This window comes from Muscardinus avellanarius (genome assembly GCF_963383645.1).
Source record: "Muscardinus avellanarius genome assembly, chromosome: 11".
Lineage (NCBI taxonomy): Eukaryota > Metazoa > Chordata > Mammalia > Rodentia > Gliridae > Muscardinus > Muscardinus avellanarius.
Window position 1 is genome coordinate 112403130 of NC_137797.1, and position 72089 is coordinate 112475218.

The 72089-nt window shown below is 46.4% G+C and overlaps 1 protein-coding gene across 9 annotated transcripts; it reads right to left on the reverse strand.

Moving 5' to 3' along the window:
• Window positions 1-15570: 15570 nt before the first annotated feature.
• BCAT1 (branched chain amino acid transaminase 1) lies at window positions 15571-54038 on the reverse strand (the record flags this gene model as incomplete). Of its 9 annotated transcripts, XM_080706499.1 has the most annotated exons (11): window positions 54021-54038; window positions 53598-53669; window positions 48203-48403; window positions 44130-44240; window positions 41941-42060; window positions 34611-34774; window positions 29703-29845; window positions 26018-26103; window positions 23045-23185; window positions 21382-21456; window positions 15571-15612 (listed from the first exon to the last, which is right to left on the reverse strand). In XM_080706499.1, the coding sequence occupies exons 3-11, from the start codon at window positions 48311-48313 to the stop codon at window positions 15571-15573; spliced, it is 993 nt and encodes a 330-aa protein (XP_080562625.1). In that variant the 5' UTR covers window positions 48314-48403; window positions 53598-53669; window positions 54021-54038. The 9 variants fall into 9 exon arrangements, with proteins under 9 accessions (XP_080562625.1, XP_080562627.1, XP_080562626.1 ...); XM_080706501.1 differs by lacking the exon at window positions 54021-54038 and having other exon boundaries at window positions 48203-48364; window positions 53598-53663; XM_080706500.1 differs by lacking the exon at window positions 54021-54038 and having other exon boundaries at window positions 26018-26100; window positions 53598-53663.
• Between the last annotated feature and the right edge of the window lie 18051 nt (window positions 54039-72089).

Below are 72089 nucleotides of genomic sequence, written 5' to 3' on the forward strand. Positions count from 1 at the left end.
CACATGAAATTACCCACCTCAGTGGCGTTCGTGTGGAACAGAGACCTCGTAATGGTACTGTAATCATCCCCCTGTATCTCCCACCAATTTAGGATGCGTCCACCATCTAAGGCCTGTTGGCAGCTCTTAACCATTCTCTTCATAACACTTGCTTATTAAGAAAGGCGATTTGCAGCCGAGCGTGGTGGTGCACGCTTGTAATCCCAGCATTTGGGATGCTGAGACAGGAGGATTGCAGTTTGCAGGCAGCCTCAGCTACTTAGTGAGGCCCTTTGCAAATCAGTGAGACCTTGTTTCAAAATAAAGAATAAAATATAGAGCTGGGGTTTAGCTCGGATCTAGAATGCTCCTGGGTTCCATCCCTAGCACTGGGGGGGGAAAAAAATTGCCAGGCCATGCCAGCATGGCTCAGCACCTCTGTTTATCACAAACAGGTCTCTAATGAGAACTGTTTACTAAATTATGAAACTCTCAAACAAATGCAATTTGGCCTGCTCTTCTCAAGCAGCACAACTTGGGAACAACCCGTTGCATGTGGAGAGAGAGCCTCACAGACCATTCACCTCTAAATGTCCCCTGCATTTTTCAGAGCCCCTGTTGACTGAACAGCACACCTTTAGAGGAAGAGAATGACTGTGGGTTCCGGTCAACACAGTCCCTGTGGCACTGACAGCCAGATAGCCAGAGCCATGGCCACTCCACAACAGGGGGAATGCAAATCTGCAACTCACCCCACTACCAATTAAGTCAGGATACAGTGGCACACTTCACTTAAAATGAGTTACCATGGCTAAGGCACAGAACACATGTCATGAATGTGGAATCCTGTCCTGGGGATGGAACCCAGAAGCCTTCTACCTCTGAACTACACCCCCATCCCTATTTTTTATTTTGAAACAGGGTCTCACTGAGTAAAGGGCCTCACTAAGTAGTAGCTGAGTCTGTGGACCCGGATCCTCCTGTTTCAGCCTCCCAAATGCTGGGATTACAAGCGTGCGCCATCATGCCTGGCTTTTTTTAATTTTTATTTTAAAATACAATCTCACTACATTGCTGAGCCTAGTCTTGCTTGAGCCTACAGTCCTCCTGTCCCAGCCTTCCAAGCACTAGGATTACAGGAGTGCACCATAATGCCCAGCTAACATCACATTCTTCATTTGAAAATATACTTAAGATCATATTGAATCAGGTTAACAGAAAAAGTGTTGGGAATCTTTTGTTTGTTTGTTTGTTTCATATCAAATTCATGTAGAAGAGACACATTCTCGCCTGAAGGAGACTGCTGTCTTGTCTGATAAATCAGATAAACTTTAGGAAATTTCCATCACCTCCCTCAGGCGCTCCAGGTCTGTCTGTCTGTCTGTCGAGCCGAGCATGGGCACTGCTGGAGGGCTGGACTAACAGCCTTAGCCTGGACCTTCCAACTCTGCGGGAAACTCCTCCAGAGAGACCGTAATAAAGGACAGAATCATCCCAGGTCAACAGTGTCGGGAGGAGAGGGCGACCGAGCACCGGATACTCTAAGTCCAGTTTATAGGAACTTTCCTAGAAAGTTTACAGGGAAGTCCTTGGAACTTCCAGTTTGGCGCCATCTGCAATCCTTTGGAGTCATTAGCCAAGAGCATATATATTCTCTCAAAGACGGGTGCTTTTCAGGACAGCTTATACAAAGCCTGGCTTGTTCTCTGTGTTTTGACTAACTGATAAAGCTTCTCTAATTCTAAAGCTAGTTAGCTACGTATTGGTGTGTGGCTTCCATCAGCAAGGGACATCTGTCGTGACGGTTAGTGGGAGGGAATCTATCACCATCAATCTGTACACCCAGAAGACAAAGCTGAATTTTACTAAAAACAAGGCTGGGTGTGGTGGCACGGGCTTGTAATTCCGGCACTTGGAAGGCTGAGACAGGAGGACTGTAGGTTCAAGGCCGGCTTCAGCAATTTGGCAGGACCCTCAGCAACTTAGCAAAACCCCATTTAAAATAAAAGAAAAGAGGACTAGGGTGCAGCTTGGGGATAGAATGTCCCTGGGCTCAATTCCCAGTACTGAAAATAGCTGAGCATGGTGGCACATGCTTGTAATCCCAGCATTTGGGAGGCTGAGACAGGAGGATCGTGGTTCGAGGACAGCCTCAGGTACTTAGTGAGGCCCTTTGAAACAAAGTGAGACCCTGTTTCAAAATAAAGAATAAAAAATAGGGCTGGGGGTATAGCTCAGAGGTAGAATGCCCCTGGGTTCCATCCCCAGTACCACACACACAAAAAAGAAATCATACTGGGGAAAAGGGTGAGTTTTAGATGCCCATTATATTTCTCACCCAATGTCTGAAGAAGAGGCATATTTCTACTTTACCCTTTTACGGTGTCAGGTCTTTAGGCGTGCTCAGCACCTTCACAGAGCCCAGTGTCATTTGGGTTTATCAATGCACTACGTTCAGAACCCCCGCCCCAAACCTGCATACAGCTGGTAATAAGAACGATCATGCATGCACTCACACTGCCAGTCACAGGAGCACACAAACAGGGTTCCCGGAAGTTGTTTTATTAACGACAGAAGGGTGCCCAAGTACAGATCTGGCGAGGCACCACAAACAGCAGGAGCGTGTGTGCAGCCAACAAAATACACTTACTCCAGGTCCTCAAGACGTACAACTGCAGAGTTCACGCCAGACGGCCCTGTGCGGCACAGCCAAGCAAGACCGGGCAATTGTGCTTCTACAAAACCTTCAAAGAATGAGGTAGTTTCCTTCACCACCCTCTTCCCACCTCCCACTGCCACACTGTAGTCAGCCTAAACCTTCCACAAAACCTCTAGACAAGTTTTCACAGAAGCAAACGCTCATTTGTAAAACATTTCTTCCTAGCTACTTACTTGGGCAACTGTAGGAACCTACAGGATGAGAGGTTCTCGTGCCCGCTAGGGCTTAGAGCGCTAGGAACCGCAATCAGGCTCTCATTCTGGCAAGTTTCAAAAGTTTTGTGGTTACGTTGACACTCTGTCCGCATGGCTCAGCTCTGATTTAAAAACGGCCTCAAACTATTTACTTGCTCACGGCCACCCTAAAGAGTGGACGAAAGCCCTTTGAAAGCGTGGGTCAGGGTCCAGCGCCATGTGCTAGCTAGCTGGGGCTACTGTGGGACCACGCCTCCTTCCAAGCCACCAAAAAACACCTGCAGAATTTATAGATGTGGACAGGTTCGCTGCCTTCGTGTGAAGACCGGATTCCAGTCTACGTGCAGCCCCCTCAAGGAATCCTGCACTCTTTGAAAACTCCTCAGTGAACCAGAAACCAAGGCTGCGTTCTGCTCTCCTCACCCTGAGGACGGCTTCAATGCCCACGTGGAGCCGGCCTGAAGAAAGGGCAGCTTGACACCCATTTTAGTTAAACACCAAGCGAGATCCAATTAGCCTCCAAGTCAGCCTTCACGGAGGATGCGGGGATAGCGGTAAAGTATTTCTTCTAAGGGGTTTCGTGAGTCTTAAAATAAAATGGTTGAAGAAATGTCACGACAGATCTTACCGACTAAGCAATTATAAAGACTCATCCGATTGGCAGTTGTCTAAGGTGGTTTCTACATAACACAACTCTCAGATTAGAGGCTCAGGATGGTCTGGTTCTTAATTTGATGGACCGCGACTAGTGTTCCAAGGATGCCGTTTGTATTTGGCACCCACATCAACCAATACCTGGCAGAATAAGGAAAAAGTTCCTTCGGGCAACACTGGAGCAGGTTTGAGTCTACTTCTACTTCTTCTGATATCTTCTCTCATTAATTTCCCCGCAGTCCAATAATAGGCAACAAGAACCTGGCCATTTTAATTCTGGGGGTACAGAGAACTCAGTCAATGAAGCTGCATCTTAACTCATTCCTGTACCACAGCCTACAGTAATCCTTAACATTCCAATAGGAGATTATATAAGTTGATTGTGCAACTTGTGGTAGTTTAATTGGGTCTATTGCAGCATGAAAAATATACCGAGTTGGGCTCATTGGTGCAAACCTATAATCCTAACTGGGATAATGTGGGAGGCTGAGATGGGAGGAACAGAGGCTTGAGTCCAGCCTCGGCATTACTGAGACCCTGTTTCAAAATTAAAAAATAGGACTGGAGGAATAGCTTGGAGGTAGAATGCACCTGGGTTCAATCTCTAGTACCATACCACATACACACACACACACACACATTAAAAGAAAAATATATATATGCTTTCTAATAAATTACTCGAAACTTCAAAGCTTGCACCTAGCAGACTTTAAAGACCACTTCAGCTCTAAGATGGCATTTCATGTGTTTATCATTTACTAAAGAAATATGTTTACTTCTGACCCCAGGGAATTATTTACCCACAGACATTACCCTGATAGGTTTCATGATCAACCTTTATTATGGTATATTCTCTAAAGATGAAAAATAAATTAATTTCTTCTACGATGGCATTTTTAAAGGGACTTTTCAGCAGTGATGAAAATTAATCTCTTTGCGATTATTTTTTTTTTTTTTTTTTTTTTTTTTTTTTTTTTATTTTTTTTTATTTATTTATTTATTTATTTTTTTTAACAATTTTTTTTATTGAACATAAATAGTATACATTTACACTATATTTGGTGCCCTCTCCCCCCGCCCCCGTTTTCTCCCCCCCCCCCACCAATGGTTGGCCAGGTTAACCATGTCTTATTCATAATTTTACACATGTTCAGGTGAAGATGCTCCTTAATCAAGATCGGCCTTTCTCCTCTCCTATCTTTCCATTAAAACTTAGCTAGTATTTCCCCTCTAATATCTGGGGTCCTACTGGTATCCTTTGTGTTTTCTAGTTTGGGCATATTAGAGGAAACATGTGTATCTTCTCCTTCTGTGCTTGGCTGATCTCACTTAACATGATGCTTTCCAGGGCTTTCCATCTTCTTGCAAATGATAAAATTTTGTTCTTCTTTATGGCTGAATAGAATTCCATTGTGTGTATTTCCCACAGTTTTGCTATCCATTCATCTGTTGATGGTGATCTGGGTTGGATCCATATTTTGGCTATTACAAATTGTGCTGCTATGAACATAGGTATGCATATGTTGCTGTATTTCTCTGAATTCAACCCTTTTGGAAAGATACCCAGGAGTGGTATAGCTGGATCATATGGTGGATCTATTCCCACCTTTCTTAGGAATCTCCACACAGATCTCCATAGTGGCTGAACTAGTTTGCACTCCCACCAACAGTGTAAAAGAGTTCCTCTTTCCCCACATCCTCGCCAGCATTTGTTGTTGTTTGATTTCTTTATGCTTGCTACTCTCACTGGGGTTAGATGGAATCTCAGTGTAGTTTTGATTTGCATCTCCCTGATGGCCAGTGATGAAGAACATCTTTTCATGTATCTATTAGCCCTTTGTATCTCTTCTTTTGTGAAGTGTCTATTTAGTTCATTTGCCCATTTCTTGATTGGGTTGTTTGTTTTGTTGGTGTAGAGCCTTTTGAGCTCTTTGTATACTCTGGATATTAGCCCCCTATCAGAATGGTGGCTGGTAAAGATCCTTTCCCATTCTGTAGGCTTCCTCTTTAGGTTATTGATAGTTTCCTTTGATGAGAAGAAACTTTTTAGTTTAATGTTATCCCACTTGTTTATTCTTGCTTTAATTTCCTGAGCTTTGGAGGTTTTGTTGAGAAAGTTACTGCCTGTGCCAATATGTTGTAGTGTTGAACCTATGTTCTCCTCTACTAACTTCACCGTCTCAGGTCTAATTTCTAAGTCTTTGATCCATCTTGAGTTGATTCCTGTGTTAGGTGAGATATAGGGGTTTAGATTCATCTTTTTACAAATGGCTAGCCAGTTCTCCCAGCACCACTTGTTGAAAAGGCTGTCTTTTCTCCAGCGTATGTGTTTGGCCCCTTTGTCAAAGATTAATTGACTAAAGATGTGTGGGTTTGTTTCTGTATCTTCTATTCTAATCCACTGGTCAGTATATCTGTTTTTGTGCCAGTACCATGCTGTTTTTACTACTATTGCTCTATAGTATAGTTTGAAGTCTGGGATTGTAATGCCTCCTGCGTGTTTCTTGTTATTGAGAATTGCTTTGGCTATTCTAGGTCTTTTCTTTCTCCATATGAAGTTCATGATTGATTTTTCTAGGTCTCTGAAGAATGTCACTGGTATTTTAATGGGAATTGCATTGAACCTATAGATCAGTTTTGGCAGAATGGCCATTTTGATGATATTTATTCTGCCTATCCATGAGCACGGGAGATCTTTCCATCTTCCAAGGTCTTCTTCTATTTCTTTCTTTAATGTTTTATAGTTTTTGTTGTAGAGGTCTTTTACATCTTGGGTTAGGTTTATTCCTAGGTATTTTATTGGTTTTGAGGTTATAGTGAATGGAATTGTTGTTTTTGTTTCCTTCATTGTGGATTCGTTGTTGGCATAAAGAAAGGCCACTGATTTCTTTAGGTTGATTTTGTAACCTGCGACTTTGCCGAATTTGTCGATCAGCTCCAGAAGTCTTTTGGTTGAGTTCTTTGGGTCTTCCAGGTAAAGGATCATGTCATCTGCGAATAAGGATAATTTCACTTCCTCTCTTCCTATGTGGATTCCTTTGATTTCCTTCTCTTGTCTGATTGCTGCAGCAAGAGTCTCAAGGACTATATTGAAAAGGAGAGGTGAAAGTGGGCATCCTTGTCTTGTTCCTGACTGTAGCGGAAATTCTTGCAGTTTTTCCCCATTCAATATAATGTTGGCTTTGGGTTTGCAGTATATTGCCTTGATGATGTTGAAGTACTTTCCTTCTATCCCAATTTTTTGCAGTGTTTTTAACATAAATGGGTTTTGGATTTTGTCGAATGCTTTTTCAGCATCTATTGCTATGATGATGTGGTTTTTGTTCTTGGTTCTATTTATGTGGTGAATAACATGTATTGATTTGCGTATGTTGAACCAGCCTTGTTTTTCTGGGATGAAACCGACTTGGTCGTGATGAATTATTCTCTTGATATAGTTTTGAATGCGTATAGCTAGTATTTTGTTTAGAATTTTTGCATCTATGTTCATTAAGGATATTGGTCTGTAGTTTTCCTTTCTTGAGGTATCTTTATTTGGTTTGGGGATTAATGTGATACTGGCCTCATAGAAGGAATTTGGAAGAGTTCCATCTCTTTCAATTTCCCGGAACGTGTTATGAAGTATTGGTATTAGTTGTTCACTGAAGGTTTTGTAGAATTCAGCTGGGAACCCATCTGGGCCTGGGCTTTTCTTTGGTGGAAGAATTTTTATTGCCGTTTCTATTTCTTTGGTTGTTATTGGTTGGTTTAGGCTTGCTATGTCCTCTTGGTTGAGTGTAGGAAGGTTAACTGTGTTTAGAAATCTGTCAATTTCATCCAGGTTTTCAAATCTATTGGAGTATAAATTTTTAAAGTAGTTTCTGATAATGTTTTGAATTTCTTCACTATCAGTGGTGATATCTCCTTTTTCGTTTCTAATTTTGGTAATTTGAGTTGATTCTCTTTTTCTTTTGGTTAGGTTGGCCAGGGGTTTATCAATTCTATTAATCTTTTCAAAGAACCAACTTTTTGTTTTATTGATTCTTTGAATTGTTTTTTTGTTCTCTATTTCATTTATTTCTGCTCTAATTTTGATGATTTCTCGTCTTCTGCTGGCTTTGGGAATGGATTGTTGCAGAATTTCTAGATCCTTGAGTTGTTTCATTAGGTTCTTTACTTGGTGGTTCTCCATCCTTTTTATGTGGGCACTCAATGCGATAAACTTTCCTCTTAGTACTGCCTTCATGGTGTCCCATAGGTTTTGGTGGGTTGTGTCTCTGTTTTCGTTTGTTTCCATAAATTTCTTTATTTCTTCCCTAATTTCTGCTCTTACCCATTCGTCATTTAGTAGTGTATCATTCATTCTCCATGAATTTGAATACTTTCTTTCGAGTTTCCTGTTGTTGATTTCTACTTTTATTCCATTGTGGTCTGAAAAGATGCATGGGATTATATTACATTTTTTGAATTTGCTGGTATTTTCTTTGTGTCCCAGGATGTGATCTATTTTGGAGAAGGTTCCATGGGCTGCTGAGAAGAAAGTGTATTCTGTAGTTCCTGGTTGAAATACTCTGAAAACGTCTATTAGGTCCATTTGGTTTATGGTTTCCTTTAGTTCTAAAGCATCTTTACTCATCTTTTGCCTCGAAGATCGATCCAGTGGTGTGAGAGGCGTATTAAAGTCTCCCAGAATTATTGTATTTGGGTCTACTTGGGATCTTATGTCCAGAAGGGTTTGTTTTACGAATGTGGTTGCACCCACATTTGGGGCATAAATATTTACTATCATTATATCTTCTTGGTGTATTGTTCCTTTTAATAAAAGGAAGTGCCCTGATTTGTCTCTTTTGATGTGTTTTATTTTAAAGTCTGTTTTGTTGGATATCAGGGTTGCTACCCCTGCTCTTTTTCGGTCACTGGTGGCATGGTATATCTTTTTCCATCCTTTCACCTTCAACCTGTGAATGTCTTTGGCTGTGAGGTGAGTTTCTTGCAGACAGCATATGTTTGGATTATGTTTCCTAATCCACATTGCCAGTCTATGTCTTTTGATTGGTGAGTTAAGTCCTTTGACATTAAGTGATATTATTGAAATATGCTTTTTGTTTTCTGCCATTTTGTGTTCTGTCTACTCTTGGGTGTTGTGATCTTTCTTCTTTACTTAAATGGCCCACTTATTAACTTCCTCTCTTCTCTGATTCTGGAGTCTGCTTCTTTTTTCTTCCTTATGATTTATTTCTTTAAGAATTTTCTCTAGTGTTGGCTTTGAATTCATGAATTTTTTGAGATTCTGTTTATCCTGAAAGACTTTGACTTCCCCATTGATCTTGAATAGTAGTTTTGCTGGATAGATTAATTTGGGCTGGAAGTTATGTTCTTCCAGGGTCTGAATCACGTCGTACCAGTCTCTCCTAGCATTCCTGACCTGGGTTGTATAGTCTGGGGTGATTCTTATTGTTTTGCCTCTATATGTCACCTGTCCTTTTGTTCTCACTGCTTTTAAGATTCCTTCCTTGGCCTCTATGCTGGTCAATTTGGTTATTATGTGGCGTGGAGTGGTTTTTCTTTGGTCCTGTCTCAGTGGAGTTCTGTATGCCTCCTGTACTTGAAGATTCAAGTCTCTTTCCATATTTGGAAAATTCTCTGAGATTATTTCCTTGAAGATATTACATATGCCCTTGGTCTGTACCTCTATCCCTTCCTCAATGCCTATTATCCGTAAATTAGGGCGCTTCATATTATCCCATAATTGCTGGATGTTTAGGTTTTGTTGCTGTAAAGATTTCTGTATATCGCTGACTGTGTTTTCGGTTTGGGATGTACTGTCTTCTAATATTGATATTCTGTTTTCCATTTCATCTAATCTTCCAGAGTTTCTTTCTATTGCTGTCTTCATTTCACTTATTGCCTCTTTCATTTCATTCCAGACCTCTTTCTGATTCTTTTTTAGTGTTTCTATTTCATCTTTAACCTCCTCTATACTTGTTTTAAAACCTTTCATCATATTGAACAACAAGATTCTGAACTCCCCTTCTTGCATTTCTAGTAGGTCAGTATTCGTGATTTCTGCTGTCTCTTCATAACTCCTGGTTCTCATATTTATAGTGTTCTCTGTCCTGTTTTTCTGATTTCTACCCATCGTTCGTGAGTAATGTGTTTAGTCAAATCTTAATATTAGGAGTTTAGGAGTATCGGCCAGTCAGCTGAGCCTTTCCAGTGTTGAAAGTGGGTGATGTGGGAGGAGCTGGGGTGATGGGTAAAGGAGTCAGATTAGGTGGAGGATATGTTAGGTTGAGAAGGACTTTAAGTATGATAAAGTAATAACTTGCTATGAATGAGAGAGAGTTAACTACTAGGACTCTTGTTGTTAGTAGAGTATTTATGGATATAAAAAATACTTTGAGTTTTAAACCATGAGGTATATTATGGGGAAAAGTTTTGGGGGGGAAATGTATGTAGGTTAGTGTGGGAAGGTTTGTAAATAGGGATGCTGGTAGGAGCAGACAGACATAAAAAAAAAAAAAAAAAAAAAAAAAAAAAAGAATCCCCTCAAGATACCAAGACTATTATGTAATCCAAGAAAAAGGAAGGTAAACCAATCAAAGGAGGAGAATGAAAGAAAAGGAAGGAAAAGGGAAGAGAGAGGAAAAAGGAAGAGGAATAAAATAAAAGGAACTAGCAGCCGTGTGAAATAAAAAAATAAGGCAAACTATCCAATGTATATATATATAAAACAACAAGTTAAAGTAAGAGAAGTTTGGATTAAAAGAAGAAAAAAAAAAAAAAAGAAAAAAAAGAAATCAGCAATAACCATACTAAAACAAAAGCACTTTAAAAGCAAAAGAAAACATAACATCCACATTAAAAGTAAAACAAACAGTCCTCCTTATTTACGCATATGGGGTCAGGTCCATATAATATGTGCGTATCTGATTGCTTGGTAGCTTTCAGGATACCGTCCAATGTCTCTTAGTTTTCTTTGTACTCTATTTTTATCTTCTTAAGTCACTCTGGGTGTTTGGACACCTTTTTCTCCTTTAGCTGCTTTAGGTTTATGTGTCCGGGTGTCTGGTTTCACTGTTATTTGATTCTGTACAGTTCACAGATTCTGCGAAATTCTAACCTGTGGTCAGCACATCTGCACTCACCACCCTCGCCTCCAGCCTGTGCTTCCCTACAGCAGGGGTGGAGAGTGACTAAAGTGTAATTGGAACTTCCCCCTGAGGTCCTGAGCAGATTTTGTGGCCCGATGGATTTTCTTGTGTCTCTGGAAATTCCAGCTGGGCTAGCCGGTGTGGTCCCAAGATGTGCCCTGGGCAAATGAATGCTGGTTCCTGGGTGGCCACACTTACTGCCAGAGCTCTGCCTATTCCAAGAGTGCAGGCTGGATGCACTGTTAATACTGGACCCTAGTGAGAGTGGGTGCAGCTGTCTATTGCTGCTGGTATGTTCTTCCAAGGTGTATTGAGCTGTGTTCTCACTTATAACTAAGCATCTGGCTACCAGGAGGTTGGGAATACCCCGTGGTGGGCCAGGGGTGCAGGGTAGGTGCTCAAGGGTCCAGTGTGCGGTGTCCAGCAATGGTCTCTGCGTCCCGCGGGACGTAGAGGCTGGGGGTGCCCCAAGGAGATTTCCGGGTCTCCCAGTGCTTTTGCAGCCTGGAGGGTAGGCTCTGGCAAGGTGGCAGGGGTTAGCCACAGAAGCAGGCTCCAATTTAGGAGGGCAGTGTACAGGCACTGATTACTAGTAGGGGACAGGCAGGATGCGCGAGGAGAGTGCTCTGAGGCTTGAGCCCGTGGTGGGGGGTTGAGACTGCGACTGCGCACACGCTAGGACCCCAGTTACTAGGGCGCCCTCAGGTACCTGTCTTGGTGCAGGAATCCGTGTGAGTCTCTGTGCCGATGTGATCCGGTCGCTGGTGGGCAGACAGAGTTCTGGTGGGTGCTGCTCGCTGCTTAGGATGCGGTCCTAAGTCCGTTTTTATTCCCGGATTATCTTGCCGTGGAAATATCGGGCAGGCAGCTCCTTGGACAGCTGCCAAAGCAGCCCGCGGCTCAGCGTTCTGGTCCGCGGTCAGATTGTATCTGCAGCAGGTCCCGTGTCCGATCTTTGTTCTTCTTGTTCAAGTTCAGGCCACTTAAGCTAATTTAAAGAGAAAGGATGCCGGGCGTGGTGGCGCACGCTTGTAATCCCAGCATTCGGGAGGCTCAGACAGAGGGATCGCGTTCGCGGACAGCCTCAGTTACTTAGTATTTGCGATTATTTTTAAGTGGCCTTTCTTATTCCTAACCTACAGCTGTGTCAAGTCACAATTGTGAAAGTTATTTTCTGAGTAGCTGAATCCATCGCTTTTAAGCTAACAGTTTAAACTAATTGATTCATAATGGACATTTTCCAGAAAAACTCACTCTAGGATCATTCACTCTGGGTGGTAATTCACGGCATGTGCAGGGTAAAAACCACCCATACACTGACCTTACAAGGTGGTTCCGCACTAGAGCAGAGGAGTGCAAACAGGAATGGTCCTCTAAGAACCACGGAATGCTCTGTGATTTCCTGACAAGAGAGATGTGTTTGGCTTTCCTCTCTGTTATTTACTAAGTACTGCTGTTATATCTAAACTTAGTTCAAGTAATACTCTAAAACTCCATGAGGTCATCTTTATGTGCTATTTATTTTCTAAAACAAACCTCCCGCCAGGTGTAGGCACACACTTGTCATCCCAGCATTTGGGAGGCTGAGACAGGAGGATCGCGGTTCGCGGATAGCCTCAGCTGCTTAGTGAGGCCCTCTGCAACTCAGAGAGACCCCATTTCAAAAATAAAGAATAAAAAACAGGGCAGGGGGTGTAGCTCAGAGGTAGAATGTCCCTAGGTTCCATCCCCAGACCCACAAACAAACAAACAAACCCCCCCTTCCCACCTCTGGGTGTGTTACGTGCACACTTGCGGGCACTCAATCAACTTCTGATTTTGGAACCGATTCTCACTACGTTCCTGAGACTGACCTGAAACCACCCTTCTGTCTCTGCCTCAAAAGTACTGTGATTATGGGAGTAAAGCAGCACACCGGCATCGCGGTAATCTTGGTCAAGTAATACAGAATGCTTACTGAAAAGCTAGTGCCCTTTGCTTCTTTTGGGAAGGAAATCTCCAGAAAGTAGACAGTGGAAAAATTCTACTTCTGACAAAACAAAGTGACTAGCTATAAAAACCTACTAAAATGATTTGCTAGCATGGCATTACTATTTCTAAGTTGAGTTTCTGAATACCCAGGTAAGAAGAAATTCACATTAAAAGGGTTAGAAGGAGATGAAATCAAGGGGTGTGTGTGTGTGTGTGTGTGTGTGTGTGTGTGTGTGTGTGTGCTACTAGGGATTAAACCCAAAGGCACTCTACCCATAAGCTACACCCCCAGCCCAATTTTATTTCTTATTTGGAAACAGGGTCTTGCTAGGTTGCTGAGAGCCTCACCACATCACTGGGCCAGCTTCGAACCTGAGATCCTCCTGTCTCTGCCTCCCAAGTACTGGGATTACAAGCATGCATGCCACCACGCCAGGCTCGAAATCAAGGTTTTTTTTTTTTTTTTTTTTTAAGTCCTTTGCCTTGGTACCTGATATTGCTCTAAATAGCTCAGGAAATATCACTCAGAGAAGGTAACAAATATGTTCTGTTTCTGTCCATTCACATGTGAATTGCAGAATCTCACTTAATCATACCAATTAAACATTAAATACTTACAGCCAATTATGCGATTATCGGCCACAATATTAATTTGTTAATCTTTTTGAGGTTAGCTTTACATGTTCCTAATTCTAGACTATCTGGTGCCTTCAATAATCAACTAGTGTTACATTAACTTAGTCCCGAAGAATGGGTAATTCCCTAGTTATGACATGGCACTCTTGCTGTATTGACGTCACTGTAATTAAGTAGTGCGCAAGAAAAAAAGTGCAGCAGGACGCAGTGGCGCACGCTTGTCATCCCAGCACTCGGGAGGCTGAGACAGGAGTGCAGGTTCGCGACCAGCTTCAGCTACTTAGTGAGGTTCTCTACAGTTTAGTGAGAACTTGTTTCAGAATAAAGGAGAAAATATAAAGCTGGGGGTGTGGCTCAGAGGTAAAATGCCCCTAGGTTACATCCTCAGTACTGCCAAAAAAAAAAAAAAGTGTAGCTGTCCCTTTGAATCTGTTGAACAAGTCAAGGTCAATTTCCTGTCTTGTTACTTCAAGGAGAATGGCAGCTTGTGTGCCCTGGATTAACAGATCTCCAGTTTTTAAGAACATCTGTTCATGGTCTTCACTGAGCCTGGCAGGAAGGGCTTAACATGTTCTTAGGTTTTTATGAAAGAAGTCATAATGTTGCCTGACTTTCACAATAGGTACACTAAATTTAGAAACGCAAGCTATAAAATGTACCGGTGGCAAACCATTTCCCTTTCTCAGAGGAGCCGGCGTCCAGCTATTATGTGCGATTTGACAGCTGAAATTACCTGAAACTCTTTTCTGGGCAGCTAGATTAGAGAAAGGTCAAGGGACTTGGCAGAGGCAGGGTAAACCCTTAGAAGGCTGGCTGGCCGGCCCACGCGGGGAGAGTCGAGACTCCTCGGGCCCGAGAGAAGGCCCCGGCCCAGACTTCAGATCGCCAATTAAAAGCCCCCTAAAAGAGATTTTTACCATTCCTTTTCATCTTTGCCTTCTCTAATTTTCATTTTGCCATCCCTGTCTAAAAAAGACCCCCACGGCTAAAAGTTTTGGAAAAGAATCAAAGCCCATTTGTTATGTGCTGCTCGCTGCCTCCAGGACATTTTTTCCAATGCATCAAACTTTTAGAATGTTTTTCCCCTTGCTCTGAAAAGAGACTGAAATGTGATGAGCAAGATGAAAGCTAGCAGACTGAGGGAGACCTACGCTACGCGTCGTCTGAGGGCTTACCTTCCGAGGGCAGATGTTTTCTGTCAAGATCTGACTTTCCAGGAGATAAACCCGGCACAGATACAATTCCCAACCCACACACAGCTCTTAATCGGGGAAAACAGCACCTGGGATTGCTCTTTCCCTAGCATTACCTGTGTGGACTCCATCACCCTCCAACAGAAAAGAACAGCTGCACACACAGCGCAGCCCTCTCTGGTCCCTTCCCCGCTATGGGCTATTCTGCTTATAGAACACCTGTTTTTCCCTTTGTCAGGGAATCTCTCCTCGATCTAGCGCTTCTATCCCCAAAGCAGTCTTCACATACAAAACAACTCCTCCAACGAGGCCTCAGTATCTCTAGTGACTTGGGAGCCCGTAGAAAATAAGGACAATATGAGGTAACCATGACACGCTGTCAGAATCAGCTACAGAAGCTAATCAAGAGGTGCCGGCATAGGAACGGGGAGGCCGTGTGTCCTCCCGCTCACTCATCCATTCATTCGTTCACTCATTCCCACTACGTAAAACATTTACTGAGGACCTACTGTGTGTCCGGCACTGGGGACACAAGGAACCTAAGAGGCCTAGACCCTGGGCCCTGCATGACTGGGTGGCCACGTGCTGGGATCTCCCACGGTCCAGGTGGTCATGAAGGGAGCTGTGACATCAGGAAGGAGGACCTATCGCTGACCCAAGTGGACTTGGGGACCTGCAAAAACATGTGCCAGAAGGAAAACCAGTTTTTTAAATCTTAACAAAACAAAACAAAACACTTTTGAGTGATAATGGCGTGCCACAGTCAACAGGACCCATGCCTGATCCTAAAGAATAAACACGCTGGATCCGAGTAAAGTTCTAACAGAAGCACTCAGCTGAGGGAAACCCTTGTTACGTGGCTTACGTCATTATTCTTCTGGAAAAGGGAAGGGCAGCTACTACTACCAAGTTTGCAGGACACCATTTGACAATCACGACTCATGTTCTTGGCACAAGGGAAAAATCATGCTTGTAACACGCTAATAATACAAACTACATTGTGCACAACTAACAGGTAACCAGAGAGATCTGCCACAGCCTAGAGGCAGCGCTCTGTCCCAGCGGCACATGGCAACGTCTGTGTTTCTCCTTCAGGACAACACGACCGTCCACGCGCTCTCTTCTCTTCCGTACTGCAACAAAAGCAAGAAGACAGGTTTCAGTGTAAAAGCTCACAGTGCAAGAACAGCGTAGGAACAAACTTCAGAACGATACAAAAGCTTCCCTTCTACTTCGAACATTAAAAGCATATACATTCAAGTCAGGTATGGTGGTGCACACCTGTAATCCCAGTACTCAGACACAGGAGGAATGCAGGTTCAAGGCCAGCCTTAGCAACGTAGTGAGACCCTCAACAACTTAGTGAGACTCCGTTTCAAAATACATTAAAAAAATAAAAATACAAAGGGCTGGAGTAGAGCTAGGAGGCATAATGCCCCTGGGTTCAATCATCAGTCCTACACACACACACAGCCATATACACTCACATTGAAATAAGATTAGAAGCTGTGTACGGTGGGGCACACTTATAATCTCAGTACTGCAGAGTTTAAGGTCAGCCTCAGGAACTTAGCAAAGCCTCCAACAACTTAGTGATAGCTTCTTTCAGAATCAAAAGGGCTGGGGGTATGGCTTAGAGTAATGGAACACTCCAGGGCTTGCTTTCCAGTACAAGATAGAGAGAGGGAGAGAGGGAGAGAGGGAGGGAGAGAGGGAGAGAGGGAGAGAGGGAGAGAGGAAGAGAGAGAGAGAGAGAGAGAGAGAGAGAGAGAGAGAAGAAAAAGCAGGTGGGCAGGAAGGAGGGAGGGAGTATCACATAAATAAAGGCGAGGCCTGGTGCACACCTGTAATCCCACCTATTTAGGAGGTCGAGGCAGGACGCTGGCAGACTGTAGGCCAGCCTCAGCAGTGTAGCAAAAAGACCCCTAGCACTTTAGTGAAGCCCTGTTTCAAAATAAAAATAAAACAGGGTGGGGGTGTAGCTCAGAGGTAGAATGGCCCTGACCCAGTACCCCCAAAATAAAAAAGGGCTGGGGAAGGTAATTCAGTGGGCACAGGCCCCTGGGCTCAATCTCTAGTGTGGCAAAGAAGGCACCGAATCGCAAACACCATGATCAGTGCTGGGCTCCAACCCCGAGCGGGTATAGCTCCTCCAGGCACTGCTTATGCACAAGTCTCTTGGATGCCATTTCTGAACTCTGCCTGCTCTCCAGTGAAGCACCTGCGTGGGACAGCTAGAGCAGGGCTCACCAACACCACCTGGCAACACCGGACATGGAGGCTCCCAGGAACCTGCAATCGGCAAACACTTCCCGCCCGGGGGCTCTGGGTGCGCTCAGGAGCACAGTACGTTCATGCTCCAAACCAGACGTTGACAGTCCTCGTGGATCTGAACATAGACTTTGCTGGAAGTCAAAGCTGTTTGTGGATGCTAGCACCCCACCTTTTCTCATTCATCCAGAAGTTTCATAATTACCATCAGAATCAGAAGTCATTAGCTATTTGCACTAGCAAATGATTTACTTTAAAAACAAACCTGAATTCTAATAATTAAAAGTGAATTAACAAAACAAAGTTATTCCATGCCCATCACTGAAAGCTAGTCCCAGATTCAATCACCATGTATTCAACAAACCCTTGCTTAAACAAGCTTTCCCGCTTTGAGCCATTACGGGAAGGAGCTTCACAGACTCGTTTCCTTTCTCCGCAACCCTTGACAGTAGGTGTGGCCGCCGATCTCATCTTACGGACAAGAGAGAGCAGTACTGGAGCCAGATAAGCCACACAGGGTGCAGAGACCAGAACCCAGATCTCAGCCAAGGTCCCTGGTGCGTCAGGTGCAACCCCTGGCTGCAGGTGCCAACTATCTACCGATCTTGGAAGCCGGTGGTGTGAAGGCGGCCCGCGCAGACCTGCAGACCTCCCCCGGTGTGTTTGCTCCGTCACTTGGGTGTGTCTCTTTCCACGTGAACTGGCTTCTCTGGCCCTCAGACAGCTAAACGAGTAGGAGTCAGAATTTCTGGATTGGAAATGACCAAGTAAAGGGGCCCTGGCGCTTCATCTTTATTTCAGGGCAAGTCTACTTCCAGATCTCTTATATATTGGGATTCCAAGGAGGAAGTTCCCCTTTTGAAGAACGTTCTTGAGGGTCACACCTAAGCACAGGCCGCTCTCCACGCTGCCTATGCTGTGCTCCCTTTGAGCCTCAAAGGGCTCAAACAGCGGAATCCACCAGCCACGTCACACTCCTGGCAAGCAAGAAGGCACCACCGTCCCCACGCGGCTGATAAAGGAGAATGAAGGAAGCCGAATGCCGTGGTCACATTGCAAGCCTAGGACAGTGGCCTCCGCCACGATCGACCACACTCAGGAGGCCCATCTTGAGGGTGTCCGGCTATGTCTGGTGTCCTCAAGGCTGAAGTTAGTAAAGGGAACACAGTTTTGTTTCCCTTCATTTGACGCTGGCAGGTTACCATCAATAATAACCGAGTGTCTGAATGCCAGGTATTGGTTTTGTTTTTTTGTATGTTTTGTTTTGTTTGGGTATTGGGAATTGAACCCTGGGGCATTCTACCTCTGAGCTATACCTCAGTCCTTTTTTATTTTGAAACAGAGCATTGCTAAGTTGCTGAGGCTATCCTCCAACCTGGATCCTCCTGTTTCAACCTCCCAAGTACTGGATTACAGGCATGCACTACTGCACCTGCTAATGTATTGATATTTAGTAGATATAAACAATTGTGATTCAAGACTACTACCACTTCCCCTGAATCTCATTGTTAAGGTTAATCTGCTTCCAATTTGTTGTTTTAGTTTTATAAATGACTGGAAATCAATTCTGGTTCCAATGGCAAGCACAGGCGGTGCCACTCTGAACCTTCACAGTACAACTGTTTGACCCTTCCCGTCCTACAATTAATACTCTCATGAAACTGAAGCGTTCTAAGAAATGTGACAGTACATGTGATTCATAGTGTATTTGGCCATCAAGCTATTCACTTGTGTAGTGGATGATTCAATTGAATTTTTAAGTAAAAATAATTCTAAATAGAAATGGCAGATTTTAGCAGAGCTAAGAATTATATTTCATCCTTAAAAGTAGGAGTCCAGCCAGACATGGTGGTTCTGTATCTCCAGAACTTGGGAGGATCACGGGTTTGAGGACAGTCAATGGTAACTTAGCATGACCCTGTTCCAACATAAAAAATAAATAAATAAATGAATAAATAGGGCTGGGAATGTAGCTCAGAGGTAGAGAACCCACAGGTTCAACTCCCAGTACCAAAAAAAAAAAAATAGTAGCAGTCAGTCCACAGGAGAAATAGCAAGAGGGTGCCACCTGTATGGGCTGAGATGTCATTACACAGCCCCGCGGCTTGTCTGAAGTTTTTGGAACCAATGTTTTGAATTTGAGATTTATTTTGTTGTTTTGTATGTGGTATTAGAGACTGAATCCAGGAACATTCTACCTCCAAGTTACACCCCCGGCCCTTTTTTATGTTTTACTTTGAGATAAGGTCTCACTTAATTGCTCAGGCTGGCCTTGAACTTAGGATCCTCCTGTCTTAGTTTCCCAAGTACTGGAATTACAGGCATGGGCTCTATTTTTTTTTTTAATGTTGGAATATTTGCATATACATGTGGCAACTCCCTGGGGATAGGCCACAGGTCTAAACACACTCACTCCTGTTTTGACTAACCCTATACACCACATGAAGGCAATTCCATGCGATATTTTAAACAATTTTGAGCATGAAACAAAGCCTGTGTCCACTGAATCGAGGCATATGGCCCCCTGGCCCCCTTCAGATGCTGTGAATCTCCGGTGGAGTCAGTACCACTGTCAGAGCCACTCCACACCACAGCAGGCAGCAGTCTTGCCCAGTGGCCGCCACCCTGAGGCACGTTGATGGAGCCTCATTCACAGAATCAAAGACGGAGCCCGAGTGATGTGGAAACTCAGATCAAGTCCGCAGGATGGACTCTGGGCCCCATGGAGGACGATCCGCGTGATACACAGAACTTTAATCTCTAAGAATCCAGTTAGCGCCCTCAACCAAAGCACAACTAAAGACAAGTTCATCCCTCCGTATTCGAGTTGCCAGTCGTACCATACAGCTTTGCTGAAAGCCTTTTACATTCAGCGGAGTCTTGGGGACACGTAAGGACAACCCGAGTGTCACATGCCCAAGTTCTGCAACACCTGAGAAAATGGACCAAGGGCCATCACCAGAAAGTGTCCGTCATCCTCATTCCGTGTCCCACTGTCCCCGGTCATGGTGGAGAAGGGTGCGCTGGGAGCCGCCAGGGCTGGGCAGCTAAGCATGGCGCCAGTCAAGAGAAGGTGAGGTTCCTCTACACACAGGGCGCAGGAATGCAGAGCGGGAAGGGGGCTACTGAGCTGCTCCACCAAAACCAAGAAAAACACAGCGATCTCCAAAGGCCGCTGTGCTTACGGAGCTGGAGCCCCGCGTGAGAAAAGACGCCGCCATTGGAAACGTTCCCTCCTAGGAGCCCTTTGTAGGGTGATCTCCGACCCAGGGAGCTACATGGATAATTAGCTCAATGGAACAAACTCAACCTCAGAGATTCTGACTTGTGCACAGAAGTTAAAATGAAAGTCGAATCTGTGGTTAAGGAGAAATTTTCCCCTGGGTCAAGAAACTTGGCAAAAAAGCTTGACAGTTTTTGGTGGTGGTTGTTCCCTGCTCTTCAATTTACCAGAGTACTTTGTAGGAAACATTCATGTTTCCATGTAATGCCAAAGAGGATCAAAAGTACAGCATGAGCCAATCTATGCTCCTCCTCAGTAATTACTTAAATTATTGTTCTTGGAAACAGACAACCTAGTAGCTTGGCTGACAGCACCAATCTGCCATCTTGTGAGAAAGTAACGTCAAGACTCTGGGCTCCATGCACAGAGGCACAGAATGTTCACGGAGAACGCTGTGCTCCAGGTTGCCCAGGGCCAGCAAAGGTGGGGCTCTGTGGTACGTGGTAACTCAGAACCCGGCGTTACCTCGGGTCCCCAACGCTGTGCCTTTGGCTTCCGTGCACACCACTTGTTCTTAGTATTACTACCAGCTTACTACCCAGAGCACAAAGAAAAATTATCAATCTCTTCTTAGCCAGAGCACAAGCCTTTTTCACTTTTTATTATTTATTTATTTTGCGGGTTTGGGGATGGAACCCAGGGATATTAGACCTCCAAGCTACACCCCTGCCCTATTTTTTATTCTTTATTTTGAAAACAGGTCTCACTGAGTTAGTGAGGCAAAGGGCCTCACTAAGTAGCTGAGGCTGTCCGCGAACCGCAATCCTCGGGTCGCAGCCTCCCGAATGCTGTGATTGCAAGCATGCGCACCACGCCCGGCGTGGTTTCACTTTTTAAGACATGTACCTTCTTTCCCATTTCTGATTTGCTCATGGCCACTCAACAGTATCAGGAGTACATATATTAATTTAAGTTACTGATGTCAAGTTGTAATATTTACTGCCTTCTCTCCATGGAAACAGGATTCGTTTCTAAACCCCGGATGGAATGAGGTAGTATTTTATTTTTACTTGTTGGTGCTTTGAGTTGAACACCAGGCCTTATGTCATGCTAAGCACACACTCTTCCACTGAGCTCTGCCCTCATCCCCTACTTTCTATTTTAAAAGAAGGAAGTCAAGCTAGGGTGGTGACACACACCTATAATCCCAGGACTTGGGAGGCTAAGACAGGAGGATTGCAAGTTCAAGGATAGCCTCAGCAACTTGTGAAACTCTCATTAATCTAGAAAGCACCTGTTTCAAAATAAAACGGGCTAGGGATGTAGCTCAGAGGGAGAATGCCCCTGGGTTCAATCTCCGGTATCAAAATAAATAAATAAATATAAATGAGTGGAAGGAAGTCTTTACCTGGATATCAGTCAGCTTGCTCAAGATGCGGCTTGTAAGCTCTGGACCGTTCTCCATAGTTGGAATGTGTAGAACCTATGGAAGAAAGAGGAGAGAGACAATTTGAGGCTGACCGCCACACGCAGGGCGACGACAGGTGAGACGTGTGGTCCTGGGTGGAGACTTAAGGAATAGCGCTGTGGCCTGCTCACAAGGGCTCTACGCTGGATTTGAATATAACAAGAAACCAATCAGCCCGTGACAAGCTGTTCACTGCCTGCACCTGAGAAGATCCAAAAGGGTGGATACACTTAAGAATCCAGGTTCTTCCGAGAGTCTGAGAATCTAGAAGGATCGGTGATTTTCCTCTAACTAACCCCCTGACAAAGAATCAGAGCTAAAGACATTTCGCAGTGCATCAAAGCAAGTCATCTCAGAACATAAACTGCAGCGGGCCTAACCTCCGCAACAGGGCGTTCAAACCGACCGCTGGTGCCAGACCGACCTCCAGGGCCTCGGACGGTGGGAATCAACTGGGGCTGAAGCAGCTCTCGGGGCCGACTGTCTTCTGCCTCGCTGCCTTGAAGGCTCTAGACGCTTTGGTTTGCCCTCAAAAACTCCTCCCGTGTCTTTTAGGATAACTAGATCTACCTTTTGGCTCTAAATACCTCCTAAAATGGAACCATTAACAATACACTAAACTTTACAAACTTACTTCTAGAGGTGAAATAATGAATGGACTTCGAAAAATCTCATCTAATGACAACTTTATTGAGGTAGATGGATAACATTAGCTAGATGCTATCATAATGAAATACTTAACCACTAACTCTATAATCAAAGTACTGACATAAAACAAAGGAGTTATTCCATGAAATACTCAGTCTGTGGGTGGAATTATGTCAGGAGACATCCTTTAAATGTTAGCAATGAGGCAGCCACCAGTAAACTGCAGAAAAATCAATCCAACTGGCTGAGGGAAAGTAATTACAATGTAGAATGTAGAAACCAGTGGAATTTGTATTTACTGAGTCATTTAGAGCCAATTCATCTGTGAGAATAAGGCCCAGGAAAATGCTGATGTTAATCATAAGTATTGGAACTTTGTTATAAAAGGACAAGCCCCCCCCAAAAAAAATTGACCAGATAATGGAAGGAAGGCACATATAAAATCAGATTAAACTAAGGGGAGAACACCTCCAGCCAAATCCTTGAGTTCCTTTTAGAAGAGTTTCATAAATGCACCAGGTTTGCCAAATGAACTAATCTCACAAAGTGGTCTACTTAATAATAATACTACCAGGAGTAGGAATTGATTAAAGAGCCGACCGAATGCATTTCCCATAATTACTTGCACCTCTGCTCCAAAAGTTTGGAAGGGCTCTGGAAACCAGAAAACTGAACTCTCCCTACAGAGTCTTCCCGAGTGAGCCAAAAGAGAGAAAATAAAGTCAGCTGGCCCGGCTCCAATCCCTGGACTGAGCCGAGGCAGACAAAGTCGAGTTCCTCCCTCGACGGGGCTTACATGAAACCACTGCAGGGATGCTAGTGACCACCTGGACAAACCGTCTCAACTTGAGATCTCTACCTCCCGGGCTCAAGCACAATTTCATTCACACGTTTAGAGAACTAAGTCACAGGCGAGTGTTTGGGGAGGACGGGAGGGAAGAAGCCCTTGTCTCACCTTGCCCTTGTACAGGATATCAGAAACGGGGCAGACCACACAGGCGGTGCCGGAGCCGAACATCTCCTTCACCCGGTTCTCCTCCAGCGCAGCCGTCAGCTGGCCCATGGTGAGGTACCGCTCCGTCACCCTGAACTCGCCCTGTCGGGAATACGAAAAACAGAGAGAAATACTTCTCTTCCTACTTCACCTTCTGACTGAACACCTAATGCCGTGCTCGTGGTCTGGGGAAGCCAAGCTCCTATTCCGTCTTTCTCACGAGTGACTGAGGTCAGCAACCTGCTTCCAGTTTATAGGCAAAATTATCAGAATGCAAAAGGTAAGATTATCACAAGATACGTGTATTAACACAGGCTTGCTTTTGTTACCTTTAGTGTTGGTATAGATAAAGTCTTATCATAATGAAGAATTAGGTATTATATGTTTTGCTAATTTTAGCTACCATTAGCCAAGTGTCCTTCCTATGCCAGTCTTGGTTTCCAAAGATGGGCATTATCATTATTTTTAAATAATTATTTTAAATAACAATATTTTAAAAAAGGAATGTATGTTTGAACTTGGGAAAGTGCATTGCACATATATTTTTCTTTCACGAATAGTTAGCTTTTAATAATTCTCGTCCTTCTCTTTAAGTGTCTCATTAGGTTGCATTTCGTGGTGGAATAAACACGGTAACCTCAATGAATTCTGCTCAATTGCTTGAATATCTTAATTGCTCAAGGACCAAACATGGGCACCAATTCAATGTTTATAAGCTGTTTACCTGTTGGATACTATTCTGTCATATTTATTTACTTGGTTCTGGGGGTTGAACCCAGAGGCATTCCATCTATAAAATATACCCTCAGCCCTACTTAAGTTTTGAGACAGGGCCTCACTAGGTTGATGGGAGTCTCAGTACTTGCTGAAACTTTCCTCAAACCTGCGATCTTCCTGTCTTAGCCTCCCGAGTTCTGGCGCTACAGGCCTGTGCCACCACCATGCCCAGCTTCCATCACCTTAAATTCTCACGCTCTTAGTGGCTAAGTCTGTCAATAGGATATCTGAATTAATGGCAACATGGACATGTTGGAAGAAATGAATTTCTTTAAATTTATAATTCCATGATTTATAAAAATGAAAAGCAACGCCCTTGGCGAGATTCAGAGCATTAGAAGAACTCAGCACGCTGTACGTAGATCTGGAAGGAGAGGGACGGACACCAGCGACAGAAACGTGGCTCCTCGTAAGCTTCAGTTGTGCTCTGTCTGCACTGGCAACTTGGTCATTCAAAGGTAAATAAATAAGTTTCAGAAAACCAGCCAACTGTACTGAAAACAAGCTGAGTTCTGTGTTCTGGAACAGAAAAAAGTGGGGGGAAGAAATAAAAAGGAAACTGTCTGGTAAATAAACACGGTTGTTCCTCCAGGGTTCACCCTGGTTGGCTCTGGAGACTTTCCCCTGCCTGGCAAGCAGTGGTAACCCCCACCCGCCACTTGGCTTTAAAACAGCTTTAGAACGAATTACAGCTGAGGACTGGAGAAAGAGCCCTCCACAATGAGCGGCTCCTCACCATCATCGGGGCAGGAGCGGCCCCACGGGGGCTTGTCAGCAGCCTTCTGTACTTGGTAGGTTTTTCCCTTTAATAAAATAAAAATTATTGAGTGTCGAAAATATGTCTTTCCAGCTGCAAACATATTTAGGACAGGGCAAGCTGTTTGAAATCATACCAGCAGTGTGTAAGTGTCATGGCTGATGTCTCAGCCAGCATGTGGGGTCTCGTCTACTTTGGGCTTCTGTAGAATTATTTATAGCACAATTCTCCTATTTCCAAATCTTTCCCAGAGAAATTGCTAGTCCTCTCTCCAAGACCGTGTGTGTTTCTAAACATCTGTCCCACAGGTACTGTCCGACCACGATACACTCAAAGTCTTTCCATGGTCTTTAGAAACCCTCCTCCCTTTTTCTTGATACTGCGGATTGAACCCAGAGACATTCTACCCCTGTGCTATACCCCAGACCCATTGTTTTTTTAAATTGTCTCACTCGGTTGCTGAGGCTGGCCTTGAACCTGATTCTCCTTCCTCAGCCTCCCAAATACTGGGATTACAGTGCTCACCACCATGCCCACCTCTGGAGACCATTTTAATACATGAGTCAAAAAAGTTTCATGTAAGAACCTTTGCCCAAACCAGCCCATTCAATCTTCATCTTGAATATGTCCCTCACTTCTGACACTGAATAGTTTGTTCCTTTCTTGTTTATGTCTACTGTGAGCAATTTGCTATTTGCCTCTGTGTGAGGTGTGTGTGTGTGTGTGTGTGTGTGTGTGTGTGTGTGTGTGTGTTTTGGTTTTTTGTGGTAATGGGATTGGAACCCAGGGTCATCCTGCCTCCGTGCTACACCCCCAGCCCTATTTTTTATTCTTTATTTTAAAACAGGGTCTCACTGAGTTGCAAAGGGCCTAATTAGCTGAGGCTGTCTATGAACTATGATCCTCCTGTCTCAGCCTCCCAAATGCTGGGATTACAAGCATGTGCCTCTGTGCCTGGCTGTGTTTTGGTTTTAAAGCAAACATGTATAAGAACTGTGATGGGGGCCATGAAGGGAGAAAGTTCACAGCCAAGTCAGTGGCGTTGTCACTCAGACGTCAGTAAAATCCTTCACCGTACTGTCGCCGCAACGTGGTGGTTACACTGGCAAGACGGGAACTAGATTGGTGGGCGCACAAGGCCGTGGCTGGGGAAGCTGTGAGTGGTCTGGAGACGGGCCAGGCTAGAACATGCATTCGCCGCACGTGCACCTCGCCGGTCTGTCTGCCCTCCCTATAACAACACCATTTGAGAGCCTTGCCAAGATGAGCCTTCTAGAGGGTTCTTTCCCCTCACTGCAGGTAAGACTTAAGGATGTGATCATTGGCTGGAGTGCAGGCGATGTCGGTCCAGGAGCCCATGCTCTGCCTGGAGCTGCCGAAGTCAAGTGAGAAGCACCCACCCACTGGCGAGCCAGTTCCAGAATGGACTGCCTTGTCACGCCCGGCAGGATGATGCCGTCCAGCGGTGGAGTGGCCAGCTCTTCTTCTGTGGATCAGAAAGAGGAACACACTGAGGCTGTGCTAGCATGCAGAGGAATTCACAAAGCACGCTTCAAAGCGTGGCCGGGACCCACACTGGGGTCCGGGGCTTCCCACCCCAAGCCCCTTCATACTCTCAAAAGAAGAGGGAAACTCACCTAAAGTGGTTCACCTCGTTTTACAGACGGCCTGCCGAGGTTGGTGACACTGGGGAAAGTGCAGGATGCCCAGCACTGGGGCCCTGCCCTCCCCGCAGCCCTGTGCAGGTCTAGACCCTGCTCCATGGTGGCTGCAACCACCAAGCCTTGACCACAGATCCCAAACCCCGTGTACCCAACCCTCAGCTAAGAGCGGCATGCAAGAAGTGTTTCTGAACAACGACAAAACCTGAACGAGTAAATGCTCCTTGCTAGGGTACAACAGAACGCTCTTTTTATTTTATTCTTTGGAATTTTGTTTCCAAAAGTCATCGGCTGAAAATCGCTTCCTGGAAAGAAGAAATTTGTTCTTGGCAATGTTCTCAGGGCTACTTTTTGTCTCAGAAGTGTTGCTGATCTTGAAATAAACATGTGTTTTGGGGTAGCTAGAGACATAAATGTGTGGATGTCTATGAGTGTATAGTTATTTTACACACACACACACACACACACACACGCACGCACGCACGCACGCACAAACATGCTCTTCCAGTGAGCCCAAACTGGACCTTTCCTAGACCTCGCTGAGCTCGAAGACAGCCTAAAGTTAACTGAAAACAGCAGCTTCGCATGTGCAAATGCTGTTTTGTGAAATCTGTTTAGCACCCAGCGCTGCAGCCACAGCCCGAGGTCAAGGCACGGAACATCTGCTCCCGCTTGCCAGACAGAGACGGCGACGTGACAACATTTGGGTGAGAAATACTCGTTTTCCTCTGCAACCACAAACATGCTTGCAGGAGCCAACACTGACTCCAGATTGCCGACAGGAGGAGAACAGCCCAGGCACGCAGCCTGCCATCGACAGAGAGCTCGTTCTCAGGAGCTGGGGACTGAGAAACAGTCGCAGCAGGGTCAGGGACGGCTTCCCAAAGTCAAGCACCACGGGAACGCAGGCGCCTGGGTGGGCGGGGTGCCGGCAACACCAGCCACACCTTTGCACCCTTGTCGGCAGGTAACATGGAGTGTCTGGAGCGTCGCCTCCTGGTCTAAGCTCTAGGAATCAGCATGCTTTAACGCAGACTTCCTTTCACTTTTTATTTATTTACTTAGTGACACTAGCGATTGAACCCTGGGGTGCTCTATACAGCTGAGCTACACCCCCAGCCCTTTTTTTTTTTTACTTTGAAACAGGGTTTGATTAAGTTGCTGAGGGCCTTGCTGAATTGCTGAGGCTGTCCTCAAACCTGCAATTCTCCCATCCTAGCCTCCCGAGTACTGGGATTACAGCAAGTGCCGTCACACCTGGCCCTACTTATGTTCTAATAGGCAGAGGCAGCAATTATTGTTTTGAATAGTGTATCAGATTGTGAAGGGGGAAGAGGGCGATGGGGAGGGCCGAGGACCAACAGGGGAGGGAGTTTACAAGCTCGATTAAGGGCTCAAAGACATCCATGCTGAGAATGGGATTTGTGCAAAGGGGACTGTCCAAGAGGGCTCACGGCCAAGCTGGAATGAACGGCTGTCCTCTCTCAAACCGCCGCGAGCCTAGCCGCAGCGCTGTTTGTTTTTCTGAGCATCTCCAGAGCCCACGACATGATACAATTATTTGTTCAGATGGCGACCAGTAAGTATATGTTAAACTACTCCTCGAGTGAAAAAGAAGTGTGCAAGAGGGTGTGTGCCTGACACAGGGCTGGAGACGAGTTACACACCAGGACCAGCAGCCGCCAGGGCGCCCTGCGCTCGCCACTGCCCTGTCCACGCCTGCGGTCCCAGGGCGGTGAGCTGGTAGACAGGCAGATGGCAGTTACCACCACGGAAAATCCCCGCTCACCCTGCTGCACGCCAAGTCTGTGGAAACCAGAGTCTGGCAAGTCTTCCACCTACTGCCCTGTGTGCTTTCTGAAAGCCACGCCACGTGAACCAGTGGGTTTGTTTTTAGTGTGAGGCTACCTCAGACATTCTACTTTCTTCTCTCACAGAGCCGTCCAAGCATTTATTCCACCCACTTTGAAATGCTATTGGACCTGCTGGGTGAACGCCCTTCAGCTGCAGGGGCACATCGGACCGACAGTGACCCGGAGCGAGTGTGATGAAGGCCACCCGTAACCTCTTACATGTCTTGCAAGAGGCAGAAGACAAATTCTCTGGTTTTAACTGACATTTAAAGGCCTTGGTAGAAATGCTCTGTGACTCTTGTCTGGGTAAGGTGGAATTTCTCAGCAACACAATTCCTGTTTTTATTTTTATTTTTTTTAGATTGAACCATGAAGCTCTGATCCAGATGGTGTCTGCACCCTGAGCTCTCCTATCCAGGAATCAGGCCAGTGCTGCACCTCAGCAGTGGGCCTGCTTCTATGCTTCTGTTTGGGGTTGTGTCCGTTTGGGGGGCATTGAAGGGAGGGGGGCACAGATGGTTATAAGACAGGAATCCACCTGCTACTCACGTACAGAGTTCAATGGGGGCCCTATCCTAGTACACAGCTCCGAATCCGGCAACTCTCAATCATCACTCTGCGCTTTTTGTAGCCAAATACCTTAAGAGCAACAGGGGCCACTGCAGGGTGCACACACCCGGTTTTAGTGCAGAGGCCGCCGAGGACTGGGAAACCCTGCTTCACGTCAGTTCCGTCCTGTGCCCTCGCTCAGAGAAATGAGCCCTGGGACGCACGCTGGTGGAAACCGTGGGGACGGATTCTGTGACTGTCAAATGCTAGCGGAAGAAAAGAATAAGCGTTTTCCCCGCTCTGGGCCCCTCAACTCAAAGCCATATGCACCCTCCACCCTTCACTGCACCTCTCTGGCCTCCGGCAACTAATTTTAAAAAATAGCAAAGAAAGGGAATGAGCATTCAGGAAAGTAGAAATAGCAAGGAAGTTCCGGTTTCTAGACATAGGAATAATCTTTTTTGCTGGGAGTGGTGGCTCATGCCTGTAATCCCAGTACATGGGAGGCCAAAACAGGAGGATGGCAGGCTCACGGCCAGCCTCAGCTACTTAGTGGGGCCCTTTGCAACTTAGTGAGACCCTGCTTCAAAAAATAAAAAGAACAAAAAATAGGGCTCGGGGGTGTAGCTCGGAGGTAGAATGACCTAGGGTTCAATCCCCAATACCACACACACAAAAAAAAGTGAGACTATTTCTTTTTTTCTGGTGCTGGGGATTGAACCCGAGGTATTCTACTTCCAAGCTACACCCCCAGCCCTTTTTCATCTTGAAGCAGGGTCTCACTAAGTTGCTGAAGGCCCCGGTAGGTTGCTGAGGCTGGCCTCAGATCTCAATCCTCCTGGCTCAGTCTCCCAAGTGTTGGGCTTACAGGTGTGAGCTACCAGGCCAGGCTAAAAAATATAATATTCTTTACATTTAGAATTGTGCTACCTACCGCCTTGTTCTAATTTCCTAGTTCTTGTCTTTCCAGTCCCACTGACAATGAGTGAAAAATAGCACAAGCTGAAATCTGAATGACTCACCTCCATCTTCATTTATCCAGTAGAGAAACAGATTCATAGTTCCCACTTCGGTGATCTGGTGATCCTTTCCATAGAGCCACAGAACCTGCTGACACCCGTGCTCCACCGCTTCACATTGGGCAAAGAGAGACGCGCCATAATTCCTTTAAAGAAAGGGAAAACATAACGACATATTGACTGTGAGTCCATGTCACCCCAACATACCTCCTTCCACGATCCAACCCCTTCAAGTCTTTAGTTCATGCAGATACAGCCAACACTGTTTTTAATAAATGTGTGTGTGGGCGCACGCCCTGGTTACTCTATAACATGAAGTAAAAACTCATCAGAACCTAAATGATCTAATTGTGTTCATCTGCCTGAGAGCACAACAAAATCTTGCGATTGTAACGTGGAAAGTAATGACAGAACAGAGGTAACTCGCTGACTTAAAATAGAGCATCACACACACACACACACACACACACACACACACACACACAAGAATTTTACAGAAATGGCTTCCTTTACACGCACACCAATACTGAGCTAGCCATTAGCATTGTATTTAGGGCTCAGATGAGAAACTGAGGCTCGGAGAAGCAGCCAGAACGAGCAGCGGAGCGCCGAGTCCGCGGTCTCTGACCTCTTATTCCATTCTGAAAATGCCTGGCACGCCCAAAACGTCTCGAATCTCCAAAGGTGGGGCAAAGTAAAAATCCTGATTTTAACCCAAAAGTATTCTGTAAGCTCAATCCAAAGCACCCATCCTGGGTTATTTAAATCAAAGGCATGTACCAGATCGTTCAATGGCTCTGTCATTTGTAATATCTTTAAAGTTACTGGCTATAATACAGTAGAAAAATTAGATGAATCGTTAGATAAAACATGAGTGTCTTCAAAGAAATACGATGCTAGCTTGTCTTCCTAACCTCTGGGGACTACCTTGTTTTTCTTGGACTTGAGAAGGCACTGGCAAACACGTTTGAGAAGCACCATCAAAAGACCAGCTGGGCTGGGGACTGACCCACCCCTGGACCATGAAATCCCAGAAGTACACAATAGCAAAGCGGGAACCCCAGCCTCTACACAGCAGTATGGAAGCGTCTGCCACGGCCCGCTCAGGCCTTTGGAATGACCTCTTTCATGCTCATTATAATAATACTGTTGAGCCGGGTGTGGCGGGGCACGCTTGTTATCCCAGCATCCGAGCATTCAGGAGGCGGAGGCTGAGACCGGAGGATCACGGTTTGCAGCCATCCTCAGCTACTTAGTGAGACCCTGTTTCAAAATAAAGAATAAAAAACTGGGCAGGCGGTGTAGCTCAGAGGTCAAATGCCCCTGGGTTCCATCCCCAGACCTGCAAAAAAAAAAAGAACAGAAAATAGGACTGGGGGTGTAGCTCAGAGGTACAATGCCCCTGGGTTCCATCTCCAGAACTGAAAATTTAAAAAAATAATAATAATTAATAATAATAATAATAATAATAATAATACAGTGTTGTCTAAATAAAAGTGTAAATTAGCTAAATAAAAGTGACAAGTAGCCACAATGGTACACACCTATAATCCCAGTACTTGGGAGGCAGAGACAAGAAGATCACATGTTTGAGACCACGTTGGATAACTTAGAGAAACCCTCCCTTAAAATAAAATAAAAAAAAAAAAAACAGGCTTAGTCAGGCGTGGTGGCGCACGTTTGTAACCCCAGCATTTGGGAGGCTGAGACCAGCAGATGGCGGTTTGCGGACAGCCTCAGCTACTTAGTGAAGCCCTCCGCAACTTAGTGAGACCCTGTTTCAACATAAAAAATAAAAAAATAGGGCAGGGGATATAACTTGGAGGTCAAATGCCCCTGGGTTCCATCCCCAGACCCACAAAAAAAAATAACAAAAAACAACAACAACAACAAAAACCAGGGCTTTGGGTTAGCTCAGAGGTCGGATGCTTATCAAGCATGCAAGAGCTCCTAAGTTCAATCCTCGGCTCCGCACGAGTGCACACACGCACACATGGCTAACATCTTTAGTGCCTTCAAAATAGTGAGATGATCTTAGAATTAAGGACAAAATAAAATACACTTCTCCCTTCTTCCAACTCACCAAGCAGACTTTCTAAGCAGAAGCTCCTTGAGCATGAGAATCACAGGCTATTTAAAAATACCAGTGGATTACAGGTCCTAACCGGTGCCGGGAGGGCAGCTGTTGGCTCAATTAGACTTAGGAAAGTAATAACACACAAATCTACGGTTGACTCACACACCCACTGACTGGATTGGATGGGCTCAGTGCAGACTCATTTAGACCCCTGTGCCCTTCCAGACTGGAAACACGCAGCAGAGAGCTGTAGCATGTCTTGGAAGCAACAGGCATGTAAGTTAGGAGTCAACCTGCTTCCTGCTTCCTGCAGTGCCACTTGGATTTATCAGCGAAAATGCTCTAGTTTCCCGTCCTAGGCATTTCAAGTCAACCCCTCTGTTCAAAGTCCACGTGGGCCAGAGTCAACACATTTTTTTTTTTTTTTTTTTGGTGGTACTGGGGTTCCTGGAAACCCTTCTACCTCCAGGCTACACTCCCAGACCTATTTTATATTTTTATTTGGAAACAGGGTCTCTTAAGCCAGCAAGGCTGGCTTCAAACTTGCGTGATCCTCCTGTCTCCGCCTCCCAAGCTCAGGGGGAGCACTTTTTAAGATAGTCAGAAAAACTGAGCAAAGGCAAGTTCCCATGTACCCTGCTCCAACTGCCTCCTGGGTTTTCTACGATTACTGTCTCCCAGTAAGTGTGGTACGGGAGCCGGGCATAGGGTGCACGTCTGCAATCCCAGTACTTGGAGGACTGAGACCGTACGGTCACAGGTTCAAGGCCAGCCTCAGCAACTTAGTGAAATCCTGTTTCATAATAAAAGAATAAAACAGGGTTGGGGTGTAACTCAGAGGTAGAATGCCCCTGCTTCAATGCCCATGATCACCAATCAATAGACAAACAAAGTGTGGAACAGGGGTTATAGTTTATATTAGGACTCGCTCTTGTACACAAATATCAACACCTGCTCCCATATCAATCTGCACATACAGCCTTGTGATTCTGAGGCTGAGCCTAGAGACCAGATCTCCATTATAATCACTCAGTACATTATTCCTGCGATGACTTTAAACAAACAGTCCTCTTTGAGGTCACTTAAAAACAATAAACAAGCCAGGCGTGGTGGCACATGCTTATAATCCCAGTACTTGGGAGGCTGAGACAGGAGGATCACAGGTTCAACACCAGCCTCAGCAATTTAGTGAGGCCCTCTGCAACTGAATGAGGCCCTATTTCCAAATAAAAAAATAAAATAGGAAGCTGAAGGTGTAGCTCAGAGGTAGAATGCTCCTGGATTTAATGTCCAGCACCACAAAAGAAAAATAGAAAATAAACAATTTTATCCCCATAGATTCTATCTATATTCTTCCTAAACTTCACTGCTGTGACTGTTTGACTCCACTCCCCCATTCTCATAACTCCTGACCACAATTACTCTCTCACAGATCCTAGGTACGCAAACACTCTCCTCTCCCTGCTCCTTTGAAGATTCCTTACCTTGTCTTCAGGATTTTTCGCAGCCTAAAGATGATTATTTGATTTCTTGATATTTATCCTGCTCGGTATTTTTTGTTGTTTTCTTGGTATTGAACCCAGAGGCATTCTACCTCTAAGCTATACCCCTCAGCCCTTTTTATTTTTAAACAGGGTCTTGCTATGTTGATGAGACTGTCTGAACCCACAATCCTCCTGTCTCAGCCTCACAAGCACTGGGGTTATAGGCGTGCACACCTCCTTGGTGATTTTTAAGCCTACTGTACCCAGAGTGTGTTTTCCGTCATTAATTCTGGAAAATCCTCAGTCGTTACTAGAACAGACTTTTCTCTTCATTTTCTCTTCTCCTTCTGGTGTTCCAGTATGTCTGTGTTGCAGTTTTTCCACTCGCCATACAGGTTTTACCTTCACTGTTACATTTCCCTTTTTTTTTTCTCTTCGTACTTAATTGGAAATTTCTGCAGACACACACCCAGGCTCACTCCCTCGCTGGCCGCATCCCATCTACTGAGAAGCCCATCCAAGCTGATGCGTTCATCTACTACAGCGCTCTGACACCTGTCATCCTCAGTTTCCATCCTCCCCACCACACCCATTTGCTCTTGCGGTTCTCCACTGTCTTCCATTGGACCTCCTCTTTTAGTCACAGGTGCCCAACGTGCCCTGTCTCTGTGCATTTTGCGTCTGCTTGCTGGGACTGACACCGGAGGAGCGGTGCCACATTTGGGGCCTGGACTGCCCCAAGTCTCCCTGCTGAAGGCCTGGTCACCAGCACAGCAGCGTCTAGACGTGGGGTTTGGGGGAGGAGAAGGGGCCACGGTGATACACAGGCAGCACGTGGCTCCTCTCTCTGACCTGGAGTCTGTGCTTCCCAGGGCCCAGCAGACTCTCACGTCACAACCGGACAGACGGCTGGGCTGCCTCACCCAGCTAACTGCCCACCCATGGGGTGTCCCAAGTCACAGCCAAGTCCACCCCTGAGCCTGTCCAACACCTTAATTGCTCTTTTATTTCCTGCCAGCTCCAGATGGCCAGAGACCAGCTGGACAGAGCCACAGCGGGCTGCCTCGGCCAGGTCGCAGCAGGTGTGGCCGCTCATGCCGGCGATGCAGAGGCACCCCCGCAAGGCGAGTGGGCTGCGGGCGGCCCCGAATCCTGCCTCACCCCTGTGGTTCTCTGGCATGGGTATCACATCCAGTGTCTCCCCCTAAGAAGGGCCACCGGTATCCTTCAACTACCTTGCTTAAAACACTGAAAACTAGACAGGACACAGAAGATGAGCACACATGTTTAAACACCAGGATATGTGTTAATCAGGAAGGACTCGCCCTTTAGACGGGCAGACCGACTTACCCGCCCATCTTGCAGTCCCCAGTGCCGCCTTCCCAGGCTCGGACATACTTCGGATTGGCCCACAGGGACACGGGATTAAAGCTTCCACTTGAAAAGTAAGGCCCCACCGGACTCAAGATGACAAGGAGCAGGGCTTTGCTGGGCTTCTTGACTCCAAGAGAAGACTGCAACAAAGTCCAGAACACACATCCGTAATGCTAACCGTGGGCGCCACCTTCAAGTCCAGAGGAGGCCTGTACCTCTCCCGGAAGGGGCCGGCCGATTAGAGTCCAGTGAAGCAGGGCTGCTTAGGGTCCTTTACGGAGAAAACATAGGGAATGTGTACATACGGTTCATTTCTCTCTGCTTTCCAAGTGAGGGTTTCAGAGGAAGGAAGAGCACAGATGTCAAAGGCTGTTGCTAATGGGATTTTGGAGGGTAGATGTAGAGCGCACGCGTGTGTGTGTGTGTGTGTGTGTGTCTGTGTCTATGTCTGTGTGCCTGTGTGTATTGAACCCAAGGGCACTCTCCCTCTGTGTTACTCTCCCAGCTTTTGTATATTTCACATTAAAACAGGGTCTAAGATACTGAAGCTGACCTCCAACCTGCAGTCCTCCCGTCTCGGCCTCCCAAGTCCCGGGAGCATAGGCCGCCGTGCCCGGCTGGGTGGACACCGCACTAGGTTGAGGTGACGGGGAATTAAGAAGGGGAACAGAACAACCCAGGTTTCGGGTGCAGGTAAAATGGGCTGTTTGCTTGCCCTGTTCCCAGCCTGTTCTGGGAATTGGTCCAGTACCCGCCGGGGCCCCAGCAGCAAGCACCTGGAAGGGTGTCACGCCACCCCGCCTTTGTGCAACACCAGAGAACAAGAGTGTGGCTTGTGATACAAATCAAGAGAAATTTCCCAGTACAATTTAGAGATACAGTATGCTGGGTAGAGTCAGAAGGATTTACCTTTTGGGCAACTTCTAAGTTTCTGAATAATATAACTTTTTTTTATGGATGAGCTAACATTTTATTTTTTGGTACTAAAAAAATATCTTGGGGGAATTAAACCTAAGGGCATTTTACCTCAGCTCTTTTCATTTTCCATTTTGAAATAGAACTTTTGTGTGTGTGGTACTGGGGACTGATCCCAGAGGGGCACTGTACAGTCCAGCTACACCTCTAACCCTATTTTATTTTGAAACAGGAACTCACTAGGCTGATGAGAGTCTCACTACTTGCTGGGCTGTCCTTGAACCTGCAATCCCCCTGCCTCAGTGTTCCAAGTAATGGGATTACAGGTGTGCGCCACCACAACTGACTGAAACAGAATCCTACTAAGTTGCCAGGGCTGGCCTCAACTCTGCCATCCTCCATCTCAGCCTCCCAAGTGCCGGGATTCAGGTGCACAGCACCATGCCAGATAATAGCGCCTCACTGGCTGTGCTGTGAATGGCTGGACCTTCTCACTTGGAACAACTCTATTTCCTGCATCACATTAAGAGGTAACAAGCCGGGCGTGGTGCGCACGCTTGTCATCCCCGCGCTCAGGAGGTGCAGACAGGAGGATCGCGCAGGTTCGAAGCCAGCCGCGCTGGCGTAAGAGACCCTGTTTCCAAATCAAAAAGTATAAAAATAGGTCTGGGAGTGTAGGTCAGAGGCAAAAGGGATTCCAGGAACCCCCGTGCTACCAAATAAATAAATAAATAAATAAAATAAAGAATCAAAAATAAGTCTGGGAGTGTAGCCGGAGGTAGAAGGGCTTCCAGGAGCCCCAGTACCACCAAAATAAATAAATAAATAAATAATAAATAAATAAAAATAAAGAATCAAAGATAGGTCTGGGAGTGTAGACCAGAGGCAGAAGGGTTTCCAGAAACCCCAGTACCACCCAAAAAAAGAGGTAACAACAGTTCATCATCATGAAAATTGTATGTGTGTTTATTTAATTTTTTTATTCATGAAAAATTTCTCCCATGATAAATTTCACTTTTCTCAGGACTGAGGGTGTAGGTTAGTGGTAGAATATGTGTCTAGCACCAAAAGGGAAAAAAAATTCAACTTGATTATTTCCTTTCCGGTTTTAACTGACAAGTCAACTTGCAATTGTTCCACTAGGTGGCAGTATTGAGAGCCTGAAGTCTATGCATGAATCAATTTCTAGAAAAAGCATTTCCATTGACCTGTAAGCAATATTTTTATACTTAGCAAGCAGGTAAATTACAGGCTACATTTTCAGTGCTGAGAGAAAGTGTGTTTATGTGTACTAACATTTTGTTTTCTGAAAGTTAAGCCAGGCCCACTCAGGTCTTAGAAGTACTGTAGGTGCTGGTATGGGTAGCAGCTTAGTCACCCTTGACCTTCCGTGTCATTCAAATGGATGGTCTTCCCCTGAGAAGAACTCTGTGGGCAGGCACCATGGTGTATACTGTCCTCCCAGCTACTCAGGAAGCTGAGGTTGGAAGATGGAAAATTCAAGGTCAGCCCCAGCAATTTAGCAAGACCCCATTCTCAAAATAGAATACAAAGTACTGGGGATATAGCTCAGTGGAAGAATGCTTGCCTAGCACAGGCAAAGTCCTGGGTTCCATTCCCAGTACTATTAAAAGAAAGAAAGAGCCGGGCATGGTGGTGCACGCTTGTAATCCCAGGCTGAGACAGGAGGATCGTGGTTTGAGGACAGCCTGAGCTGCTTAGTGAGTTAGTGAGGCCCTTTGCAACTCAGTGAGACCCTGTTTCAAAACAAGAATAAAAAAGAAAATAGGTAGAATGGCAGAATGTCCCTGGGTTCCATTCTCAGTATGTGTGTGTGTGTGTGTATGTATATATATGGAGGAGGAGGAGGAGGAGGAGGAGGAGGAGGAGGAGGAGGAGGAGGAGGAGGAGGAGGCGGCGGCGGCGACGGCAGCGGCTGGGGATGTAGCTCAAAGCTATAATAAATAGCCTTGGGTTCCATCCCCAGTACCACAACAAATAATAAATATATCGGGAAAAATGAGGCTCAAAACCAACAACTGGCTCAAGATTTTACAGTTCAGCCCCAGAACTACTCTGCCCTGTATCAAAGGCTTAAAATAAAATTCATGGTGTAGACAATTCAGGCTCTGACCCTGGCACCTGTCTTGCAGATGGACGCCCAGCCACACAGCACCCCCGCCCGCCCACACAGAGCTCTCTGGCAGCTCCTTCACTCCCCTGCATGCGTTCACCCAAAATGCTCAAGACCCAAGGCCGGCAACACCCAAGACCGGCAAGAAGCCAGAGCTCCCGGCTGCCACTGCAGGCAGCCCTCCCGCCTGCCCGAGCGGTGTCTGCCACAGCAGCTCCCGCCGCGTCTGTACACTAAGCCTCTCTCGCTCTCCTTTCCACCAGGCAGCCTCCTCCCTCTGTCCTAAAGGCAGACACTCGGGCCTTGGCCCTTGCCTGCCTCCTAGCGAGTCCTCTAGTTCCTCCCACAGAGGCTTCCAACAGGGCCCTTAGCACAAATACCGAGTTCTCCCCGCAATGCTAGATTTGCACATATAACTACCTAGTTGGCTCAGGTTCCTGCATCCTCAACCCTCACACCCCACCCCAGATTATTTAAGAGAAGCACACAGAAGGGGGAATGCAGGCAATCTCAAGAGAGAGATGTCTTTTAGGGTAAAGTAAGAAATACACATTCAAGGGAGAAACTGGTCCATCTCCAGAGAGAGAGACAGCCTGCATCAAAAAATTCTGGTTCTAAGCCAGGCATGTGGCACACGTTTGTAATCCCAGTACTTGGGAGGCTGAGATAGGAGGATTACAGATTCAAAGCCAGCCTCAGAAACTCAGGATGGCTCTCAGCAACTTAGGGAGACCTTCTTTCCAAATAAAAAATAAAATAGGGCTGGGGTTTAGCTCAGAGGTAGAATGCCCCGTGAGTTTAATCCCCAGTACCACACACACACACACACACACACACACACACACACACACACCTTCTGATTCTATTCATTTTCACTCCAAAAAACAAAAACCATCCTTCTTCCCTGTCCCAATAAATGGTTCTGATACAGTCTGTAGAGCCCCTAAGAAACGCCTGCCATCTCTCCTCCCCCACACAAGCAGTCTGTCAGCCCACGTGTAAGCTGTGAGGATGTCACTGAACGTATGTCTTTATGCACACTATAGGACACATCTAAAGCATTTTCCTTCTTTCTTTCTTCCTTCCTTCCTTCCTTCCTTCCTTCCTTCCTTCCTTTCTTTTTTTCTTTTTTGTGGTACTGAGATGGAACCCAGGGACATTCTACCTCTGATCAACACCCCCAGCCCTATTTTTTATTCTTTATTTTGAAACAGGGTCTCAGTTGCAAAGGGCCTCACTAAGTAGCTGAGGCTGTCTGCAAACCGCGATCCTCCTGTCTCAGCCTCCCGAATGCTGGGATTACAGGTGCACACCACCACACCCGGCTCACAGAAAATGCTTGGTACCCCCACTCTCGACAGTCAGGAGTAAAGACTCAAAGATTCTTTGGGGGCTGCTTTAAAGTACACCTTAAAATTCAAATAAGAGGAAGATGGCGACCGAGAAAAGCGGGGCTTAAGAGCCCCGCTAACAACCAATCTCCATTACCACAAAACCAGCGCCTTTCATAGCCAGAAAACACCATCACCAGAAAAACAAAAAACCACCAGGCTCCAGAGAGAAAGCGGACTGAGAACAGAGCTCAGGGCCACAGAGGAGACACACGCGCCCGAGGATGCAGCAGCAGCGCCATACTGCCGGCGGCAGCGGCTAACTCAACGGACGGCTACAGCAAGCCGAGGTGAGCCGCTGCGGAACAGCCAGGCGGGATCTTTCGGCGCAGAGAGCATTTAAAGCTCCCAGTGGCCGAGCTCAGCACACGCTGCAGGGATTCAGAGTAGAAATCAAAACCAGAGAAGAAAAAATACGCCAGCCTCACGGCCGAGGGCGTGGCAGAGGCGCCATATTGCCACCGGCGGCGGCAGCAGCAGTGAATTCACCAAGTCCAGTACAGCTACATCTGCGTACTCAAGAACAGTGAGTCAAATTGCGGGCCACAGAGGAGAAATCCCAGTACTGTACCTCCTGGGACTTGACCCAGTGAGGGAGTGGTGGTGGCAGAGATATCACACCATAGGAGAACGTGCAACCTGGCACCCCCCCATAGTTTAAAGCAGCCTCTATCGACTCTCTGGGTCGGAGACTCTGTGATACAACCCAGTAAAGGAGTAGTGGGGTCTGAGATAATACAGACTCGAGATCCAGAGCACCTTAAGTGAAGCCATAGTGACCCAGAGAAGGCACAAACTTCCGAAATCATGGGAAAGAGGAATAACACTGGAGTAATGAATGCGCACAACCCCACAACATCAGAACCCGATAAAACAGAAAATCAGAGATTTCTAGAAGATCAAATCAGGAAAATAACTGTAGAAATAATAGAGGTGCTTCGAAAAGAACTCAGAGAGAGCCAAAAAGAGATAAAGGATGCAATTAATGAAGTAAAGGCCTCAATTCAAAGTACAAACAACCGATTAGACCACATGGAGAACAGAATCTCGCTCTTAGAAGATGAGCAATCCAAAAATGAACGCATAGTTTCTAATCTAGAAAAAAATATCCAACAGCAGGAATCTGACATTGAAGAAATATGGGCCCATCTTAAGAGAGCTAACCTAAGAATAATTGGAATAGAGGAGGGAAAAGAAAGTGAAACCAAAGGGATCAACAATCTCTTCAAGGAAGTAATAGCAGAAAATTTTCCAAATATAGAGCAAGAGGTTGATACACAGATCCAGGAAACTTATAGAACTCCCTTTAGACAGGATCGGAGAAGAGGATCCCCACGCCACATAATTGTCAAAATGACCAATGTGGAAGCCAAGCAGAGAATCTTAAAGGCAACAAAAACAAAGGGCCAAGTGACATTCAGAGGCAAGCCAATTAGAATCACTCCAGACTTCCCAAACCAAGTCATGAAAGCCAGAAGGGCTTGGAGTAACATATTCCAAACTCTGAAAGAAAACAACTTCCAGCCAAAAATTTCCTATCCAGCAAAACTTTCTATCAAATTAGATGGAGAAATAAGAAGCTTCCATGACAAACAGAAACTGAAGGAATTTATGTCTTCAAAACCAGCACTAGAGAAAATACTCAAAGAGATTAACTACAAAGAAGAAATAGGTAACACTCACCAGAACCAGAGAAACAAGATTTTCCATCCAACAGACAACTAAGATTGGTTATCTGTGGAGATTCATTATTTATGTTAGTCTTTTACCTATCTCTAAATTGTATTGTTTGCCTTTATTGTTGTTAATTTTTAGGATTTCTAGTTGGAATATTAATATACCTTCAGATATAGCATTTGGAAATTTTTTATCCAATTCTATTAGTAACTTTTAACTCTGTTTACATTGTCTTTGGATATACAATATTTTTTTTTTTTATTTTTTAGGGAGTTTGTATATTCTTCTGTTGCCTGTGCCATTGAAATCATAACCAAGAAATCACTGCCAATTTCAATGTTGTGAGGTTTTATGACCCAGATTTTCTTCTAAAAGTTTATAGTCTCAAGATTTATATTTAGGTCTTTTATCTATTTTGAGTTAATACTTGTATGTGGGATTAGATAAGGGTCCAATTTTATTCTTTTCCATGTAATTATTATTTTTCAACAATATTTAGTTAAAAGATTATTATTTCCACCACCAAATGTTCGTGGAAACCTTGTCAAAAATAACTTGACAATATAGGGAAGAATTTAGCTCTAGGCTTGTATTTAACTCCAATGGTTTATATATCTGCCTTTAGAACAGTACTACACTGTTTCAATTATTGTAGCTTTATATGGTTTGAAATCAGAAAATATATATCTGCTAGCTTTGTTCTTTTTCAAGATCATTTTGGGTATCTAGAATCCATATTCCATATTAGGATAGATTTTTTTCTGAAAAATAAATATATGAATATATGATAGTTTCACCTAAAAAAATAGAAAAAAATATGCTCTGGTAAGAAATAAAGCAAAAAGAAATATTGAAATGTTATCTTTAAATCATCAAAAGCTTGGTATCAGACAAATGAAACTGTTATGTGAGATTATCATTTTTAATTTTGGATAAATTGCTATAATACTAGATGTCAACCACTAAGCCAAGCATGGGAAGGAGGGATGGGGAGGGAATGGGGTGGGAATCGGGTGGGGGCTGACTGGGCGATGTGTGCATGTATGTCTACAAAAGTTTGTATCCCACTATGATGTATGAATACAGTGCACCAATAAAATAAAATTAAAAAAAAAGAAAAAAAAATTCAAATAAGAATGAACAAAGTTAAATTGCCACCAAAATACCCCAAAATAGGGTGAGTCTGTACCTCCGTTCCGATCAACGTGGGACGAATATATAAGCTGGCGGAGGTGGAGTAGGGAACCCATTCCTGATCCAGCTGCACGAGCTGCAGAATACACTCCAGAAGCTGCTCCTTGTCGAACACCTAGAAGAAGAAGGATAAGGATGACAGTGACTCCCAGCACCCCAAACAACGGCCGTGCCAGGAGCTCCCACAGCTGGACGGGGCGAGCTTCACACACCTGCGATGCTGCCTCAGACCGTGATCCTAATAAACTCCAGATGGAGGTAAGTTTCTCTGCTCTCCAGAAAATAAGTAAATACATAAAAGTAAGCAAAATAAACCCAAATGACATTTTTCTCGGAATTCCCACACACATGCGCACAAAAATTGTGGTTCTATGAACCCACTATATGAAAAAGATTAAGAAATTCTCACCTCTTACCTTATCCAAAAATCCATCATAGCTGGAGTTTATACAAAGTGTGACCAAAAAAACAAAAACAAAAACAAAAAAAACAGAGAATATCTATGACTTTAAGATAAGAGATTTTAAGAGATAAAACATCATGAAGAAAAGAAATTTTATGAAATCTACTAATTTAAAACTTAACATCTCTGTTCTTCAAAAGATGCAAATAAATAAATAAATAAAGCTGGGCATGGTGGTGCACACCTGTGATCCCAGTACTTGGGAGGCTGACACAGGAAGATCACAGGTTTGAGGCCAGCCTCTGCAACTTAGCAAAGGTTTTGGCAACTCAGGGAACCCATTTCCAAATAAAATAGGGTTGAGAGTATAGTTCAGAGGTAGAATGCCCCTGAGATCAATCCCCAGAACCATACATACACACAAAAGGGAGGGAAGGAGGGAGGAAGGAAGGAAAAGGAAGAAAGGAAGGAGGGAAACTGGTAAAGCAAAGATCAATTTACTTCCATGGAGAAAAGGAGTTTCATGTCTCAGATAGGTGACATTCTGTATAATAAGTAGTTGCCACTCCCTGTGGAGGCCCGAGGGCTCTCCCAGGTGGAAACGCCCCAGAAACTAGGCAGAGCTGGTGACCTCAGGACCGCCTGTTTGGGAGCCATCAAGGTAGCCAGGCTTCAGAACATGGTGCTACCAATCCCGTATCATCTGCTTGGATTTCTGGTACAGATGTCCAGAGATTAAATCTACTAAATTTAGTGAAAAAAGAATCTAACTAGGAATCAGAAAACTAGATTTAATTTTTCTACCCTGTCCCTTTAACCTGGGTGACATGGGGTAAGTAGTCATTTAACCGCCCTGGGCCTGAGTCTTCTTTCCCCATACAAAAGAAGGACTGAGGAAATGCCTTCTTGACCAAGCTCACTGCTGTGATTCGAGGTATGGAAATGTGAACCAAGGGCACACAAGGGCAGCAGAGCCGAGGCCAGCACAGTGACGTCCCCTCCTTCCCAGGGACCCACCATCATCGGAAGTAGAATGAAGCTGGTCCTCATCCAGAGAATGTACCCCAGGTCTCTGCGGCCGCTCCATTAGGGTTTCAGGGGCGGTAGCGGGCAGAGGAGGAAAGAGCCAGGCTCCAAAAGGCGCCCGCTGCCCTCGGCCCTCGGTGAACACCTGGGCCAAGTCCCTGGAGATCAGATGTGCAGAGGGGACGGTCACGTCTCAGACACCCAGGACACCTGGCCACCTAAAACCCACATGTGAACCTGAATCTAAACCCGACCCGTCCCATGACGAATCCTGCCTCAACCTCATAGGCCGGGTGCAGTGGCCACGAGAAACCATTTTTATGGAGTACTTTTTCCTTGTCTCCAAAAACAAAATTGGGGATAAAATAGTCACATCACTTATATTTGCTAGTGTCTAAAGCAATTGGGTAAAATACCCCCCAAATACCTACGCTGAGGACCACATTTTCCACTTCCAAGAGTATAATTCCATACACACTTTATATTTCATCTTCGTTGGAGATATTTCTTCCTCGTTTCATCAGCCACATACACATTAATCCCCCAGACGCACATATGGAAGCAGAAATAGTGTGGAACCGCCCGATGTATTGGAGACATCCCTGGACGTTTACCTTACTAGGTAAAGTACATCAGAAAGAACTCCAATCTTCCTCTGGTTGGTAAAGACCATGGGTCTAATTGTCAGAACGGCTCTGGTGACAGCGAGCTCAGAGTGACCCACGCAACCGGAAGGAAGTGCTGAGCCCACGTACCGGCAGTGTCGCCCTCCGCGCCGACCGGTTCATTCTCTCCATGTTGAGGTCTGGCCGGAAAACTCGAATTTTATTATCCACCCCTCGAAATGCCTTCAACCCTTCAAAGAGCTGGAGAGAAAAGAGAAATCAGTCTTGGAAGTAAGTGAATAAAAAGATTCATATTCAAAAGACCGCCATGCAGGGCCCACCACCAGACGCGAGTGCGGGGCCAGGCGGTGGAGACTGATCCCCGCGGCTGCACGCCACAGCCCTCTCGGAGCCCGCGTGGCCTTCCATGAAACAGGTTTGTCCAAAGTCGTTAGGTGATCTGCATGTGGCCAGAACTTGTTCAGTTCCCCAAACCACAGCAGCCAGGTAGCTCCAGACGAGGCCCTGGCAAGGCCCTGGCACCGGGCAAACAGGGTGCGAGGCAGGAAAGGGTCCCAACACACAAAAACACTAACGAAAATGGAGAAAAAGATGACTCCGGCATCTCAGCAGGAAATAAGACACCCCTCGCTAAGTAACTGCATGCACATGAGTAGGGTAAGCTCAGGACACAGCTAGAAGGGTTTTTTTTGTTTTTTTGGTGGTACTGGGGGTGGAACCCAGAGGCTTTCTACCTCCAGGCTATACTCCCAGACCTTTTTTATATATTTTTTTTGGAAACAGGGTCTCACTAAGTTGCTGAAAGCCTCACTAAGTAGCTGAGGCTGGCTTCGAACCTGCGCGATCCTCCTGTCTCAGCCTCCCAAGCGTGGGGATTACAAGCGTGCGCCACCACGCCTGGCAGAGCTAGAAGATTTAAATCAGGGGAATAATGTGCTGACCGGCGGACATCAGAACGCTGCTCCTACCACCTGGTGGGACACACAGCCAACTCACACGCTTTCCAAACAGAGATCAGCCAGAAATCAATACCAAGACGACAGCCAGAAAATACCCATGCTCTGAAAAGCAAGACATACGCTGCAAGCTAAACCACCACGGCCCCAAGGAGAACGGGAACAATGGGAGTGGTGGTAAGCAAGACCTTTAGAGACGCGCAACGGTTACACAAGAAAAAAGAAAAGAAAGCTGGGCGAGGTGGCTCAAGCCTGTAATCCCAGTACTTGGGAGGTGGACACAGGAGGATCCCAGGTTCAAAGCCAGTCTCAGCAACTTAGCAAGGCCCTCCACAACTTCCTGAGACCTTATTTCAAAAGAAAAAATAAGATAGGGTTGAGCATGTAAATCAGAGGCAGAATGCCCCTGAGTCCAATCCCCAGTACACCCCAAAAAAAGAAATATGCATCAATTCAAAACCATGAGTTTAGAGCTGGGTGTGGTGCCCACGCCTGTATCCCAGTACTAGGGAGGTTGAGACAGAGGATCAAACATTTCAAACCAGCCTCAGAAACTTATCATGGCCCTCAGTAACTCAGCAAGACCCTGTTTCAAGATAAAATAAAATATGACTGGGGTATAGCTGAAAGATAGAATGTCCCTAGCTATAATCCACACACACACACACACACACACACACACACACACACACACACACACAATCTTCAAAATCTAGGGGTAGGAAAAAAGTCTTTAAACAAAACACAAAACGAGACCAAATGTAAAGCGAAGACGGACAAACCCAACAGTTTTAATACACTCACTATCGTCCAAACATACAGATAAATAGACAGTATGGGGAAACTGCTTAAAACACGGATCTGACAGAAGCTCGATAACCAAAAGAGACAGAGTGACCCTACAAGCCAAAAGGAAAGCACACGGCCGGGCGTGGAGACACACACTTGTAACCCCAGCACTCGGGAGGCTGAGACAGGAGGGCCGCGGTTCACAGACAGCCTCAGCTACTTAGTGAGGCCCTCTGCAACTCAGGGAGACCCCGTTTCCAAATAAGGAATAAAAAATAGGGTTGGGGGTGTCGCTCAGAGGTAGAATGCCCCTGGGTTCCATCCCTAGTACCGAAACACACACACACACACACACACACACACACACACACACACACGAAAAGGGAGCAGACCTACCCCAGCAGACACTTAACAAGGAAGCATGTGATACAGTGCCCAGTCTCTCCAGAGAACAGAAGACAAGACCACAGGATACCGTTAAAAAATTTGCCAAGAAATTTTTAATCTCACTCTATTAAGAGTTGATAAGGTTGAGGAACAACAGAAACATTTGGTGGCAAAACTGCAACGGGAAAGTTTTTGCTGTTTTCTTAAAATTCATGACCATCAGTATGACCTTGAGTACACTCTTAGCAGCACCTCTCAGGTACCGTAATATCAAGATGCCTTTCAACATAATGAAGCCCTTCAGGCAACACTCTAGCCCTACTTTTAATATTCTGTATTTTGGAACAGTCTCACTAAGTGGTGGAGGGCCTAAGTAGCTGAGGCTGTCTCCCGTCTCAGCCTCCCAAGTACTAGGATTACAAGTGTGCACCACCAAGTCTGGCTAACAGCAGTTATGTCTTGAAAGAATCTCAGGAGGGCTTAGAAGTCTGATGACTACATTTTGAGAACCACTGAATTAAGAAAAGCTCACACACAAGTATACCAGCATACCTACACAAGAGTGTTCACAGGCAGATCCACAGCAAATGGCCACAGCCAGGATTGCACACACTCACGCTACAGAAAACCCCCCAGGGACCCAAGCACGCGGTGCAGACCTCCAAGACCAAGGTCACCTCTGCCAGAGCCCACTGCCACAGGGCTTTCACCTCTGCCCAGCCCCAGGTATGACCTACTCCTTGGGGTCAGTGGTCAAACCAGCCAAAGGAAGCTCCCCATCCCCAGATCCCAGACTCCAAGCTCACAGTCTCCCAAACTCTGCCCAAATGACCCTGACTCTATTCTTAGGACTTGACTAGGACCCTCAAGAGCAGAGGGCACCCCTGGTGTGCCACACCTAAGTCCTGGGGACAGCGTGGGCCGCCTGGTGCAGGAGGCTAGGGTGTCCACACCCATGTGCGCTGCGCTGTTTACGTGCACTCCTTCTCAGTATTCATTAAATAAACACACATATGTCTTATCAGCCAGGCGTGGTAGAGCACGCTCCTAATCCCAGTGCTTAGGAGGCTGAAACAGGAGGATCCTAAGTTTGCGACCAACCTCAACTACTTAGCGAGGCCCTCTGCAACTTAGTGAGACTGTTCTCAAATAAAAAATAAAATAGGGCTGGCGGTGTAGCTCAGACATAGACTGTCCCTGGGTCCAATACTCAGTATTTAAAACATCCTTTTGTAGCCAGGCGTGGTGGCTCACGCTTATAATTCCAGCATTCGGGGGGCTGAGACGGGAGGATCGTGGTTCGAGGGCAGCCTCAACTACTTAGTGAAGCCCTTAGCAACTCAGTGAGACCCTGCTTCAAAATGAAGATAAAAATAGGGCTGGAGGTATAGCTCAGAGGTAGAATGTCTCTGGGTTCCATCTCCAGTACCAAAAAAAAAAATACATATATGTATGTATATGTATATATATGTGTGTGTATGTGTGTTTGTGTGTATACTTGTGTGTATACACTTTCTGTGTATGTGTATGGTACTGGAAATGGAAACCAGGGGCATTCTACCTCTAAGCTGCCCTCCAGTCTGATTTTGTTTTGAAACAACATCTTGCTAGGTTGCTGAGAGTCTATGTTGCTGAGACTGTCCTCGAACCTGTGACCCTCTGGTCTTAGCCTCCCAAGAACTGAGATTGCAAGCGTGTGCCAACACCCCTAGCTTTGTCTTATCCTAACTATGCTTTATTTCACTAAGTATTTATTTGAGTCTGAAAACCAAGTGCCTAAGGTAGGCTTTCCTTCTTTGTGGTAACCATTACCCTGATTTGGCAATGACCTTCCTTTGCTTTCAAGGAGTCAACAGACCTCTAGCACACGGCACTGACCTTCCTGTAAGTGGGATTTTACTTCTCGTGCATCCTCTCCCACCCCTGTTGTTTGAGCTAACGTTACGTCAGACCCCAACACCTGTGAGCCTGCGACTTGAGCACAGACGGGCAACCACGCCCCTCCTCTGCCTCTCCCGGTCCCCGCTCCACCTGGACCCCAAGAGCCATGGTGGATTCCCAGGCGCTCACCTCCACTCCGTAGTGCAAGACAGACGAGGCCGGATGCAGGGACAGGTTTTGGAAAGGCTTGATGTGCGGTTTCTCCCATCCAAATTCAGAGGACCACTCCACAGTCAACATGTGATCTGTGAACACGGTTCCGAAAACCAGAGCCTCTGGGTCCGGCTTCTCCTTCAACGCCGTGGCCCGTGTGATGACTAGATCTTTAGCCTGGGGGAGAAAACACGCACCACTAAAGGAAGGTTCATGGCTAGGGGACGCAGAGGGCAGGAGGCAAATGGCTTTAAATGCGGGCAACTGACTGGAAAATTTAACCCCGTGTGCACACAACCCCCATGCATGTTCAGGATTCGCCCGGCTGTTCAAAATCTCTGCAACGTACCCTCACTAATGGAATCTCAGAATCCAATTTTTGTGCTTGTGTGAAATAAGACAAAATAGAAGATGGGATGAAATCATGCAGAAAGGAAAACACATCCCTTTTGTGGGGGGAGGTGAAGACTGGTGATTGAACCCAGGAGCGCTCGACCATGGAGTGAGGCTCCTCCTCCCAGCCTATTACACTTTGTATTCTGAAGCGGGTCTATGTGAGTTGCGGAGGCGTCTTGTAAGTTGCTGAGTGTGATGAGGCCAGTCTTGAACCTGCGTTTCCTCCTATCTCAGCCTCCCGAGTACTAGGATGACAGGCTGGATTCGTCCCTTCTTAATTGCATCCCAGAACTCAAGCTGAGCATGAGAGAGAAGAAGAGTCTCCACAGAAACAGCCCCACTCATGACAATTTGATCAGGGAGGGCGCGGCGCTGAGAGCCGAACCTCCGGGGCCGTGGTGGTGGTCCAGCTCCCCAAAGAACCCTGAGCCTACGTCCCCAAGCCCTCTGGCTCAGTGCAGCAAGGGCAGAGACGCGGTGCTGAGATTTGACTCCTGCTGCGTTGCGGCCGCATAGACCAGCGAGTGTCCTACTCAAAGACAGTCAAGAGGACGGGAAGCAACATCTCCCGCCGTCCGGGCCAGCTCTCCCCGGGCCAGCTGGCCATTTCAAAGGACCCGGTACACTGAGAAGTCCAAGTGCCCAGAGGCAGGCTTCGGGAGTGACTGGTCCTGGGGCTCTCAGAGGAGCTGAGTGGACTACAGGGAGGTGGGGGAGCTGGGGGAAGAAGGCTTGTCCTCTTCCCAGCTCCTTCCTACCCACTCCCTCCCTCTTCTCTGCATTCAGCTGTCCTGAGCTAAGCACATTGATGCTGACTGCGACACTAGTGCCAGGGCCAGAATACACCTCTCTCCTCTAAGTCGCTCCTGCCAGGTACTTTGGTCACAGTGGGGAAGGGCTGTCAACACACCCAGTGAGGCAGGAATGTGGGAGTGTGGACCCACAGAGGGCCAGGAGACCCTGTCGCAGCCCTGGAGTCAGGAAAGCCTGGCCAGGGATGAGCCAATGAGCCACGCCTATGTGATAGACCAGGCCCTGCGGTGCACCTTGAGCCGGGCTCTGCTCAGCTAACACAGTATTCATCTTCCGCCTTTCCTCAGGACTGCTCACAGGAAGCCGTCCACAAATCAAGCAAGCACAGCTCACCACGCTATCAGAGGCAAATGGCAGGAACCACGTAGGGTTACACAGAGGGAAGGCTTTTTTCGTGCTGTTTTTGAAGCTTGAAGATGCAAACCAGGAAGGGGGGACGGTTTAAAGAGGGGGGAGGCAAGGCAAGAAGCTGGGTGACGCTGCGCCTTCTGCTGGAGCTGCTACACGTTCCTATCAGCCGCAGTGATTTTCCAACCCAGCTTGTCAAGGTGATGAGATCTTAAGGGAGACTGTGTATGGTTCCATAAGCCGGGCATGGTGGCCGACACTTGTGATCCCAGTACTTGGGAGGCTGCAGCAGGAGGGTCTCAGATTCATGGACAGTCTCAGCTACTTAGGCCCTCTGCAACACAGTGAGACCTTGTTTCAAAAAAAATGAATAAAAAATAGGGGTAGGGGTATAGCTCGAAGGTAGAATGTCCCGGGTTCTATCCCCAGTACTGAAAGAAAAAAAAAAAAAAAAGTTCCATGGCTGAATCCAGTGAGCAGCTAACACGGAGATGCTACAGTCCAAGAGATGTAATTTTGTTTTCTGAATCCTTTCCTCAAAGTATCTATAGGTGTAGCTCAGTGGTTGAGCACTTGCCTGGCATACACAAAGCTCACAAAAAATAAACATAAGAGACAACATTAGTTAATAGCAAAGCAGATATATAAAATAAGGTGTGTAGCAGGGCGTAATGATGCACACTTGTAATCCTAGTACTTGGTAGGCTGAAACAGGAGAATATGTTGTGGCTAGCCTTAGCAACTTAAGTGAGACCCTGTTCCTAAATAAATAAATAAATAAATAAATAAGAAAAAACAGGGATGTTGTTTGAAGATAGAATGAGCCTGGAGTCCCCAATAGCCCCCCCCCACACACACACACACCAGTCTCTGATTTTTGGCAGGTAACTGTTTGCTCTGGAAGAAGGAATCCTGCAGGGATTCCAGCTCAGGGTGATGGACACTCGTGGGGGCTCCAGCGACCAGGATCCAGCCAGCGCATCTGTGCCCTCTGCAAGCACACTTGGACATCTCTACCTTGACGCCCTTACACTTGGCAAAGACCAAGTCTGCACACAACTGGGTCAGAACAGTAGGTGAACCTATGCATTTCTCTTGCTCGGTTTAGAGCACCTTTAGCGTCGTGCTGATTGTGTCTTAGAGACACTTTTCTGAAGGCGAAAACTCCAGATTCGGAGGGCTCTCTGGAGACGGGTGACACAGAGGATACTGGAAGACAGAAACAGCTGACATCTTTCAAAGAGGACCCAGGACTCCAGGGGTGACAACCTGGGTCTGTGATTAAGTTGGGCCCAGGAAAAAGCTGTATCTCACTCTAGCAAGACCATGGTCAACCAGGGGAGGGGAAGGGAATTTCAAAACTCCCTGATAGATCAGAGGCAATGGGAGGACTCACGGGGTGGGGGTGGGGGGATTAACAGACAGATAACTGCCCAAAGCAAAGGTGCAGTTCACCAGCAGGTGCTTGGCAGATGAAAGGCCCTGGGTTCAAGCCTCGAGCCCCAGCACAATGCACACACACACACACACACACACACACACACACACACACACACGATGATTCTATAAAATCCATAATTTTTCTCCCCCAAATTACCATTAGAAGCAGTGTTTGAGTTTTGTTGTTGTTTTTTGTTTGGTACTGGGGATTGAGTCCATGGGCATTCTACCTCTAAGCTATGTCCCCAGCCCTTTTTATTTTATATTTTGAAACAGGGTCTTGCTAAGTTGCTGAGGCTGGCCTCAAATCTATGATCCTCCTGTCTTAGCCTGCTAAGCGCTGTGGTGCAGGAGCATACTCCCAGGCTGCAGTGATTTTTTTTTTTTTCTTGCGGTACTGGGGATGGAACCCAGGGGCATTCTACCTCTGAGCTACACCCCCAGCCCAATGTTTTACTCTTTATTTTGAAACAGGGTCTCACTGAGTTTCAAAGAGCCTCACTAAGTAGCTGAGGCTGTCTAAGAACCAGGATCCCCTAGTCTCAGCCTTCCAAATGCTGGGATTACAAGTGTGTACCACCACACCCAGTGTGATGTTTTGATATGTAAATACACAAGTGTCAATACATACCTCCCCTTTAAGTAAAACCTAAAATGTAGAAATCTAAATTAAGTCAGGTGTGGTCCAAGCCTTGTCGCAGTACTCTGGAGGCTGGGATAGGAGACTGAAAGGTTCAAGCCAATCTCAGCAACTGTTTTATTTTATTTATTTATTTATTTATTTATTTATTTATTTATTTTGTGGTACTGGGGGTGGATCCCAGAGGCTTTCTACCTCCGGGCTATACTCCCAGACCTTTTTTATATTTTATCTGGAAACAGGGTCTCACTAAGTAGCTGAGGCTGTCTTCAAACCCGTGCGTGATCCTTCTGTCTCAGCCTCCCAAGCGCGGGGATTACACGCGTGCGCCACCACACCCAGCATCAGCAACTGTTTTAAAAGCTCAGAGGAAGAATGGCCCTGGAATTCAGTTCCCAGTGCCACACGCACACACACACAAAAAAGGAAGGAAAGAAAAAGAAAGCTAACCCTAAGTTAACAGATTGCTTATTAATATGTTGTAATTCTTTACTTTGCAAAGAATTGTTTGTATTAAAGTATGAATATCTTTCACAAAAAGACATATTAACCTCTTTCCTTATAGCAATTTACTTACTGATACTATGCTATTAAAAAAAACAAAACACCTCTGAGATTAGCCTGTTGTGCACATTTATAATCCCTGTACTTGGGAGGCTGAGACCAGAGGATGGCAGGTTCAGACAAGCCTGGACAATTTAGCAAGGCTCTCGGCAAACTAGTGAGACCCTGTTTGCACATAAGAAATGAAATCGGAATGGGGGTATAGCTTGGAGGCAGAATGGCTGAGTTCAACTCCTAGTACAAAAAAAACCTTTCAGATCACCATATAGGAGTCCTTTTTGCTCATTCTTTTAAGGACCAGAATCTTCAAATACATCAGTTTAATCTCTGTAGATCAGCAGAGTAAATCTGCTGCTTTAGGATTTAAGAAGGATATTATCTTTAAAGCACCAGAAATTCAGGAACCTCCTTTAATAAGGATATTACTACACTCTATTACTTTTAAAAAGTTCCTTGCAGGCACAGACCTTATCTTGAATTTATCTTTGATCTCCAGCAGGAGCTGAGTGTGTGAAGTTGGTGAGTCACAGCCCCTCCCATCAGCTGGCTCCGAGGTCACGAGGACACTCTGTTCTGGGATGACAATTGACAAGTGGCTGGAGCTGAAAGGGCAGGAGAGCCAGCTCAGGCCCGGAGAGGAGCAGGCTCCCGGCCGGGGGAGGGGCGGGAGCTCAGCCAGCAGACGGATGCACGCTCCCCTTTCCAAAGCACCTTTACCGAGTCTTATCTCATTTCCTCTCAATCGTTCCCCTGTGAAGCCTTTAGTTACTAGGAAAATGATGGAATTCAAGCAGAGAAATGCCACACTCCTACTGTTTACCACAAAGTCCACACGCTACTTAAAGAACATCACACTGAACTTCTCCACACGCAAAGTGGAAGGTCATACTTATATAATCAGAAACGCGCCAGATTAATACTCAGGAACTGACTGCTTCCCAATAAAAAATATATGGCTTATGACATCAAACAGTTAACTGCTTGGTGATATCTGCTGTGGTGCATGATACTGTGGCTGCCCCAAATTACCTTTGTCCCCCTAAGAGTTGAATTTTAAATGCATGGCAGCAATCCTAAAGACAATATAACCCAGAGGGTAACGCCCCCAGCCAGGGACAGGGATTTGCTGCGGGGGGCTCTTCCCCACACACCCTCTAGGCTAGCACCTACCTTGAAGGTCTCCACCACCTGGTCAGACCCTCCAGCTCCAGCATTCTCGGCACAGCACCCGTTACTGCAGTCCTAAGGAAGAATTTAACCTCCATTAGGTAAAACAGTGGATGGATGGGGTTTGGGGGATCAATATATAACTTACCATCACAGCGAGCTCCAAGCCAGTACCCCGTTAACACACCGAGCGCAGACACCCCAGTGCCTGGGCAGGAGGCAACACTGCCCAGCCCCTGAGCTTGGGGAAGACTCGTCAAATTCCAGGTCAGCCCTGACCCAGGGCTCACCAGCAAAGAACAGAAGGCGATTGTCTCCCGTATATCCGAGCAAATCGTCTAGACTGGGGCTTTAAATCCTAATGTAGGAAAATCTCCAGGCGGGAGGGCGCGCTCAGCCTCGCTCAGCCTCGTGGTCCCGGCGCACAATGGCCAGGCTGCAGAGGGACCGGCCTGAACCATTCGGCAGGGCCCTCCCACCCCCAAGGACAAAACCTCCCGGTATTGGGGCCACCGGAAAGATAACGAGGCGGAAGGCAAGACAACTGAGAAAAGGCACAGCCATTGACAACAAAAATAATAATAATAAAGAAAAAAGAAAATCTAAGCAACCTCGTGAGACCGGCTCAAAACAAAATGTAAATAGGGTTGCAATCAGAGGTAGAATGCTCCAGGGTTTAATCGAGAGAAAGAGAGAGAGGAGAGAGGAGAGAGAGAGAGAGAGAGAGAGAGAGAGAGAGAGAGATGCCCCTAATCTGCTCAACACCCCTGGGGAGAGGGGCGGAGGGGGCTGCGGCCTAGGTGTTGGAGGAGGAGGCCCCCTCCCCACCGGGGGCGGGTACCTGGCGGGAGGAGCCGGCCAGGGCGCGGCGGGGCAGGCCTGGGCGCCCACCGGCCGCATCCCCAGCGCAGGCGCTGCCAGCATCCCTCCAGCCCGCACCCCTCGGCCGCGGGGTCTCCGGCAGCAGCAGCAGCAGAGGCCGCAGCGCCGCCCCCCAGCGCCGGCCCCGGCGCGCGCCCAGCAGGAGCATCCTCCACCCGGCGCAGACCCCACAGCAAAAGCGGGAGGGCACAAATCCGGTTTGCGCCACCTACCCAAGCCAGTGCGCCAGTCCCAGGCTGGCTCTAAGAATCCTCTAAGCTCCGAGCTGTTTCTGCACAGAGAGCCCTATGCATTCGTCGTTTTTTAGGCAAAACAGACCAGTAAATGCTTCCAGTTAGAGCGTTCTGAGCTGCCTGGTGTGGGCCCCCATCTTAGTATTTAAAGAGGCTGGCAAAGTGGCTTTCGAAGTACTACGCGGTTTAAAAGAGAAGGCCAGAGACTTACAGCTACTGCCTCCTCTGCGCTTCTCCAGGAGAGGGCCAGCCTAAATTAGAAGCCTCCCTGGTTTTTAAATTAATAGGAAGTGGCGACTGGGCTGGCTGGGTCTTGAAGGGAGGCGGTTAGCAGTTATTCTGGGTGACAGCAGTTAAATCCAGTCTGGGTTTAGACTTGATTTCACACAGCCCTACAGACAACACAGTCTACGCTTATCTCTGGGGAAGCCTTGACCCCTCCTCACTCCCTCCTGGTAGCCAAGGCACTGCAAGGCCTTTATCTGCTGGGGTGAAGCACCAGCTCCCAAGGTCACAGAGCCCAGGAAGGTCGCCTGCCAGGCAGTGCAAAGGGTCCCTGGGGACTAGGAGCTTTAAATGAAGAAAAGGAAAAGGATCTTTTTTTCTTTTTTAGGTACAGGCCAAAGCGGCTTTAAGGAAATCCCTGGCCAAAGCCTAAGAACATGAACCCCAAAGTGCCATAATGTAACCCACAGAAATGTACAAATAACACAGCTCATGGAAATAAAGTAAGAAAAGAACACTAAGAGAGCTGCTTTGGGGCATTGGGATGGGAGAGAATTTTTTTAGACAAGACGCCCAAAGCACAGGAAACAAAAGCAAACATCAACTAAATGGAATTATATCAAACCTAAAAATGTTCTGCGCAGCTAAGGGAGCAGTCGACAGTGTGGAGACAACCTGGGAGGAAATGTTTGCCAGCAAACATCTGAGGAGGGTTAAGAGCCGGAATAGACAAGATGGTCCAGAACCTCAATAGCAAAAAGAAAACACCAAGTGGCAGCAGGTGACCTTGCAGCGAGGATGGGAGGAGGAGGAGCTCTGATAACTGCTGGTGGGAATGTGTGTGTGCAGGTCAAGGAGCTCGCATATCCCAGGCTTTCCTTTTCCTTTGCTTTAACCTAGGTAGGTGTAAGAAGCCCTGCGGGGGGTTAAGAGCTGGGTGGGAACAGGGTACTTAGCAAGGTCATGCACCAGCTCAGCATGGAGGGGAGACTGAGGAAGCGTGGAAGGGAAGGAGGATTTTCCAGGAAGCTATGGTAGGACACATATGTCAGATGCTATTCATAAATAAACTGGACTTTGGCTTGTGGTTGTAGGCAGAGATGGAGAGGAATCCCGAGGCTGGTTGCATTCTCTGGCCCCGACTGAAGGGGCATATTGGCAAGGCACTGATGGTCGGTCCACACTAGCAATGGAATAAGAGCAACATTTCTTACTTGACAACTGGGACGCATGATTGTGTACCCCATGGTAAGTGACAAGCATCTCTCAGAGTGTGTATGCGACTTGGAGCCACACCTGGTATGTCTGGGCCCTCCAAATAGTGCAGTAATGGTCATTTTTGCCTAGTAGGCAAGCATATTCTGCAAAGGGCCACGTAGTAAACATTCTCTGCTCAGTGGCAGCCGTGGAGCCAGGGAGGCTCACCGGAGGCACGATACTGCCAGCTGAAGACTTCCCAAGCCCCTACCAGGATGACTGGCAAGAGAGTCACACTAGCAGTAGCTGGCAGTTTCTACAGAGACTGGAAAAGGAAAAAGAAACAAGACAGTGCACAGCTCTGGAAGCTGGGTATAGTCAGGACCACGCTCACCTCTGCCAGTGTCCGGTGATGCTTGGCTTGCAGCGGGACTCAGCTTCCTCAGCCATAAGGAGTCCCCTGTGCACATCTGTCTCTTCTTATAAGGATGCCAGTCATACTGACCTAAGCACCTGCACTGTATGACCTCATTTTAACTTGACATCTACAAAGACCCTATATCCAAATATCACATTTGCAGATACCGGGGCTTAGGACTCCAACACCTTATTCACAGATGCTGAGGGGCAGGGGTGTGGGTGGAATACAAAACGCAACCCATCCCAGTCTAATATCTAACATCTGTTAACTTTAATAATCATGCCATCTTTCATGATTTCTACTTTGAGTAATAAGATAAACTAATTTTTTGTGTGTGTGTGAGTGGCACCAGGGATTGAACTAAAGGGGCAATTCTACCTCTAAAATACACCCCCATCCCTATTTTATTCTTTATTTTTGAAAGAGGGTCTCATGAAGTTGTAGAGGGCCTCACTAAGTAGCTGAAGCTGGCCAGGAACCTGTGATCCTCCTGTCTCAGCCTCCCAAGTACTGGGATTACAAGTATGTGCCACCACACCTGGCTAAGATAAACTGATTTTTTTTTCTTTTTTTCTTTTTTCTTTTTGGTGGTACTGGGGTTCCTGGAAACCCTTCTACCTCCAGACTACACTCCCAGGCCTATTTTTTTTTATACTTTTTTATTTGGAAACAGGGTCTCTTAAGCCAGCGAGGCTGGCTTCAAACCTGCACAATCCTCCTGTATCTGCCTCCCAAGCGCAGGGATTACAAGCATGCGCCACCACGCCCGGCAGATAAACTGATTTTAAATGTCATGAATAACATGACAAGTTTCCTTTATTTAGTATTAATTTTTTTTTACTAAGGAATGAACCCAGTGGTGTTCTACCTCTAAACTAGACTCCCAATCCTTCTACTACTACTACTACTACTATTTTAAATAAGGTCTTGCTAAGTTGCCGAGGCAGGCCTTGCATCTGAGACCCTCCTGTCTCAGCCTCCCAAGGCTTAGAGGTGCGTACCACTATGCCTGGCTCTGATATTTGTGTATGTGTGTGCTAGGGGTGACTGGGGATTAAACTCACCCAGGGGCAGTCCACAGAACTTTTTTTTTTTTTTTTTTAAACAGGGACTGATTAAGTTGCAGAGGGCCTCACTAAATTGCTGAGGCTAGCCACAAACCTTCAATCTCCTGTCTCAGCCTCCTAAGTGCTAGAATTACAGGTATGCACTACCATACCAGACTATTTTTTGGTACTGGGAATTGAACCCAAAGGCATTCTACCTCTGAGCTACACCCCCACCTTTATTTTATTTTTATTTTGAAACAGGGTCTTACTATGTTGATAAGAGTCTCACTGAGGCTGTCCTTGAACCTACAATCCTCCTGTCTCAATCTCCCAAATACTGAGATTACAGGTAGACACCAAAATACCACCATACCCAGTTTATTTTACTAATTTATTACTTGTGTTTGTTCTGTTTTCTTGCAGAAATCTTTTAAAGCAAATTGTTCCTTTGGCATCGATAATCAATTATCAGCACAGGACATGATGTGCCAATCTCCTTGCCTAGGCTCACTAGATGCCTGCTAAGAGAGCCAGGTATGGTGGTGCACGCTTGTAATCCCAGCACTTGGGAGGCTGAGACAGGAGAATCACACAGGTTCAAAGCCAGCCTCAGCTACTTAGTGAGGCTCTCAGCTACTTAGTGAGACCCTGTTTCCAAATAAAGTATAAAATAGGTCTGGGTTCCACACCCAGTACCACCAAAAAAAAAAAAAAAAAAAAGTGTCCATGTTCACTAGCCATGGCTCACTGCAGGCTTGCTATAGTTTCCATCTGAAGTGGACAGAATCCACAGATGCTGAAAGCCCCCTGTATGGACAGCAGAAGCCAGCCTCTAAGCACCAGCTAGTTCTCCTGTGCCTGGGGTAATACATAAGCACAGAAAGCAGGAACTGGTGGATGGCTGGAGATGACTCCACATGTAAGGCGGGTTCTGGAGACAGGGACCTTGTAGAAAAAGCTAAGGTAAAAGGGAAATGCTTTTCCTGGGGGTGTGATGTGTGTTCAAGAAAACATAAACTGATAACTTGCCTCTGCTAAGCCTTTTTATTCTAAAATGTACACAGGCCAGTCAGAAAGTGCAGAAGGCAAAGTCTTGCCTCAAGCAGAGCCCGGAGTTTCGCCACACACTGAAACTTCGGGCTCTTGGGCGCCTCCACTGCTGGAGGGACCCGCACGGACTGATGGTGGCTTGATTAGAGGAGGTCGGAAGGATACAATGATAAGCATCTCAAAACTTACTGGACCCTTTGGAACAGCTGGAAGCAAAGCTTCTCTTCTGTGCAGGGGGAGCAGGCCTGGCCGCACTGCCCCACCCCATAGGTTTTACGCCAGACCAACAAGCTTAGGAAAGACCTAAAGATGGCCGAAGGACAAGACCTCAGGGTCCTACCTGGCTTTGTTGCATATTCCAGAATGGGAGCACTTCACTCCATGGGCTGGAATAGGGGTTCAGATGGGCTGGACAAAAGAGACTGGTATCCAAGACAAAGAACACAGAAACAAACCCAGGAGCACGTGGGCCATTTCAGAGTTACTTTCCCAGAAAGACAAATGACGAGTTAGCCTCAGGTGACTTCAAGCTGCCTTTTTAGCTGAAAGCTCTAGGCAGAGGGAACATCATTGCACTGACTCAAACTGGCCAGCGGGGGCATTGGGCTATCGCCTCTCTAGTGGTGTGGTGACTTGGAACTTGATCGTGAGTGGCTCCACTTTGATTTGTAGGCTGGTCTGTGTTGGGAGTCTAGTGGCCTCCCCTAATTTTTATCTAACAGGTTTGAGGGCCTGGAAATGGTTGGTTTCCTAACAGCTGTCCATCCTGTGCAATACATGTGGGGCCCAAGCCTGCGGGCAGGAGGCACCAGTGTAATCGGCATAGTGGGGCAGTACTGACGCTGGGTCCTTGGGTGCCAGTCTCCAGGCCAGCCAGGAACTTTATTCTCTCTTAGCTTTCTGGTGCTTAGTACACAGTCAGGCAAATACATGAGCTTCAACACATATTTGCAGAATTAAAATGATTGAGTATATGCACCCATCCTGATTTGCTTAAATTAAACACTGATGGATGAGTTGATATATTTTACACACACATGCTCACATACTCAGTATACAAACAGATAAAGTCAATTGTGCTGGGACAACTGTGGGTCACAGGTATGTTGGCCCCATTCACTGGACCGCCTCTATTTACAAAATATTTTACCTAGTCCTCCTCCAACTTCAATACACTTCTGCAAAGAAGGCGAGACATCCTTAGGACTTCTAATCTTGTGCCATGAGCTCTGAACTAATTCCAAGAGTCATTTTCTAGTAGATAAACATGGGGTGAATCCACAATACCTCTAAACTTCAGTTTAATATAATTGAGCCTCAGATACCTTCCCTAGAGGTAAAGAGATATGTGGGAGCATGATGCGAACCACCGAGCAGTTGTGTGGGCGCTACTTATTTGTTCTAACAGAAGGTTACCAGAAAGCCGAGTATGGTGGTGCACACTTGTAATCCCAGTACTCGGGAGGATGAGAAAGGAGGATCCCAGGTTCAAGGACAGCTTCAGCACTTTGGTGAGCCTCTCAGCAACCTTAGGAAACCCTATTTCAAAATAAAAATAAAAAATAGAGCTGGGGGTATAGCTCAGAGGTAGAATGTCCTGGATTCAAGCCTCAATTCCATACACACACACACACACACACACACACACACACACGGTAATTTGGGAAGGATAAGCATGTGTGTATGTGTGTGTATGTGTGTGCATACACTTACATATCACTTACCGAGATATCAGCTATTTACAACCAAAAAAAAAAATACCCTATTAGTCATTAATTATTTCTAATCAAAGAAAATATTCTAGGTCAGTTCTGAGTTCCAATTTACGATCATCGTACAACTCTCTTAAGGAGGTAAAAGGCTTAGACAGGAAGTCTGGGGAATGTAAGCTAAAGGAACCTGGTGGGAAGGTAGTTTGAGCCTCGCTAAGGAATTCCTATGCCAATCACGGCTCCACAGGCAGTGGGGATCTTCCTTATGTCACAGATAGGAGCTCTCGCGAGTGTCACCCTCCCAGCAACGTGTGGGTGGGTCTGAGCAGGAAGAGCTCAAAGCCAACGTTCTGCTGTGAGTGTCCAGTGTTCTGGACCTAAATCAGAACAAGAAAGCAGATGACGACTGGCCCCCGTCCTGGGGTCTCCAGAATGAGCACTGAGTGGTCAGCAGGTGGAGAAAGAAAAACAGATTCATCCCAAAGTCCCCCCCACCGCCCGCCATGTTTTAACACAGCAGCATTCACTGCCATTAACGGATGGAACACCTCCCTAAATCATGAGCCACAGAGCCAGAGAGATCGCTGCCCTGGAGGCCGGTTACCCGGCGTGGGATACACGTTGCCTCTGGGTGACCATGCCCAGGCAGGTTACAGGCCAGTTGGTTTGCGGTCTTGATTATTAGAGATACCTCCGACCTTGGAGGACAGATCTTGGTGTTGTTTACTGAGATGTCGGGCAGTGTGCTCTCTGTCCTTTGGGCAGCCAAAGAACACAATTGGCAACAGTAATAACTGTAGAAGGGGGTGAGGACTTAAGATGCATCCTTGGGATATTCTGTTTTAACATCTTTTATTACTCACAACTTGGTAAGCTGTGAAATCCCTTTCTAAATCCACCCTCTGCCCCTTCTCCCTCTATAGAGTGCATGTTTACTCTACAGATCTCTGGGCCACACAGATAAAAGTATAAAAAGGAAAAAGTTACAAGAAGCCAGCTGCCGTGCTGCCTGCCTGCAATCTCAGTACTCGGGAGGCTGAGACAGGAGGCACGCAGGTTTACAGTCAGCCTCCGACTTACAGACCTCTAAGCAACCTAGTGAGACCCTGTGTCACAACAAAAGATAAAAGGGCTGGGGGTGCAGCTCAGGTAGAGTGGCCCTGACTCCAATCCCAGAAGGAAGGAAAGAAGGGAGGGAGGAAGGGAGAAGAGAGGAGAAGAGGGGAGAGGAGAGGGGAGAGGAGGGGAAAGGAGGAGGAGGGAGTGGAGGGGAGAAGAGAGAAGAGAACCACCCAAATTATTTTGTTACTCATTAGGTGAAAACGCCAAAACACACATACATTTTAATGGAAAAGCCAAGGATGCTCCTAAGCTGGCCGGTGACTATAGTTTCCATCAATGAATCACCAGGATTTGACAGCTGATTGAGGTCATCGCCACCTGGCGGGCACCACACTGTTCTTCCCATGAACAGTTGCTCCTTCCCATAATCACGGCCTTCAGGACGCACCCTCCGGAGGCTCTGAGTCACCACACGGGTTGCACAATCCACACTCAACACCATCCCATAGACAACGTTACTAGAAGCCTCGTCATGCTGGTGAAAATATCAGACAAGGTTCAGTAACTTGCTAGAATGGCTCCCGGCTACAATTTGTTCTAGGAGGTGTCAAACACTGGTTCTAGGGGAGTAATGAGTACTCGTGAACTCAAAAGTAACTGGGCAAGGAGCTTTACCTCTGCAGAAGGGTGCACACACACCATAAACCAGGCAAGCACACCGCGCGGGGAGTCCTGGGATCCTTCGTCCCCCTCACATGTAGCCCTCTGTGTCGTTCATTCTCCACTGGCTGGGGAGAGACCTCACAGTCCACTCCTGTTGGCTAGTTCCCCAGTGGGCAAGTTTCTTTCTTTAGAACAAAGGAAAAATAAGAAATCTATATTCCCAATACAGATGCATGTACTAAAGTTACAAAGTGGATTCCAGAGCTACTGTTACAACCTGGATACTGGTCGGTTTTTATATGACCCTGTAACTGTCACAGAAAATAGCAAAATCTCGGTTTCCTTTCTTACAGAGAATACAATGGAAAATCAGCCAAGCATAAAAGATGTACTGGCCAAGTCCAGAGGACGCCGGGGTGCCCAGACCCTGCGGAGGCTGGGCTCAGGCCTGTAGGGTCAACTCCCTCCTGACAAGGACGAAGCAGCAAAGCCTGGTGAGGGAGAGCAGGGCTCTCACCAGGGCCGGGATGCCCAGCGCCACCACTGTAGGGTAAGCAGACTGAGCATCAGGAAGGTTGGCGCGAGGCCACACCAAGAATGAAAGAAACCCTTGGCGCAGGGGAAGGGGGCTAACGCCATCAGGAAAGACGCTCGGGTCAGGGGTCCTGAAGGGGCGTAGGGTCGGCGACGGTGAAGAATGAGAGACGCCGCGCTAAGCAGCAGGGGAGGCATCTGCCTGTGCCCTCAAATATACCTTATGTACACACGAGTCCGACGGAGCGCTGCCACATCATACGAACTGTGCTTCACTTACTTAGATTTCACAAAGCAGGCACACCTCAAAACCACCTGTCTCTCCTATTTTTGATTTTCATTAATTTGTAATGAGGTAATCTATGAAACTTCTACTACTCTACATCACACATGATAAACTTTAACTGAACTCATCCTCCCCTCTATCTTAACTACTAAGTGCTAGATTTACTGTCTCCACTTCTAAAATCAGCTGCTAATTTTATTTGCTATTTTGACCATTAGGTATTCTATTAACTTATTCTGACCCAACCACCAAGCCCACACTGAGCTTATCCTATTTTTCATAATCTAACATACAATGTCTTCACCTTAATTTTCTATAATACCTATTAAGTTGTTTACTAAGAGAATTCTTTTGTGCTTTAGTGAGCAGGCACCAAGGAGGTCCCTGCCTGCCCAACCCTCTGCGAATGGCAAGGTCTTGACATCAAGCCATTTTCCAGTAATATTAACTCTGTGCTTTCCATCATCATGTACTCCTGTACAGGAAAGTGGAGAGTCAGCTGGAGGTGGAAAAGTGTTCTGATTAGCACAAGCCCCCAGAGGGGGATACCACAGTTGACCCCTATCTTATAAGCAACATACGGGGGGGGGGGGGGGCCTTGCACAACAGGTATAATTTGCCTAAAGTTAACTTTCCCTTTCATGGCTAAAACCTTATTGAGGTAGGTGTTGTAAGCAGAGGAGCAAAGAGCTCTTTTTTACATAGCGCCTAGAAAAATTCCCCACTAGCCATATTTAGTGCTATTTCCCTCACAAATCTTAGGACATTTTTCAGTGATATTCATATCAATTTCCAAATTATTACAGAACACCATTCAAAGCAATTTTCAATTTCCCCCCAGAGAATCATTAATATTATCATTATTATAACTAAAATCAAGAAGGATAATGTCTTCAGTTTTGCCAGAGTTTTCCAGCCCTGCAGAATTCTCTTCCCAGCTGCGTCCCCATCATATAGCAGGAATGGCGCCGCCTCCGCCAAAGCTGTTCACACAACCTCAAAGCCACAGACCACAGACTCCACTAGTTAAAAGGAGCAAATGCTGGTGTGTGGCGCAGGGCCATGGCCCTCACCTTCACCAGGGATCAAATCCAACAAGACCAAGAGGTAGCGGGGAATGTCTGTGTGTCCTGACGCTATGGCAGGTGCTGGACAGCTAAGCCAGGTAACCTGAGCTGAGCAGAGGAAAATCAGCCAGGTCTCGCTAGGAGACAGACTCCTAGAAGACAGCAGGCAATGCCATGAGAAACAAGAACAAAGGCACACGAGTGTGGATGGTTCCAGATAAAAGAGACATGCCCCTGCAGGGATGTGCACAAAACCACCGCCAAGCCACAGAAGACTTCGTGAGGAAAGCTATAGGCGTCTACGTAGGGAGGAGGCTGGAGGCGATCAGACTGAACTGACATGAATCTTCCTAATTGTGCAACGTGAGAGACCGTCTCCGTCCTTGGGATCTACGGTGTTTACATGAGAACCCACAATGGTTGCAGTTTATTCTCCTCCAACTCAGAACTAGGGAAGAAGATTGAGTATATTAGGAAGTTAATTGTATGGTGCTAGGGACCAAACCCAGGGGCGGTCTCCCTTCAAGCTATACCCTCTGCCGTTTATGCTTTTTATTTTCAAATGGGGTCTCCTGGCTGAGCATGGTGTTGCACTCTTGTAATCTCAGTACTTGGAAGGCTGAGACAGGAGGACTGCAGGTTTGAGGACAGCCTTAGCAAAAAGTGAGACTCTCATTAGCCCAGGGAGATGGATCCTGTTTCCAAATAAAAATAAAATAGGGATGTGGATATAGCTCAGAGGCAAAATGCCCCTGGGCTCAATCCCCAGTGCCTAAATAAATATATATATGGACGTGGTGGTGCACACTTGTAATCCCAGTACTTGGGAAGCTGAAACAGGGGGATGGCGGGTTCTCAGCCGGCCTCAGCAACTTGTGAAGCCCTCTGCAACTTAGTGAGACCCTGTTTCAAAACGAAAGAATAAAACAGGGATGGGGGTGTCGCTCAAAGGTAGACTGTCCCTGGGTTCAATCCCCAGTACCATATACAACAATAAATAAATATTTTTAAGAAAAGGCTGGGCGTGGTGGTGCACACTTGTAATCCCAGCATTTGGGAGGCTGAGACAGGAGGATTGCGCAGGTTTGAAGCCAGCCTCGGGTACTTTCGCAACTCAGTGAGAACCTGTTTCAAAATAAAGAATAAAAAATAGGGCTGTGGGTGTCACACAGAGGTAGAATGCCCCTGGGTTCCCTACCCAGTACCGCAAAAATAAAATTTAAAAATAAATAAAAAGAATGAGGTCTAGCCCAGTGGCTGAGCCTCTTGCTAAAATGCTGGGGCGGCCTTGAGCCTCAGATCCTCCTGGCTCAGCCTCCCAAGGACTGGGATTACTGGTGTGCATCACCATGCCTGGCTTCCACTTTTCTTTTTAATTTTGAATAAAATAAACTCACACCTATCAAAAATCACACATTATAGAAACGTACAGAGTAGAAAGGTGCACAGCAATTTCCTTCCTTTCCACACACAGCGGGCTTACTTGTTCTTCCTCCTGATCTTTTGGTGTTTTAATCGCACCCTTTTATACCTGATGAGTGTGTGGGCGACTTCTTTCAATCAGGTTATTACAAACGTGCGATAAACGCTCTTGCCCACCCATCACGTGTGTGCAAGTGTGTGCAAAGCATCTCTAAGGAGCATTAACAGTGCCGAGCGCCGCGCCTACTACGCACCACGCAGCTGGTGGCCTGGTCTAAGGGCGCCGTCCGCCCAGCCTCGAAGGTCCAGCTTCCAAGGTCAGGAGGAAGGTCCAGCTGCCCAGCAGACACGTTAATTACCATGGAAGATATGCTCTGAATTATTAAGAAACTTAAGCCTTGCTGACACTGTATCTCTATTTACTGAGCAATTTACATCACTAGCAAAATATTTGCTCTAATCCTATTAAGTTTGTTTGTTTGTTTGTTTGTTTGTTTTGTGGTACTGGGAATGGAACCCAGGGCATTCTACCTCTGAGCGATACCCTCAGCCTTATTTTTTTTTCTTCTTCTTTTATTCTGAAACAGGGTCTCACTGAGTTGCAGAGGGCCTCACTAAGTAGCTGAGGCTGACTGTGAACTGTGATCCTCCTGTCTCAGCCTCCCAAATGCTGGGATTACAAGCATGTGCCACCACGCCTGGCTGCTACTAAGTTCTGGAATGCCACTTTAGTCAATAATACCACGCTTTATAACCAAGTAACAAAAGCACAGGTAATGTTATATATTTAAAAAAATAAACATAAGCTGGGCCCAGTGGCATGTGCCTATAATCCCAATATCCTGTTTCAAAATAAAAAGGGCTGGGGTTGTAGCTTAGAGTTACTATGACCCTGGGTTTAATCCCCAGTACCAATAAATAAAGCCTAAAGATTCATGGACAACTCGCAGAACAGCCAAGCAAAATGGTAGATCTGTTGGCCAAGAAGGAAACAGATACACGTTAACACCAGAGACTGGAAAGTGCCATCGGCAGGCGGCAGGACAATGCACAGGGCATCTGAGAAGTCCTGTGTCTTGAGGTGTTTGCATGGAAGAGAAGTAAAAGCTGGGAATATAAACTCAAAAGAACAAATCCTCCTTTGGCTGAAGCAACAGCCCAAAATGACCTAATATATTTTCTCTCACAGCCTAGCTCCGTAGCTGCTGCTGGGGGCTGGCCGGCTCTTTGCTAGATTTGTTTGTCTGCCTATGCATTCATTAGCTTGCTTAAAACCCACATTGTCTGCAACAAAGAAACACCCGCTCCTCCGTACTGGAACTGGTGGAACTGGTGGTTCTGAGTTGTCCCGGGCCTTCCTGTCGCCACCCACATCTGAAGACTGGTGAACAGACTGCACTGCTGGCCCCTCACCTCAAGTCACCGTACCCAGGCTCCAGCTGCTACTCTTCTTTTATGTATGAACCGTCTCGGAATCGTTTCATCTGTTTTCACCTAAAACCTGTCTACCATCTCTACAAAGCTTCCATTGATCCTCTATAAATAAAAAAAAAAAAAAAAAAAATCACCCAGAAAATGGTGGTTCTGTGAATTTGGCACAGGTAAATACGTTGCTGTTCTGACTTTATAGCCCTCTCTTTGGGGAGTCAATTAAAGCTTCTGGGGGGTACTGGGGATTGAACTCAAGGGCATTTTACCTCCAAACTATATCCCCAATCCTATTTTATTTTTTTATTTGAAATGGAATCTTGCTAAATTGCTGAGGCTGGCTTCAAATTGTGAGCCTCCCAGGTACTGGGATTACAGGTGTGCAGGACCACCCTCACTTGGCTCCAATTAAAGGATTGAATTTAGGGGCATTCTACCTCCAACCTACACCCTCATCCTGATTTTATTTTTTATTTTGAAACAGGGTCCTAATAAGTTGCAGAGGGCCTGACAAGGTTGCTGAGGCTGACAGCGAACCTGCGATCCCCCATCTCAGCCTCCCAAATACTTGGGAAGGCAAGCACGCGCCACTACGCCTGGCCAATTAAAGTTCTTGACTCCACAGAAACCCAGATGTGAGATAAGTGCATGCTTATAATCTCAGTAATTGGGAGGCTGAGACAGGAGGAGGTCACAGGTGTGAAGCCAGCCTCAGCAACTTGGCGAGATTCAGTTTCAAAATAAAAAATAAAGTCAAGAATGGTGGTGCATGCCTGTCATCCCAGTAATTGGGAAGCTGAGGTAAGAGAAAGTTCCTAGCCTGCCCTTAGCAACTTAATGAGACCCTGTTTCAAAATAAATGAATAAAATAGGGCTGGGACCACATACCTACCACGGCTAGGTCAGCGGGGCCAAAGGGGGTCACTATCGGGGAGTGTGAAGGGAAAGGAGTTTCTGCAAGCCAGAGAGGGGGTGGACACACCTTGGGGTTCACAGCTCTCCTTTCAAGGGCAGCTTGCGAGGGTGGGCTAGGGAAGGCAGCCACAGGAAGATCTGGGTGTCAGTCACCTCTGCGTCCTGATGGGGCCTTGAGAGCTACCCAATCCTTGTCCCTTTTGCTTACACTACTCACAGGTGGGATGGCTAATAGTAGCAAGGAGATCATCATCGAGAATGGGTTTCCTGTTTGGATGCTCCTTCATCTTTCTGGGTCTTTTGTGTGGATTCTAACATGCTCAGGTAATTAACATTACAAGTGAGCAGATAAACACTTGTAAGTCCCCAGAAATCCAGGACCCTGGCTAGGGGTGGCCAGCCAGTCCTCGGGGGTTTTAGCCCAGACTTCCATATGACGTTACATCTTCCCACTCTTCCTGTGTTTCTTCCATCCTTTTATTTCTCCTCTCCTGCCTCAGCTCTGCCCCTTGGACAGGCACCACAGGTATGGGGGTGCTATCTAAGAGAGAAGGCTGGGCACCCCAAACCACTGCCTTTTGCTAAGAGATTGCATCTCAGTCTAATTACACACACACACACACACACACACACACACACACACACACATACACACACACACACACACACACTTTCAGAACTGGAGTTATGGTCAAAGAAATGAGGGCACAGACTGAACAAAGTTTCTTTTATGAACCAAAAGACACCCAGTGTTTAATTCTGAAACATTTTAAAATATCTGAGTTGTACCTCACATTTATGTCTGAATTGATTTATACAGAATTGAATTTCAGAGCCTCTGAAGAGGCATGAGTATTCGTTACTATTAGGAATAAATTTCCAGCTGGGCATGGTGGCATATGTTTGTAATCCCGGCATTGGGGAGGCTGAGACAGGAGGATCTCAGTTCTTGGCCAGCCTCATCTACGTAGTAAAGCCCTTTGCAACTCAGTGTGGCCCTGTTTCAAAAGAAAGAATAAAAAATAGGGCTGGGGTGTAGCTCCGAGGTAGAATCCCCTGGGTTTCATCTCCAGTGCCGCAAAAATAAAATAAAATAATAAATTTCTATGGGTCGTAAGAAAAGACACACATGTGAAAGTGGCTGGGCAAGGTGAGTTCACTTTTTCAAAAAGGAACCTGCCACCATATGGTGGTGCGCAAACAAAACGGCAGAAACCTGCGGATCTTCTCTCTCTAATGGGAGGCTGCCGCGCTGGACTCCTGTGGGTGCAGCCCTACAATCTTCCCGCCCTTAGGGGACGGGGTGCCCGGGGAGGGGTTGGCACTTGCCATTTCCAAAGAAGTACGAACTTTACCAAAGAATGTGGGAGCATGCAAAGTTACCAAATGCTGGTTTTACAAAATGGAGCTTAAGTCAAGGTACTCCTTTGATAGAAAAGATCTAATCATAGTCTCACATTACCAACAGGCTACCCAGGCAGCTGCTGGGGATTAAGTCAAGTCCCACACAAAAAGGCTGCTACAGTTTCCTCCTGAGTTCAGAAAGAACGGAGGGCTCACAAGAGAGCGAGCGGAATTTCCTCCTGTGCTCAAAAGGAATGAAGGAATCAGACAGAAACAGGACAGCTGGATCATGACATCTGTCTAGAAGGCCCCAGATTCTCACCCTCCAACTCGGAGCCCCCCACCCTGCCCCACACACGCCTGACCAGCCCCCACCCCCGGCAACGGCGGTTGCTGAAAGTATCCTGAATACCAAAGAAACAGAGACCTCTGCTTCTCCATGTTCTACACCAAGAAGAGGCCATCCAGAGAAGCCGGGTTAGCAAGGTCCTCCGCAACTGAGTGGGACCCTGTTTCTAAATTAAAAAAATATATATGTGTGTGTGGCTGGGAATTGCCAGAAATACACTTCCATGGGTTCCTAAGAAAAGACACAGATTTGAAAGCAGCTCAGCAAGACGGATTCTACTTTTTCAGACAGGCAGGAAAAGCTGGGCAGGAAACTGCTGGGCATTTTATTTCCAGCACCTGCTTCGGTGCTGTGCTCCTATTGGTGGGACGCAGCAACACAATCTTTACGCCATTGGCTGAGGGGGATCCTGGGGGAGGACACTCACAATTGCCAGGAAATGCTATCTTTTCAAAAAGACACAAGCACAGACCCTCTACACGATAGCAGTTGTACTAAATGGAGCTATTCCTTTGGTAGAAAAGATCTAATCATATTCTTATAGAGTGCCGCTCAGAGGTAGAATGGCCCTGGGTTCCATCCCCAGTACTAAAAAAAAAAAAAAAAAAAAATAGCCAGCCACCTGGAACCCCCAAAGGCAGACCCAACCCCAACCCAGTGAAGATGCCACCATTCTGAATTAAGTCTTCATCTGAGCACAGAAATCCCTGTTTCCCTGAGATGGTGACACGCCCTGGCTTCCCAAAGGCTCTCTTACCTTTTACTCACAGTTATGAGAAATAAGAAGCAAAATCCATAATTATGCGTACAACTGGGAGCCACAGCCACTGTGGAAAACCTTAGTGACGACCATTCTCAACTCCCTTTCAAAAAGGCTTTCAACCCATTTCAAGGACTTGGACTCCCGCGGGTTCTAATGGGCAGATGAACATGAAAAGTTCTTGCAGACACGTGGGGGCAATCTCTAAAATTCTCCTCCTCTCCAGAGTTCTAAAATTCAGAGCAATGATAAGTTTCGTGACGGAAACTCACCAGAGAAAACACTGGTCAAAGTCAAGTTTGCATCTCCGCCCCTTTCTTGGGCCTCCCTTCCGCCCAGTTTCCACTCGGTTAAGCCTGCTATAAAGATGCTTACGGGCATCTTGGAAGTCCCCACCTTAGTTCCCTAAATCACATATGCACTTACCATGCTCACACACACGCTAGTCAAGGTATATGCCATGCTTCTTATTCCAGGTGCTCATTCTGTATGTTCCACTCTTAAAATACAGGCTTCCAGCCAGGCGTGGTGGCGCACGCTCGTAATCCCCGCGCTTGGGAGGCTGAGACAGGAGAATCGCACAGGTTCGAAGCCAGCCTCAGCTACTTAGTGAGGCTCTCAGCAACTTAGTGAGACCCTGTTTCCAAATAAAATATAAAATACGTCTGGGAGTATAGCCCAGAGGTAGAAGGCCTCTAGGTTCCACCCCCAGTACCACCAAAAAAAAAAAAAAAAAAAAATTGTTTAAAAGAAAAAATACAGGCTTCCAGCCCGATGCAGTGGCACACACTCAAAATCCAGTACTGAGAGGCTGAGACAGGTGGACCGCAGGTTCAAGGCCAACCTTAGCAACTTAGTGAGACCCTGTTTCAAAAAAATAAAAAAATAAGGCCAGGAGAGGTGACGCACGCTTGTAATATCAGCATTTGGGAGGCTGAGACAGGAGAATCTCAGATTTAAGGCCAGCCTTAGCTACTTAGTAAGGCCTGCTGCAACTCAGTGAGACTCTGTTTCAAAATAAAGAATAAAAAAATAGGACCTAAGGTATTGATTGAAGGTAGAATGCCCCTGGATTCCATCCCCAGTACTGAAAAAATAAAAATAAAAAATTGGGCTGGGGGTGTAGCTCCGAGGTAGAATACCCTGGGTTCAATCCACAGTACTGCAAAATAAATAGATATTTAAAACAGTAAAAATAAAACTAAAAAGCCAGGCAAGGTGGTGCATGCTTGTGATCTGAGTACGTGGGAGGCTGAAATAGGAGGATCGCAAGTTTCCAATCAGCCTCAGCAATTTAAGGAGGCCCTGTTTAAAAAAAAAAAAAAAAAACAGAAGTGGTGCACTCTTGTAATGCCAGTGCTTAGGAGGCTGAGACAGGAGGGTTGCAGGTTCAAGGGCAGCCTCAGCAGGTAGTGAGACACCCATCCCCGTAAGGATATCACAATTACAGGAAAATAGGGCGGGGGTGTAGCTTGGAGAATGTTCATTGAGTTCAATTCCCAGTAACACACACACTATAAACTCTTATCAGTGGGGTACAGTGGGCACTGATTTAATTATATTCAACCTCTCCTGCCCACCTTCCTCCTGCTACCTCTCCCCTCCCAATCTCTAGTAACCACTGTTAAGTGGAAAAGACCTTAAAATGATAAAAGGGACCCTCACCCCTCTACAGACCATGCCTACGACGCAGCAACTTCTTCCTGCTCACGCTAGGGAGCGTCAGAAAGCAGGACCCAGGCTGCTTGAAGACATCCCCAGCTTCCCGTGTTATAGAGGGCCTTGCAAAAGCCATAGGGCTTCTGTGAGGAGGATGGGGAGGTAAAAACAGGTAGAGAGGAGCCCTGAAGGAAGAAGCATAATTGCATCTCCAAGTCCCACACTTATCCAGGACTG